The sequence below is a fragment of the Canis lupus genome, chromosome 4 (assembly GCF_011100685.1).
Source record: "Canis lupus familiaris isolate Mischka breed German Shepherd chromosome 4, alternate assembly UU_Cfam_GSD_1.0, whole genome shotgun sequence".
NCBI lineage: Eukaryota > Metazoa > Chordata > Mammalia > Carnivora > Canidae > Canis > Canis lupus.
Genome location: NC_049225.1, coordinates 59,592,708 through 59,653,655, shown reverse-complemented (window position 1 = coordinate 59,653,655; position 60,948 = coordinate 59,592,708). Strand labels below are relative to the sequence as shown.

The following is a 60,948-nucleotide window of genomic DNA, read 5'->3' as shown; positions in this document are numbered from 1 at the left end:
ATCTCTAGGCCGGGAGGCGGGACCGGCGGGACCACGCCCCCCGCCAATGGGAAGCCTTGTTACTCGCCGAGCCTCCGCCCCTTTCGCCGCCGGGGCGGGGCCGGCCGCTCCAGGAGCTAAGACTACATTTCCCGGCGCGCCGCGCGGCGCGGGAGAAAGAGGAGCCGGAAGTGGGGCGCGCGAGGTCCAAGGGCACGAGGGAAGTGGCGGGCGGGGACCGAGGGGGGCGTGCAGGTGAGCGGACAGGCCGAGTTTCGCCGGCATGGCCGAGGCCAGGAAGCGCCGGGAGCTCCTTCCCCTGATCTACCAGCACTTACTGCAGGCGGGCTACGTGCGCGCGGCGCGGGAAGTGAAGGAGCAGAGCGGCCAGGTGAGCGTGCGCGGGCCGTGCGCTCGGGCCGCGTGCAGGAAGGGCTGGAGAGCGGCTGCCTGCGCCCCCTCCCCCGGCGGCCTGGCGGCGCCCAGCGCCCGACCCTGCGGCGCCCCGGGGGGCGGCCGGGGGTCCCGAAGGAGCCGCAGCCTCTGCCGCCCTGTGGCTCCCTGCCCTGGGCCTCAGTTTCCCCAGCCCCGCCGTGGGCGGGCCGGGGTGTGAGATCCGACGCGCAGGGCTTTGTAATTCCCGCGCCCCTTACCTCCACCCCCTTCCTGGTAGTGGCGGTTTAAAGTTTCCCAAGTCCCGGCCACGTGGCTCAGCTCGGCCCGGGACGGCGGGTGGGCTGGAGGGTCGGGTCGCCGATCGTCGATTGTCGGAGGGGTGGATTGCGGCCGCACCCCAGGGAAGGGGGAGGCGGCGAAAGGGAGCGCCAAGAGGAGGGGCCAGTGGCCCCTAATGGAGCTGAAGCTCAGGCCCTCATCCCTCCCGTACCGAGGTAGACAGCTCTGGGATGCGAGCTTGTGGTGGAGTCATTGCCTACTTCATTTTTTCCCCGCAGCTGTCTCTGGCGCCCAGGGTGCTGGTGATAGAAGGCTGAGCAGGTCCCCCAGCCCTCCCAGGGTCTACAGTCTTGAATCTAGTAGGGGAGGTGGGCACAGATCAAAGAATCACAAAGGTAACTGTACACTTAACACGTTAGGTGCCAAAAACGAGAAGCATAGGGTGATAAGACAGGGATGGCAAATTGCCCACATCAGGGATACCCAGCATTGCTTTCCTGGGGATGTGGATGCTGATTTGAGACCTAAGAGAAGGGAAGTGGATATTCCGGGCAGAAGTGCAAATGCCCTGAGGTCGGAGGCAACTTGTTGCATTTGTAGTGGCCTCTGGAAAGTCTATTGTGGCTGAAGTGTGGAGTTACAGGGTGACAGAGCAGGTGGGGAGCTGGCTGGAGCCCTACTGTAGTTAGTTGGGTCTTCATCTGAGGAGTAGCGGTAAGCCACTGGAGGGTTTTAAGCTGGCAAAGTGGATATTGACCTGATTAGTCATCCCTTTGGCTGTGGCGTGGGGTCTGGTCCTGATGCGTGGCTCCCAGAATCTCCCTAAAGGGTGATGGGCCCTAAGACGTTATTATCCAAGCTTTTCTCCACCCTCTCGACCTTGATTGCTTTTGCTTTCTTACTCCATTCAGATCACTTAACAGGTAAGTGGGGCAAGAGATAGTACCCATCTTCTTTGGGGCATTTGTCTAGGCGAAAGTATCCTGTATCCTGTCCTCATGGAACTTGTACTGTAGCAGGAGTAAATGAACAAATATTTTTTAAAAAAGAAGAAGAAGAAGAAGAAAGTTAATGATAGAGTGTGTCAGGTGATCTTAGGTGTTAGCTATAAAAATAAAGCAGGCAAGGAAGATAAAGAATATCAGGGTTCAGTTATAAATAGGAGGATGGGGAAGCCCCATTGAAGGCCTGACATTTCACCTGAACTTTCACCTCTGAGAAGGCAGAGACCTGAAGGAATTGAGGGAGCGAGCCATGCAGTTAGCAGGAGAGCATTCCAGACAGAAAGAGTAGCAAGCCCTGATGGGGTGGGTGGCCTGACACATTTGAAGGACAGTGAGGAGGCAGGTGTGTCTGGGGCAGAGCAGAGTGAAATTGGCGATTGGAATCTGTATTACCAGCTCATGTGCGGCGCGCTGGCTAGAATATCTCATTCAGGCCTGATAGCTTCCTGCTAGGCGAGTGCTCCTCTTATCCCCGTATTATAAAGGAGCCTGAAGTTTGAAGAGGTGAAGAGATCAGCCCAGCCAGTTAACAGAGCAACTCTGCCTGACTCCATATGCACCCTCTTGGCCATTCTGCCCAGATCTCAGATTCTCAGATGCTGCCCTCACCTCACACTGCTCGCTCAACCTCCCTGGGGCACTCGACACCCTGGGTTCTTGACATTTACAGAGTGGGTCATCTGGCCTCGGCTCCACTGGACTGGATTCCACCTGGTTCCCTCTGCTTCTACCAAGAAACTGGCACCATTTGGTTCTAGTCTCTTCCCAGTGGATGAATGGATTGCGGTCGTGCCTCCTGGGTGCCTTGGATGTCTGGGCTGTGGTTTGTACGACCCTGGGAAGATCGCCCCACCTGGCCTGTAAAAGACTTGAGAGGTCAGGGGTGAGAAGAGCCCTGTCTTGTGGCCTCTAAGTGTGGAGAGCACCAGGGAAGTTGGGGGCTGCTGGATAAATGCTAGCCTGGAACATTCAAACTCCAGTCTCCCAGAGGTCCCTCTCCCTAACATGTTATCTTAAAAGGTTTTATCTGGAAGTACTTACCCTCCTTGTCTCTGGAAGGTTTGAGTGGTACTAACATGGCCAAGCAGACCTATTTCTCAGAGCAAAAAGCCTCCCATGAGGTCATGGAGAGTTGGGCCCAAGGAGGACCTGTATTGTCCTAGGGGCTTAATTGCTGCTTTCTTTTTGCTTCTCCGCAGAAAAGTTTCCTGACTCAGCCTGTGACCCTTATGGACATCTATACTCACTGGCAACAGTAAGTCTGGCAGGTCTGAATAGGGATACCCCAAACCATCAGCTTGAAATAAGCTAGGATGCTAATCTGGTCTACAATCTGGCTGCATAGCCGACTGTGGACGCTAGTATCGCTCCTGAGAGCCAGGTCACAGGTATGGGTGTCTGATAGTGAGAGAGGTGTGATCAGTGCTAGTAAGGACCCCAGCTTTTCAGTGGCTTGTTAATCATTCAGTCACCAAACATCTGTTGAGTTCCTACCCAGTAAGTGCCAGGTCCTATTTTAAGTATGGAGATACTGTCCTGAGTGAGACAGACATGGTTCCTTCTCTCCTGGATCTGACATTGGAGTCAGGGAAGTAGGCATGCATCAAAGATTGAAACAAATAAATGTAAAGTTAAAATGGTAGTGAAGATTATGAAAAAGGACCCAGTGACAAATCCCATAAACAGGTTAGCCAAGCCTCATTTCGTCTTTAGGGGGAGGTTTGGGGGGGTTGGGGGCTTAGGGGAGGTTTCCCTGTGGTGACCTTTGATTTAAGGGCTGCAGAGAATGGGGGAGTGAACGAGGCAATAGGTCTGGAGATGAAGGTGGAGCAGACCTGGCAGGGGAAATTGCCGATGTAGAGACCTGTAGCTGCAGCCACAGGATAGAGGAGGTTGGACGGTTGGCAGGGCCCATCCCAGGCAAGGCCTCATCATCCATGGTGAGAAGTTGTGTCTTTGCCCCAAAACCAGTGGGAGCCATGAAAGGGTGAAGTAGAGATGGGTGAGATCACTCTGCAGGATGGCGTGGCTGGTTGGGGCTGTGGACACCATCATCTAGGCAAGAGCTGATGGAGCTTGAGACAGGAATAACAGAGGGGTAGAGAGTCAGACAGTGGATTCCAGGAATATTAGGGGACGAGACCAGGAGCTGTGGATGGTCTGGAGGGGCAGTCTTGTTGACTCCTGGTGCCTGGCTTGTGCACCTGCATGGAATGTGGGCCTGAGCATGGAGCAGGAAGCCAACCCAATTTAGAGGGAAAGATGGAGGGAAAGGGAGGAATGTTGAGTGTGAAATGTCTGTGAAACATGCAGAAACAAGGAAAGGGGGGATAATCCAAGGACCTGTCAACAGAGGATTGGTTTGAGACGGAGGGAGGGGATAACCATTCTCTCTGTGAATTGGCCTGACCATAGTCAACCAGGGGAGTGGAGTGAAGGACTTGCTGTCATGTCCCATGAGGAATGATTAGAAAATCCTGAATTGTCCAGGATTGACAAGAAGACAGGCAAAGGGACAGGTGATGTGTCTGTGCATCTCTGAAGACAAAGGGAGTGGGGTATTCTCCGGGGCTCTGAGAGACTGAAGTGGGACCCAGAAGTACCGCTTTAGGGAGACGGGTTGCAGCTTCTGAATAGAAGCTATCCAAGAAGGAGGTAGGCTACGGTTCCCTGTCCTCAGAGTTGTGTAAGTAAAGGCAAGAATGGTGCGCAAGAGATCCAGCTTCCGGTGGGAGCTAAGGTCTGTGAGGGCCCTGTCAGCAATCAGTTCTTGCTGTCCTCTGCTGCTAAGAGCACAGTACATGCCTGCACTCCCTCTCCCTCACCCTCTTCAGCGTGCCCAGGTGTCTGGATATTACAGCACTTCCTTCCCTAGAGAACCACTCCAGTGAGTCCTTCCTTGTCACTGGTCCCTTCTGTGGATGAGGGGGACTGAATGGAATGAGGACCTCACACACCCACTAGAGGCAGCCTGGCCTAATGGTTCCCAGCAAAGTTCAAACCCAGGGGCTAGCTGTATGACTTTGCGCAAACTTGGCTTCCTTGAATCTATGTCTTCATCTGTAAGATAAAGATAGTAAATAAGGTGCTAAACCTGACCATTGGAGGCATCCTCCCTACCGCCGTGCCGCCCCCCAAAATTTATTGAGCAGCAGCTACTGTGAGCCAGAATTGTTCTTGATATACCTGGAACTAACCAGAGAAAAATCCCTGCCCTTGTGAAACTTACATTCTGTTGGGAGGAGAGGGGCAGGATGAATTGATGTGTAATAAATGAAACCTAGTTTTCAGAGGAGTCTCAACAAAGTAGCCTTCCTGGGAATGAGGGATCCACATCCCAAACTATGGCAGAGTGTATCTATCCCAGCTGGGGAACATGGGGCAGAGACAGTGACACCACCTCAGGGTGGGAGGGTGAGGTCAAAGGGATGGTACTTGCTCAACCAGGAGAGTGCTTCTCCTGCCCATGCCCCAAACTTACTCTGACCCTGAGCACAAGTCACTTAGTTGATAGTTTCTTGAGATGTCTGCTACAGGCTGAAGATACATAGTAAGCCAGCAGAGGTTCCTGCCAGCACTGCTCCCCTCCTCTGCTAGGTTTGACCACGCGGTGGGGGAGTCAGGCAGGAAGTAAGTAGAATAACAAGAGAGAGAAAAGTGCTCTGCAGAAAATGAAACAGGATGGCAGGGCAGAGAATGTTGGGGGGCAGGGGAAGGGCCTTTGAGGTGGCTGTATTGGTGCTGAGGCCTGAAGCACCAGAGGACCTAAGGAGAGTCTTCCAGAAAGAGGGCACTGCAGGTGCTGCAAGTTCTGGAGAAGGGGGAGCCTGGGTGGCTCTTATGAGCAGCCTACAGGTGCTGGCACATTCCCACTCAGTGATTGTTAGCCACTGTCATTATATAATATTATCAACCCTTCTTGATTATTTTGAAGACTAATAGTTATAAAAATAGTTTATGAAATGGGTGAAGATGCAGAATACAAGTATATTACACCGTGTTTTCAAATTCTGTATGCATACTTCCTTTGAGGGAGGAGGTGGGTGTCTTTCTTTTTAAATCTCCTGGAGGTGCCCTTGCCACCTGGTTGGTATAGCCAGTCACCCTCGTCCTGCAGAACCTCAGAGGTTGGCCAGAAGCGGAAGGCAGAGGAGGATGCAGCGCTGCTGGCTAAGAAGACCCGAGTGTCAGACCCCATTAGCAGCTCAGAGAGCTCAGAAGAGGAGGAGGAGGAGGAGACAGAAGCTGAAGCCACCAAAACCAGTAAGAGTCCTGCATGCTGGGGGAGGCTTTGTTGGTGTGGGGGGCAGTGCTCAGCCCAGGGCCCTGTAGCTCTGGGGAGCAGGCTTTCAGATATTGGATTGTTCCAGGGGGAGAGTCCACCTCCAGCTTCTCCTCCAGTGAGCCCTGGGAAGACCAGGAGCTTTCAGAGAGAGATTGGAAGCGTCTCACATACCTTTTGCAGTATTTAGTTGAGCCCTTTCTTGTGCCAAACATTGTGTCCCAGGTACTGGAATTCTGGTGGCGAACAAGAACAGAGCTGGGCCCTTACAGTCTAATTTGGGGTACAATAGCTATGTTGTTATAAGCCCCTGGATGCTTCTGATAAAGATGGAAAGAGGCCCACATTTGTAGAAGATCTGCTGGAAGGATCTCAGAGGACAGCTAGCAGGCACCTCTTCTGTGTGGCCTCTGGGCTGCTGAAAGAGGGGCTGCTCTTCTTGTTTTGGAGTTAACACAGGCAAGGTGTTCCCAGGGGCTCTGGTTTCAGAGCTTTGGCAGGGGTGACCCCGTGAGGCCTCTGCAGCCCCTTCTCCCCAATTCCTCGAGACAGTTTGTGCTTCAACCAACATAGTTGTAACTCCACAGTGGAATCGTCCTTTTTCTCTGCAAGGTTACTGGGCTTTACTTACATAGAAGGTAATTTCTTGGTTTTTAAACGTATTTTCTGATTGTGAAAGAAATACAGGATTCATCATAGGCTATTCATTAGAGGGTATATGAAAATTACTGGTTAAAAAGGCAGGAAAAAATTACCCATATTCTTGCCACCTACGATTTGGCAAATTATTCTTCCATTTATTTTTCCTGGGCATTTTTTTTTTTCTGGACATGTTTTTAAAAAAATTCAAAATCATATTGAACATATATCTTCTATCTTTCTTAATCTTTTATTTTTTAATTTTTTAATTTTATTTTTTTATTGGAGTTGAATTTGCCAACATATATAACACCCAGTGCTCATCCCGCCAAGTGCCCCCCTCAGTGCCCATCACCCAGTCACCCCAATCCCCCGCCCACCTTCCTTTCCACTACCCCTTGTTTGTTTCCCAGAGTTAGGTGTCTCTCATGTTTTGTCACCCTCACTGATATTTTCACTCATTTTCTCTCCTTTCCCCTTTATTCCCTTTTACTAATTTTTATATTCCCCAAATGAATGAGACCATATAATGTTTGTCCTTCTCCGATTGACTTATTCATTCAGCATAATACCCTCCAGTTCCATCCACGTCAAAGCAAGTGGTGGGTATTCGTCGTTTCTAATGGCTGAGTAATATTCCATTGTATACATAAACCACATCTTCTTTATCCATTCATCTTTCAAGGACACTGAGGCTCCTTCCACAGTTTGGCTGTTGTGGACATTGCTGCTGTAAACATCGGGGTGCAGGTGTCCCAGCATTTCACTGCATCTGTATCTTTGGGGTAAATCCCCAGCAGTCCAACTGCTGGGTCATAGGGCAGTTCTATTTTTAACTCTTTGAGGAACCTCCACACAGTTTTCCAGAATAGCTGTACCAGTTCACATTCCCACCAACAGTGCAAGAGGGTTCCCGTTTCTCCACATCCTCTCCAACATTTGTTGTTTCCTATCTTGTTTATTTGCCCCATTCTCACTGGTGTGAGGTGATATCTCATTGTGGTTTTGATTTGTATTTCCCTGATGGTAAGGGATGCGGAGCATTTTCTCATGTGCTTGTTGGCTGTGTCTGTGTCTTCCTCTGTGAAATTTCTGTTCATGTCTTTTGCCCATTTCAGGATAGGATTGTTTCTTTGCTGTTGAGTTTAATAAGTTCTTTATAGATCTTAGATACTAGCTCTTTATCTGATATGTCATTTGCAAATATCTTCTCCCATTCTGTAGGTTGTCTTTTAGTTTTGTTGACTGTTTCTTTTGCTGTGCAGAAGCTTTTTATCCTGATTAAGTCCCAATCATTTATTTTTGCTTTTGTTTCTCTTGCCTTTATGGATGTATCTTGCAAGAAGTTGCTGTGGCCAAGTTCTAAAAGGGTGTTGCCTGTGTTCTTCTCTAGGATTCTGATGGATTCTTGTCTAACAGATCTTTCATCCATTTTGAGTTTATCTTTGTGTATGGTGTAAGAGAATGGTCTAGTTTCATTCTTCTGCATGTGGATGTCCAATTTTCCCAGCACCATTTATTGAAGATACTGTCTTTTTTCCAGTGGATAGTCTTCCCTGCTTTGTCAAATATTAGTTGACCATAGAGTTGAAGGTCCATTTATGGGTTCTCTATTCTGTTCCATTGATCTATGTGTCTGTTTTTGTGCCAGTACCACACTGTCTTGATGACCACAGCTTTATAGAACAACCTGAAATCTGGCATTGTGATGCCCCCAGCTCTGGTTTTCTTTTTAATATCCCCCTGGCTATTCGGGGTCTTTTCTGATGCTTTCTTAATCTTTTAAAATTATAAATGCAAAACAAGTTCACTTTGAACCAATACAAAAGCATGTGGGAAAAAAATGAGAGGTTTTCTATCCTATCCTGGTTCCCTTTCCCCCGCCCCTTTAATATATCCTGGCAGGTAGCTTTGAAACCTCCCTTTGCATCTCTGCTGACAGCCATGCATATGTGCGCAAGCCCCTATCTAGGCACTATGTATAAAGCTTGGCCAATTTTATACTGACCGACGTTTGACGCTAATGAATTTGTATTTAATGAATTTTATTTAGTGATATTTAATGAATTTTCCCTGTGCTAATGGGATCAGAATTATCCTTTTTAAAAGAGTCCCTGTCGAGAGAAGCATGGGGAAATATTTGTGGGCAGCGTGATACGATGGCTGGCGTTTTCTTCAGAGTCCTCCTTGTTGAGGAAGGGTGCCAGAGAGGCTGCTCGACATCACATTGGCCACAAGTTGGTAATGGCTGGAGCTGTATGGTTCACTGTACTTCTACTTACAAATGTGTCTAAAATTAAAGAGAGAAGGAGATGGAATTAAATGCCCGGAAGAGAGTTAGACCATGCAGTTCATCTCCTCAGTGTCCTCTCTGGTTCACAGCACACCCTAGAAATATTGCCTGGTCTGAGGTCTGGGGAGACAGTACCTCCTGATGTAAGAGCACCAGGAATCTAGGTCTCAACATCTAACTAGTTCCCAGTTCCATGGTTCAGCTGCCTTTCCACTAGAAACTGTTGACATCCTGAGCAGCTTTCTCTGTGGTCTCGGGGCTGGCTGGCCTGCCACTGTCCCTGTCCTGCTAGGTGGCCCTTGGGCTGTGGTGTGGTGGCCCGCCCTGAAGTCGTGCCATGCCGTTGAGTGGTATGCAGCCCAACTGTGAGCCGGCCCTTTTTTCTCGTGGGGCTTCCGCGTCTCAGGACTCCATGGGGGATGTGGACCTGTGGCTGTTGTGTTGCCCAGCTCTCTCGCTCCTTCTGGATGTGGCTCCTGCCTACATCACTCCCACTACCACCTCCCAACTCCCCCCGCCCCAGCTCTTTTCCGTGAGTCTGGGCTCAGCCTCACATCCTCATGCCAGGACCAGGCAGCCATTCCAATTGCACTGTTCGGTGAGCTGAGACCTGTTGGCTGTTCTTAAATGAGAAAAAGCTCATCTGCCTCATCCCTTGGATGTTCCTATCTTGCAGCCCCAAGACTAGCATCTACCAACTCCTCAGTTCCAGGATCGGTTTTGCCATCAAGCACAAAAGAAAAAGGCGTGGTGAGTAGGACCAGCTCTGGCCTATGGGAGTGAATTGCCCTATGGGGGGACAGTCCCCTGCATCAGAGAAGGATAGTGTTGTGGGTAATTGCCCAACATGGATTCAGATGTTAGCCTTTATCACCAGTTGTGTGATCCTAGAGTGTCTCTTTACCTCTCTGGGCCTCAGTTTCCTTTTCCATAAGATGGGGACACTGCCCACTGCTCTGGACCCCTGGGCACAATATGCATCTGTAATAGCTCCCTCCCATCCCCCCACTCCCATCATCCCTGCATTGGCCTGTTCAGCCAACAACTTGTTACTGATCCAGTTATTTTCCAAGCACTCTGGGAGGCAGTGGGGGCACCACAGCACTAAGACACCTGTGGTTCTGAAAGCTCAAAGATCATTTTCTAGACTGAAACCACTTAGAGAGTGGAATACCATTTGCTGGTAGTCCATAAAGCAGTGTTAACAGACACAAAAAGGACGCGTCCCTGAGCTGCCTGGCACGCTAGCAACCATGAGAAGTAGTGATAAGAACCACAGCAGACTGCTGGTTACCGCTTAACAAGTGACTGCTGTGTCCCAGGAACTGTAATTAGGCTTTCTCCCTGCCTCTGTGAGGGCAGGTACCACTGTCAGCCCCATCTTAAAGATGAAGAAGCAGACTGAGGGAGGTAATTTGCCCGAACTCTGCACAGCTGGGAAGAGGTGTATGCTCATTGCTAAGCAGGCCGTACCCAGCGTGTCTGTCACTCCTCTTTGTAGGCAAAGACCAACAAAGCCAGCAAGATGGTCAACTCCACACCACATCCGGCCTCTGCCAAGGCAGTGGCCCACATTCTGTCTGGGAGATCACCCAGGAAGTCTGCAGGGCCCTCGGCAAATACCATCCTGGTCTCGGAAACTGAGGAAGAGGGCAGTGTCCCGGCACTCGGAACCACAGCCAAGCCTGGTGAGCAGCCCTGACCTCTAGACGCCAAGCCCCCTGAGTTTGGGCTGCGGAGGCAAGCCTCGGGCACTGCTTTATCCAGCTCTGGGACATTCTGGAATTCAGAAGTTTGTCTCCATGGCAGTAAGAGCCCCATGCCTTGATGAGGGAGGGTCTGCTGCAGGGACATGTCAGGCTTTGCCAGGGAAATTGGAGCAGCCTGGATGATGATGGATCATCTTCTAGTTTATGGTGCGCAGGTGGGTACAGGCCCACTATGGCGGCTGAGACGAAACTGAGAGGCCTGGGTTTGCCTCAGTTTCTCATGTCAAACAGGCGTTTGCCCTGCCTGCCTCAGTGTGATGATGGAGGAAGATCTCTGAGCCATCAGATGCTGGCTTGTGTGTGCTAGGACCTATTATAACCCTTCCCAGGGCCACAGAGACTTGTGTGGGAACACAGGGATACGAGTGGCATGCGCCTCAGCTGTGGGGCTTCAGGAAAGGTGGAGCTGAAACGCTGCGTGGGAGAGGCGAGAACACAACACCTGCCTCTCATTTGCTGGCGTGGCGGAGTGCTGGCGAGGGGAGTCTGAAGGATAGGTGCTCAGTCCTCTCCCTCTTCCTCCCTTAGGAATGGCATCAGCCAACCAGGCCGACAGCTCCAGCGAGACCTCCAGCTCCAGTGATGAGACCGATGTGGAGGTAATTGCCACCATCCTCAGGAGCTGCCCTCTGCAAACCTTTAACCCTCCCAGACGCCTGGCCAGGGCTTTGCACGCCAGCGTGGCCAAATCAATTCAGCAAGTGTTTCAGGGGCACTGGGAGCTGGAAAGTCTGAGGCCTGCAGAGCAGAGCCAGATGCTGCTCGTGGCACCTCGGGCATGAAAAAGGTCTAAGGTTGGCGGGGAGAGACACCATCGTGTCTGTGAGACAAGGGAAGGCTTTCTGGGAGAGGCAGCACTGGGAGGCCTTGGTGCACACAGGACTCACCAGGAAGGGGTCTGAGGGAAGAGTGTTTAAGTGGGAGGAGCTACACAAGCCAAGGCCCAGATGCAGGAGGGTGGCCATCCTGCCGTGTGGTCAGGGTGAGTTGGGTGAGGGGTTCTGGGCCTGTTGGTCAATGCCAGGCCTAGGCATATGGTCAGAGATGGTCAGGTGTTGGGCTGGGGCCTCCTCTCTTCCCTGAACTGTGGCGAGGGAGTCCTCCCTTAATGTGTGCCTAGGCCTTGGGAGTGTAGTGGCAGGCGGGAGTGCGTGTTTCCCATGGCCGTGGGGACGTGGAGGGGTCCCACAGGAGTTTGCCTGCAGTGCAGAGGAGATCACAGGCAGGGGCCATGTTCTGCTGTTGGACCGTAAGGACCACCAGGAGGCACTGGGTTTTATTCTAGCGTCTGTGAGAAGCCATTTCAAGGTTTTAGGGAGGCAAGAGGGCCTGATCTGTGTTTGAGAAAGATGGCTGATTGTGGCCAGGGTTGGACGACAGGGCAGAAAGAAGGTATAGTAAGACTATTGATGCAGCTGGTGGCAGGTGTCAGGCCTCCTGCTAGAAATAGAAAGGTGTGTGGAGGGAGGGCCAGGAGGATTCAGGGGTGGCTTTATATGGTGCCCAGAGTACTTCTCCCTTGCCTCCTGTCTCACCCAGTAACTGTGAAGATGGAGACCGTACTCCTGTCTACCCCAGGCCACTCCCCATGTTTCACCCCATCAGGATACAGCCATGAGGGCGCCCCGGGCGCCCATCCCTCCTCGCCCTGCCACGGGAAAGGGGGCCACTCCGGAAAGCCAGCAGTCAAACACACAGCCTTGGTGGGTCAGGGGCCAGCACAGAGCCCTAACAGCAGTGAGGAGTTTGTGATTGGGGAGATGGCTGCCCCAGGAACTCAGGGTCAGGTGAAATCTGATGAAGATAAGGGTAGGGCACTGCCGGTCCTGGAAATGTCAGAATTTTAGAAGTCTAAGAAAGAGCCCATAAAGGAAAGGAATGTGCCAAGAAGACTCTTGGTTAAGACTGGAATTCGGGATCCCTGGGTGGCGCAGCGGTTTGGCGCTTGCCTTTGGCCCAGGGCGCGATCCTGGAGACCCGGGATCGAATCCCACGTCGGGCTCCCGGTGCATGGAGCCTGCTTCTCCCTCTGCCTTTGTCTCTGCCTCTCTCTCTCTCTCTGTGACTATGACTATCATAAATAAATTAAAAAAAAAAAAAATTAAAAAAAAAACAAAAAAAAGACTGGAATTCAAATCCTGGCCTTTCAGTCCTTGGGATGACCATCCCAATCAGATACTGTTGTTGAAGGGGCAGATGGGGTGAGGCTCCCAGTTGAGAGAGACTGGACTCTGTGTACTAGGTGGCTGAGGAGCATAGTTTTCGAGGGTTGTGTCCCCAAGGCTACACAGATGTGGGTTCTAGTCATGACTTTTCCCTTAATGCTGGTCTTGAGTGGCTTAACCTCCCTGAGCCTCTTGTCCTTTTCTAGAAAAGGAGTATAAAGACAGCATCTGCCTCAGGGAGTTGATTGAGAATCAGATGACACTAGGAAAGGACTTTGTAAACCATGAAGCCTCTCCTGCCCCTCAGAGTCAAAGATCATTTTTCCCTAATTGCATTTTCTGGTTCCAGGTGAAACCTTCAGTAAAACCACCCCAGGTCAAAGCCTCACCAGCCCCTGCCAAGGACTCTGTAGGGAGAGGGGCAGGCCCAACCCCTGGGAAGGCAGGGGATGTGACACCCCAAGGCAGAGGGGGTGCCCTGACCCCAGCCAGCAAGGCCAAGAAGCCAGAAGAAGACTCAGAGAGCAGTGAGGAGGAGTCTGAGAGTGAGGATGGGGCCCCCGCGGAACCACCCCACCAGGTGAGGCCTGGGGCCGGGCTACCCCTTGGTGTCCCCGGGACTCCCCTGCCCCCTGGGGGCCAGCCAAATGGCTACATGGTGAGCATCTCCTCTGCCAGATACAGACTCACCTTGGGGTTTGGGAAGTGGGAGCTGGGGGCGTGAGTTAAACAGCACTGGCAGCTGGGTTTGCCTCAGCCAGCCGTGTAAATTATCCTAGACAGGCTGCTTCTCACAGGGTGATCCTGCACCCTACCCTGTCAGTAACTCCCATGGACCTCAGTTTCCCTGTCTTATGAATAGGATGTGACCAGCTGATCTTATAGTGAAGGGACTTCAGTTTTAATTGCCTGGTCCTCTGGCTTCTCAGGCCAACTCATGCCTTGTTAGCTAACAGGAATCCTGTTCATTTCCATCTGCTGGGATGCCCTCCCCTGGGCAAGTGGCCAGGGCTCTGGGCACATGTGAAGGGAAAGCAGGGGGTTGGGAGGCTGTTGGGGTGGGAGAGCCAGGAGGAGGAAGCATCAGACCTCGGTGGGGAAAGGCCCCACAGTCCTGAGCTGGCCAGGGGAGACTGCGGGGGGTGGGGAGGCCTGCTGCATCCTGGCCCAGGCCGGGTGGCAAGGGGGAGGTACAATAAATATGGTTTGTTTTGCTGGGTGTTAAAGAGGAAGGTTAAGCGGCGTGGGCTGTAGAAATGGGCGATTAAAATGAAGTGCTCAGGGAAGGCCTTACAGAGATATCAAGGACCTGAAAGGGGGTGGGGTGGGGGGGCATGTGCTACGTGAACATTTGGATGAAAGTCATTCCGGTAGGGAGCACAGCAAGTGCCAAGGCCCTGATGTGGCCGGGGGGGGGGGGGGGGGGGGGGGGGGTTGTCACACAGGATACAGTAGTGAGCCAAGCTAGACCAGGTGCCTGTGCTCACAGAGCTATCCTGCTGACGAGGAAGGCCAGCCCGGGGAGGTTCTGACCCCTGCCTATGGGTGACTTGGGGAGGAGCGCAGGGGCATCAGGGAGCACTGCCAAATGAACTGGTGTCTGTCTCAGACCCAGAGGAGAGGCAGTGGTAGCCAAGTGAGATGGGCAGGGCTGCGAAGGCCCCTGGAGTGAGAGGGTGAAGCTGATAGGCCAGGCCTGAGCACCAGTCAAGTCAGAGAGTGAGGGGAGAACCAGGGGCATCTTGTGGGCCCCAACAAGGCCTTGGCTTTGTCCTAAAGGTACTACCAGAGGGTGAGGAGAAGAGGAACAAACCACCCTTTCTCTTTACTAGGTGAAGGCCTCAGAGAAAATTGTCCAGGCCAAAGCTGCCTCGGGTCCTGTCAAGGGGACCCCTGGGAAAGGGGCCACTCCAGCTCCCCCTGGGAAGGCAGGGCCTTCGGCTGCCCAGGCCAAGACAGAGAAGCCAAAGGAGGACTCAGATAGCAGTGAGGAGGACTCCGACAGCGAGGAGGAGCCACCAGCTGCCAAGACGCCACTTCAGGTGAGGCCTGGGGAGGGAGAGTGCATGCAGCCCGGGCCCCTCCCCAGAAGGCCTTCTGAGACCTGTTCTGCCCCCCTGCACGAGCCCTGGACATGCTCAAAGCTCTGCCCCTTCTCACCCGTGGTACGTGTGGCATCTTTTGCCCTGTCTTTTGTGTCTCCTCATGTCCACCTTCTGGGCTCCCTTCCCTGATTCCATTTATCTCCTTCCAGGTGAAGCCTTCAGGGAAGACACCCCAGGTCAAAGCTGCCTCAGCTTCTGCCAAGGAGTCCCCTAGGAAAGGGGTCCCTCCAGTGCCCCCCGGCAAGGTAGGGCCTGCAGCCGGCCAGGCTAAGAAGGGGGCGGGGGAGGAAGACCCGGACAGTAGCACCGAGGAGTCTGACAGCGAGGAGGAGGCACCAACAGCTGTACCCCCAACCAGGAGCCCTGTTCAGGTGAGGCTGCAGGTGCCCCTGCTCAGAGGACCCATCTGTTGGCTTGTCCTCCCCCTCCGCACCTGGGCCCCATGCCCTGCATTTGCCTCCCTCACCTCCTGTCTCCCCTCCCAAACAGTCCCCTGTGGGCCCCTGCCCTGATCCTGTATTTTGTTATTCCCAGGCAAAGCCCTCAGGGCAAAACTCCCAGGTCAGAACTGCCTCGGGTCCTGTCAAGGGGCCCCCTCAGAAGGCAGGGCCTGCAGCCACCCCAGTAGGAAAACAGGAGGAGGACTCAGAGAGCAGCAGCGAGGAGGAATCAGACAGCGAGGGGGCAGCGCCAGCCCAGGTGAGGCTCCTGTCTAGAAGGCTCTTCTCCTCCTCGGTGTTGGTAGCACTCTCCCATGCGCACACCTATACACACCTGCACTCTGCTGGCCCTCTCGGTTTCTTATGTCTCTGCACACAGCCATGCTCCTCCCCTGATCCCGTGTGTCTCGCTGCAGGCAAAGTCTTCTGGGAAAATCCCCCAGGTCAGAGCTGCCTCGGGTCCTGCCAAGGGGCCCCCTCAGAAGGCAGGGCCTGCAGCCACCCAGGCCAAGGCCAAGATGTCCAAGGATGACTCAGAGAGTAGTGAGGAGGAGTCAGAGAGTGAAGAGGAGGCGCCTGCAGCCATGGCTCCAGTCCAGGTGGGGCCCAGGAGGGGCCGCTGTGCAGCCCTACCTGAACCACCCCCACCACTCAGCTCCCCAGAGAGCAAAGGGGAAGGACGGCAGCAGGGTCCCACCCGAAAACAGAGGGGGAGGGGGGTGTTCTGCATTCAGGCTCCTTCTCTAGTTTCTGACTTCTGCTTCCTCTCAGGCAAAATCAACTGTGAAAACACCCCAGACGAAGGCCTCCCCAAAGAAGGGCACCCCCATTACCCCTATACCTGCCAAAGCTCCCCCAGTGCGAGTGGGCACACCAGCCCCTTGGAAGGCGAGAGCAGAAGCTTCTCCAGCCTGTGCCTCGTCTCCAGCTATGGCGAGGGGCGCCCAGAAGCCAGAGGCCTCTTCAAGCAGCGAGGAGTCTGAGAGTGAGGAGGAGACTGCTCCCGCCCCAGCAGCAGGACAGGTGAGGCCAAGTGTATTCAGCTGACTCAGGGCCAGAGCTCATGTGGCCACTTGGGCACCTGTGACACATATCTCTTCCCTGTCATTCCAGGCAAAGCCTGTGGGGAAAGGTGTCACCGTGAAGGCTGCCTCCACACCCACCAAGAGGCCCTCAGGCCAAGGGACTGCCCTAGCACCCCCTGGGAAGGCAGGGCCTGCAACAGCCCCAGTGAAAACTGAGGTGCAGGAAGACTCCTCAGAGAGCAGCGAGGAGGAATCGGGCAGTGAGGAGGCTGAGGAGGCGGCTGCGGCTCCTGCTCAGGTGAGGCTGAGGAGGAGCCAGCCCATCCCACCCACACCAGAGCCCCAGGGCAGGGTGGAGGAGGGGCTTTTGTTGGCGGCCTTCACCCAGCCTCCTTGCCCACTTTTCATTCTGTTTCCTCTGCCTGTCAGAGGGTCTCCCCCTGGCCTTTTGAGCTTCCATTGAGATCCCTTATGCCTTCCACAAGCTCTGTTGGGCACCCCATCTGTCAGGTGCTGTTGAGTCTCCCTCTGGGAGCCCCAGCCTAGGTGGAGGCGTGGGCGTGTGCACAGGTTCCTCCAGCAGGGTGAGCCAAAGCTGAGAGTAGAGAGCCTGCACCTGGGCCAGCAGCATGGTAGGTGATAGCATCTAAGGATTTCCAGCGAGGAAGACCTCCTAGAGGAGGTGGCATTGGGAACTGTGGGCTGAAAGAGCTGGCCAGGTGAAATGGAGTGTTCCAGTCAAAGAAACTAGCCTATGTGAAGTCCCAGAGGGTGGGAGCATGCTTGGCCTGAGTAAACTGCCCCAAGCGGAGCATTTTGGTAGGATCACTGGGGCAGGTGGTGTGGCAGGGGCAGATAGCCAGGGGTTGGAGCCAGGATGCCTGGGTTCAAATTTCTGCTCCATCCAGTGATGAAATCCAAGACCTTTGTTTACTCTTCTGTAAATTGGGAATCAGCCTTCACAGGATTGAGAATTTAACGAGATCTCACCTATCACACACAGCAAGTTCACTCATCTGCCACCCTGAGGGTGGGCCGGGCTGATAGGGAACAGAATCAGGAGTCCCCTCCCAGCCTGGAAGAGTTAAGTTGGGAAGAGTGAAGATGGCTAACACCCTGTGTAATGGCTAACACTCACCATTTTATTTGTAATTGTCACACCCCCCAACCCCCGGCCATAACCACTCAAGAGATTAGTCATTTTTTCCCCCTATACCAGAGCATACATTTTCTATGGATTTTTTTTCTTTTTTTTTTGAATTTTTTTTTTGAATTTTTTTTCTTGTCCTCTTCTCACTGTTGCCTTGTGGGACCCAGGTTCCTGTAATTCCTAAGTGCCTCATGAGGTTTTGACCTGTGTGAGCCTTGCTGGTGTCCCAGCCCAACAGCTCCTATCACATCTGCAAGCTACAGACACATTCCAGACCAGTGCCTGAAAAGTTTAATTGTACTCATTGCTTAAGTATTTGTCTTCCCATCTGAGCCTCCCACCAGTACCATTAGACGGGGGTTCATTTGCTTTGATTTCTGGAGGAGGAGATTAGAGTTTAGAAGAGTTGTTTGCTGACCTGCTTCAGCCCAGCCAGCCAGTGAGGGTCCAAGCTGGGCCTGGGCCCCAGTGTGCCTGCCTCAAAAGCCTTTGACTTTCACATATCCTTCTACTATATCTTGGCCCAGACTTTTCCGACCACAGACATGATTGTGCTCTGGGGCCATTCTCTCCCCACTTCTCCCTCCCCCCTTCTCCCTCCTTCTCTCTCCCCTTCCTTCTCTCTCCCCTTCCTTCTCTCTCCCCTTCCTTCTCTCTCCCCTTCCTTCTCTCTCCCCTTCCTTCTCTCTCCCCTTCCTTCTCTCTCCCCTTCCTTCTCTCTCCCCTTCCTTCTCTCTCCCCCTCCTTCTCTCTCCCTCCCTCTCCCTCCCTCCAATAAAGCAGCTAATCCCTCTCTAGGGCTCAGATTTATAGCCTGATGCCCTGTCAGAAGATGGTGCCTTGCCTAGCTTCAGAAAGCCTGAATTGCCTCTACTGAGCCAGGCAGGTCTGATAGGAGTCTTGTCTGGAGGATAAGAATAATTAAGTCTCTGTTGTGGACTTCCCGTGAGGATGAAATGAGAATACTTGTATGGCCTCGCTCTCAAAATGCTGTCTGTTCACACTCAGTGGGTCCTACACTGTTCAGTATTGCTGGGGTCAAGTGAGTCAGATGGCCTCTGGTCTGCTCAGATCCCCCAGCCAGCTCAAAGGAAACCTTCCATGAGAGAGCTGAGGTTCAAAACAAATTAACAAAGACTGGAGTGCTTCTGGAAAACCAGATGTGCCAGAGTCTGAGGAAGGAGGTGATTCCTGATTGAAATGCCATAGGAAGAGAGCCCTGGTGTCAGAAGGGTGGGGCAGATGGTCAGTCAGCATGTGGTGAATGGCGGAATAAGCGCTAGGGCGCCTTTGGAGCCTGACCTTGTGTTCTATGTTGATCTTAACAACTTGGTTACATTTGCTTATCTGTTTTCCCGACTTTTGTAGATTCCTTAAGATTTTCTATATTCAAACCATGTTTTGTATGGTTTTATTTTTCCTCTTCAATCTAGATGGCATTTCTTTTTCTTGCCTTGCTGCACTGGCAATACTCTCTAGTACAATGTAGAATAGCAATGGTGAAAGTAGACACCTTTGCATTGTTTCTAATTTAGGGTATAACATTCATTCTTTCACTATTTAGTATGGTTTTAGCTCTAAGTTTTTCAAAGATGCCCTTTATCAGAATGAGGAAGTTTGGTTTTTTTTAAGATTTTATTTTTAAGTAAGCTCTATACCCAACGTGGTGGGGGAGGGTGGCGTTTGAACTCACAACCCCAAGATCAAGAGTCATATGCTCCACTGACTGAGAGGGCCAGCCAGGTGCCCCAAGGAAGTTCTTTCCTGTTCTTAGTTTGTTGAGTTTTTATTATGAATTGGAGTTGAATTTTTGTCAAATGTTTTTTTCTATTGAAGTGATCTTACTGTTTTTTTTCCTGTTCTATTAATGCAATATACTGCGTTTAGTTGATTTTTTTTTTTTTTTAAGGTATTAAGTCAACCTTTTGTTCTTACAGTAAATCCCACTTGGTCATGATGTATACGCCTTTTTCTTTGCTGGATTTGGTTTGCTAATCATTTAAGGATTTTTGTGTCTTTATATCAGGAATATTAGTCTGTAGCTTTTATGTGATGCCTTGATCTGGCTTTGGTATCAGGATGATTCTGGCCTCATGAAATAGGTTGGGTAGTATTCTCTTTTGTTTTCTGAGGGTTTATGTTGGATTGGTGTTATTTCTTCCTTAATAGAATTCACCAATAAAGCCATCTGGGCCTGGAATTTTTTGAATGTGGAAGATTTTTAATGACTAGGTCAATTTTGAAAATTATTATTGGCCTAATCGAGGTTTTTTTGCTTCTTGAGTCAGTTATATGTGTTTTACCTTCTGGTAATTTTGTGCACACTTAATAATTTGTGCCTTTTGGGGTGTCTGGGTAGTGTAGTCGGTTGAGCGTCTGACTCTTGGTTTTGGCTCAGGTCATGATCTCAGGATTGTGGGATCAAGCCCCACGTTGGGCTCTGCACTCTACATGGAGTCTGCTTGAGTGAGATTCTCTTTCTCCTTCTCCCTCTCCGCCCTTCCTGCTTGTAATGTTCTTGCTCTGTCTAAAATAAGTAAATCTTTTGTGCTTTTTCTAGACACTTGTGTTTTCATCTCAGTTGTCTAGTTTATTGGCATATATTCATAATATTCTCTTGTAATCTTTTTTAATTTTCATAGGATCTATAGTGATGTCCTGCTTTCTTTCTAACTTTTGGTAATTTGTGTCTTCTATTTCTTGGTCAGCCTAGCTGAAGACAGCAATTCTGTTGTTCTTCTCAAAGAAATAACTTTTAGTTCCATTGATATTTCTCTGTCATTTTCTGGGTTTTATTTCATTAATTTCCACTCTGAATTTTATTATTCTTTGGGTTTGAATTGGTCTTCTCTTTCTAGCTTCTTAAGATGGAATGTTAAATTATTTATTGTAGCTCTTTTTTTTTTTAATTTAAGAGTTGAAAGCAATGAATTTCCCTGTAAGGGCTGCATTAACTTCATCTTGTGAATTTTGAAATGTTGGGGTTTTTATTCTTATTCTTTGAACATGAGTTATTGAGAAGTGGGTTAGTTTCCAAATACCTGGGACAGCAGATTTCTTTTTGTGATTGATTTTTTTTTTTTCTTTAAGACTTTATTTGAGAGTGAGAACATGAGCGGGGGGCTGAGGGGGGTGTTGCAGAGGGTGAGCGAGGAGCCCAGGAGATCATGACCTGAGCCGAAGGCAGTTACTTAGCTAAGCCACCAAGGTGCCCCCTTGTGATTGATTTCCAGTTTAATCCCTCTGCACTAGAGAACATATTTTGTATGATTTCAGTCCTTTTAAATTTATTGAGACTTGTGAGGTCAGCTTAGTGCTGGTATCTTTTGTGTTTTCTTTTTAATCTTTTTTTTTAAGATTTTATTATTCATGAGGGAGAGAGAGAGAGGCAGAGACATAGGCAGAGAAGCAGGCTCCACACAGGGAGCCCAATATGGGACTTGATCCTGGGACTCTAGGACCACGCCCTGGGCCAAAGGCAGATGCTTAACCGCTGAGCCATCCAGGGATCCCTTTTGTGTTTTCTTAAGTGAATGTAAAAGACATTGCTCCCCACTGGATGGCTTTTCTGTGCTGAGCACATTGGCTTAGCCAGACACAGTCTATGCTTTAGAGGGCTTGCTTTCTTAAAGTCCCAATTCTTAGTTTCACTTGGTCTTGTGTGGATGAGGAAAGCTGAGCTATGGGACAAATCAGTGATCAGATGACCTCTCTGAACGAGTCAGGGGCCTAGAGACACCACCAGATTCCTCATTTTGCTTTTCATTAGCAGAGTTTGATTTCACACACCTGTCAGCGATCTCCCATCAAAGATTTTAATTCTTTGTTGCTCTCCTGTCTCTCGGTCTGTGTTTGCTTAGATGCCCTGAGGGGGGTTTCGGAGGATCCCTTGGCTATCAGTTAAGATTAGGTTAAACTGAAGAAAACCTCAAATAGCCATGATTTTCTCTATTCTGGCATCCTGAGTACCTGGCTCCTGCTTCATAGACCAAAATGACTGCTAGAGCTCCAGCTGTTACCTCAGCATTTCTTCTATCTAGGAGGAAGAAGACCCATGTTTTCTACACATATAAGAAAGTCAAATGGTGGGGCACCTGGGTGGCTCAGTGGTTGAACATCTGCCTTCAGCTCAGGTTGTGATCCTGGCTCCTAGGATGGAGTCCTGCATTAAGCTCCCTGCATGGAGCCTGCTTCTCCCTCTGCCCCCCCTCCCCCATGAATAAATAAATCTTAAAAAAAAAAAAAAAAGTCAAATTGTATACTTCGATTTTGCTAGCCAGAAGTTAAACTAGCCACCTAGCTGAAAGGGAGCCTGGAAAACACTTCTGCTGTGGGTAGACTCATGCTTAGCCAACACAAGAAAAGTGCTCACAGTAACAAGTTTAGGCGAGTGCTTGTTATGCACCAGGAACTGTGTTAAACACTGTGACTCTCCCATTTAATCCTTATGATAATCCTGTGGGTGGGCCTTGTGGTTAGCCCCATTTTACAGAGGAGGAAACTGAAGCCCAAGGAGATCAGTGATTTGCCCAGATGCACACAGCTATTAAATGGAGGAGCAAGAATCCAAACTCAGGCATTTGACTCCAGAATCAGTGTCCTTGTCTAACTACTCTGCTGCATCTTACCCTCTCCCTTCTGCAATTCCTATTTCTCCTTCTAGGTGAAGACCGCAGTGAAAACCCCTCAGAGCAAGGCCAACCAAGCTCCCACCAGAGCAACTTCAGCCAAAGGGGCAGCATCAGCTCCAGGAAAAGTTGTCAGTGCAGCTGTTCAAATCAAGCAGGAGTCCCCGGCCAAGGCAAGTGGAACCAGAAGCCCAGGAGAGGCTGGAGGTGGGGTGGAGAGAAGGACCAAGCAGTTGGCTAAGCCCAGACAGGCCCCCCGCACAGGTGGGAGGGACTTCTGCACACTCACACCATGGGAGGGCTTAACCTAAATGGAGCTGTGCTACCTACTTCCTTCCCTAACGCCACTACCTCTTATTCAGGTAAAGCCACCAGCAAGAACCTCCCAGAGCAATGCTGTCTCAGTGAGGGGCCAGGGCGCTGTGCCAGCTGTGGGGAAGGCAGTGGCCACAGCAGCCCAGGCCCAGCCAGGGCCAGTCAAGAACCCAGAGGAGGACTCGGAGAGCAGTGAGGAGGAGTCCGACAGTGATGGGGAGGCCCCCACTCCGGTGAGGCCCGGGGAGAGTGGAGAGCAGCTCTTGCTGTCCCTCCCTCCCCTAATTCTATTTCTCTGGCTCTAGGTGAAGCCCTCAGGGAAGACCCCCCAGGTCGGAACTGCCTCAGCCCCCAGCAAGGGGCTGTCCAGGAAAGGGGCCACAGCAGCCCCTCCCAGGAAGACAGGAGCCGTGGCCACCCAGGCTGGGAAGCCGGAGGAGGACTCTGAGAGCAGCAGTGAGGAGGAGTCTGACAGCGAGGAGGAGGCGCCGGCCCAGGTGAGGCCTGATGAGGAAGCTGCTACCATACGAGGCCTCTGAGCTGATACAACCCACTCCTCCCTCAGGACTGGTGCAGGGCCAGGTGAGGAAAGAAGACCAGTTTAAAGCTGTGGCTCCCGGGTCCTTAATCAGCTGCTGTCCTCCGTGTCTCCTTAGGTAAAACCTGGTATAAAGCCTCCCCAAACCAAGGCTTCCCTGCTGAAAGGTGTCTCAGGCACTCCTGCATCTGCCGAGGCCTCCACAACACGAGTGGACAACTCAGCCCCACAGAAGGCTAGACCAGCACCTCCTGCCAAGGTAAAAGAGGCCAGAAATCCCAGGATGTCACTAGGAATCTCAGGTTCCAGGGGGTCCTGGGGGGCTAGAAGAAGTCCCCTCCCTCACCTGGGCCTGGGACCGCAGGTAGGCATGTGTGTCTCCCCAGGTGGAGCTCCACTGGTGTGAAACCTCAGGAGTGAGAAGGAAGGAATGAGGAACTGGCTTTTATCTGGATGATTTTCCCTCTGTCCGTGTGCAGAAAGCAGCAGGAACGGCTGTGTCCTGCAGGAATTCAGGGAGACCAACTCTAGGATTCAGAGGGCTCATGCGTGTGCTGGAAGTGATTTACACAGGCCTGGTAGTCAACATTTAGCCTGGGTGTCAGGAGAAGCTGAAGAGGGTGGTGGCTGCTAAAGCAAACTGGAGAGCTCTGGTCCATCTAGGAAGATGGTCCCTGTCAGCTCCAGCACCCAGATGTGCCCCCTGTGTGGCCACATCTTCCTTTCCTGTGCCAGGCTGAGCTCCATCCCCTCTTAGATTTGTTTTCTTCACGAGTAAAACAGTGCTCCTAGCTCTGACCTCTGCCTTCAATGCATCAGACCAGACCAAGTACAAGCGCTGTGTCTCTCTGGTAGAGATAAAGGGATGAAAGATGCTGGCCCTGGCCTCGTGGGCAAGACGAAGTAGCTGGCTTATTGGAGAATATTCTGGCCGTGCTCTTTGCTGGAGCTGGGAGAACAGGTCTCTTAGAGGCCAGAAGAGGCGCTTGAGCGGAGCCTGAAGAGCAGGGGTTCGCTAGACAAAAAAGTGGAGCTAGGCACTCCGGGGCAGGGGATGACCAAGGGGAGGGAACGTGAAGTCAGGTGGGTTCCACAAAGGCCAGCCATCCTTTGGGCCTCAGTTACTTCTAGTTGCTTGTTACCGGTCACAGTTACAGAGGCCTACACATCAGACTAAGACACAGGGGTCCCAGCCTTGTTCAGACAGTATTTTGGGGTTTCTTCTATGTCTTAAGGATGCCCTGATCCAAGAATCCACTTATCTGCAGGAGAAAACCTAATTCCCAAGGCTTAAAGGGCATTGGTTACCTCATAATGCACAAAGCTTTGGGGTAAAGGTGGTTCCTTGGGTGCGACATCATGGGTGACCCAGATTTCTTCCATCTTTTGCTCATTGTCCTGGCAGGGCTGCAGCACCTCCACAAGAGCTAGGAAGTCCCTCAGCTGACCTCCCTTCCCCCTTCCCCTCCTCATTCAGATCTAAGGCATGTGCTTCCCCCCCCCCCCCCCAACACACACAAAAAAGCCGCTCACTGATAAGGGGCTTGTAGTTCTGTGATTGGCTGGGAGAAAGGGCCACCTCCCCCAGGGCCTGGTGCGGGGGTGCTGCTTATCAGAGTCCGGGTTCTGTTAATGAGGAAGACATGGGGGCGCGGCTGTTGCGGTGTGCTGCAGTGTGCGTTGTAGCTGACCCGTTTAAAAAGTAGGAAATGACATAAATCAAGATCTAGCAGCTCTTGAGAAATTAGACTCGGGCAGCCTGCGTGGCTCAGCCGCTGTAGTGTCTGGACTCTGCCCCCGCCCCGGGCTCCCCTGAGCTGGTCACTACCAGTGCCTACCTCTCCATACTCTCCTCTTCTGGCCCCCTGATTCAGCTCTTGCCCAGCCAGCCCCCCTCATTTATTCCTGGCCTGGTAGGAGGGGTGGCAGCCTTGGGACACTTCCAGGTGGGTCTGGCTTTTACCTGGGGGTGCCACAGCCGATGTGAGCGTGCTGGCACCACTGCCTGCCCTCTGCAACCTAGTCCCAGGCTGCTGTCTCCTCTCATTCAGAGGCCTGACCAACAGCACTCCAGCCCTCAGGTTTGAGTGGCGGCTGGTGGCTGACTCCTACGTCCCTTTCAAGTTCAGAGCCAACTCTGGAGGGAGCATTAGCAAAATGGAAGCCTGTGTTTCCAAGTGGCTGTGGCACATGCCTGCGACTATCCTCCTGTGCGTGTAGTAAGGGGCTGTGCTGCTTTCCGTGGACAGCCGATATACGTGAGGGTCCTTGCTCACTGGCCACAGTTTCCCCACCCTAGTCCCTCAGGTGTGTTCCCCCTCAGCTAATGGTTCCTCTCCCCTACCCATGTGCTTGTCCCCTCAGAAAGAGGGGAGCTCCAAAACTGCGAAAAGCAAGGCCCAGGCCCCAGCACCTCCGGAGAAGAACGCAGAGGGGTCCTCCGAGAGCAGCGACGACGAGCTGCCAGCCACCCAGGTATGCCCTTCCTTCTCTTTGGGACACTGCAGCTCAGAGTAGGGTAGCAGGGCCTGGGGAGGGGGCTGGGGAGGTGGAGGGCGAGGGCAGATCTTTGCCATTTTAACAGCACTTTACGGTTTCCTGGTTGGTTCATTCATCCTCGCAGTAACCCCAGGAGGTAGGCAGCAGAGCATCATTGAGCATCCAGGCTTCAGAGCCAAACCATGTAGGCTCAGTGCTGGCTCTCCCAGCCACCAGTTCTGTGACCCTGGGCACACCCCAACCATTCTGAGGCCTGGATATTTGCACTGTAAGCAGGCAGGGTAACTGTCCTCCCTCCCGCATCCGGGCACCGTGTGCTGCCTGACGAGGAGCACCTGTCACTGCAAGAGGGCACGTGCTGTGGCCCATTTGATGCATCAAAAATCAAAGCCCAGGGAGTTGAAGTCAATTCCCCAAATTGTCATGACTCAGAACAAACCAGGTAGATGCTGGCCCCTGGCTCCTTGTGCCTCCCCTTCCTGTCTGGGGCTGGGAGGCTTCTTTGCGGAGCTTGGCAGAAGCCAGTGGGCACGACCGGGCCCTCGCCTCAGCGCCCGTGGCGCATATTCACATGCTCTGCTGCACCCGCCGTCCTCCCCGGACTGTTCCCCCTGAGGTTGGGACCAAGGCCACCTTGTCTCCCCAGCTTGCTAAGTCAGGCCTCTGGGTGAGGCCCACCTGTCCAGCAGATGGCAGTGCCCTTTGTCCTGTAGCCCCAGGTGCCTGGACATACTGCCAGTCCCATAAGTGGGGTCTCCGTAACCATCTCCCTCAGATTCCACACCACGTGCTGACCTGCCCACCAGGGAGGTCAGGTGCTTGCCACCCTGTGACAGGCTGGGGTGCTCACACCAGGTTATAAAAATCCTAATGAACAGCTCCATCTAACGCTGTCAGCCACTCTGTGCCAAACCCCGTACCTCCTTATTCTATTAAGTACCCACAACATCTCTCTGAGGGTAGGTCCTTCTCTTATCCCCATCTTAAGGAGGAGGCTCGGAGAAGTTGAGTGAACTAATTGCCCAGCATCACCTGTCCAGGAGCAAGCGGGCAGATCTGACATTTGAACGCAGGCCGTCCGCGCTGTGCCTGCTATCTGCACTGTCCCCTCTCCTAGGAGAGAGGAAGGCCAGCTGGGCCCTGCCCTCTGGCTGGCCGGGCACCCTTAGGAGGCCGCCGCCTCCTCTGAGCAGGATCGGGACAGCTGGGAGGGAGGGGGCTGCCTCGCCCTGCTTTGCGGGGGCGGACTAACACAATTAAAATGAACATCATGCTTAAGCTGAACCGTTTAATTGGTACGTTAGTCCTGAAGATTCTGGAGTCCCTATTAAAAAAGAAGCAGGAGAAAAGTTGGCGTTCTGTGCCTTTCCCTAGGAGGATTCAGGGAAGACGGCACAGCCTAAGGAAACTGCAGCCCCTCCTCACTGCTGGGGAATGTTTAGCTCCTTAATCCCCAGCTCACTAATTATGATTATTATCACTATTATGCATTTGTCAAGTACTTCTCTATTGACAAGTTTCACTCTGTTATTATTAGCCTATCAGTGGAGAAAACGGATGGATGCCAGGGTGGTAGGCAGAGTCTCGGGCTGGGAGGTGGAGGCGATTGTGGCTCCATTCCCAGGCTCCCTCACTGTGCCTCAGTCTCCCCAGCTACAAAGGATGGGCCCCAGCCTCTTTCTCTGAGATATACTTCAGGGGGTGGTGTTCTGTGGCTCAGCCCTGTTGTGCTGGCATTATGAACCCCAGAACAGGGTCTGTGCTGGGGTAGGTACCATATTAGTGTGTTAAGTTGAAGCCCTAGCATGGTTGTTTCTGGTAGGAGCTCCTGTCTGGTGCCTGGAAAGCTGACTTCCAGCCCAGCTCTGGCACAGTTTGCTGGTCACCCTGGGTGTGGCCACTTGCCCTCTCTTGAGCCTCAGCCTTCTCAACCTGTGGAGTGACATTCCCTGGGGGCCAGTGAACCACAAGGCTCCAGGCCCACCCCTGGGCAGTGGGGTTTCCTGGCCCCTTAGGGTGGGGCTGGCCCAGGACCTATGAAGCGGCCCTGAGGCAGTTCTGTGAGGGGCTCTCGGATGCCTCCTTGGCTCTGTCCCTTGCCCCCAGAGTTAGCCACCTGGGCTGGTCAGCTCCTCACTCCCAGCCAGCCCCAGACTGGAATGAGGGCAGAGTTGATGAGCCGAGCTGTGACAAGCTCCCCGCTCCCCCCGGGGTTGGTGGTTCAGCAGGAGGGGAGCCCCTGCACCCCCTGTGGGCCCTGGCTGCCTGGTGCCTGCTGGGAGGTCCGGCCAAGCGTTCAGGCTGCAGCAGCTCCCCGTAAGCCTTGGTCACCCCTGCATGTGCTGTGCTTTGCAGTTTTCAAAAAAAGCGCAGCAGAGCCCCTCCGGTGAGCGAGCCCGGGTTGAGATTACTAACGGCCCCTCAACAGGTGGGAAACTGGGGCCGAGGAAGCCCAGGGGCTGGCCCGCAGAGGTGGGATCAGAGGCGGGTTTCCCCGTCTCCCTGGGTCGCACGGCCCACTTTTGCATGATGCCCTGCCCCTGTACCCCTGTCGTGTCCCTGCCCCCGGACGCCAGGCCTCCCGCGCCGCCCCCAGCCCGGAGGCCGTGTGGGCAGGTGGAACGGGGGGAGGAGGCTTTTGCTGCTGAGCTGCTTTTAACATCCCAGACGTTATTGTTTGCCGCGGTGGGTTCGGTGCCTCTCCTCGTCCCCGACAATCTGTTCCTCTGTCTTCTCACATATATATAGATCCCCCCCTCCCTCAACTGTAAGCCTTCTCCCACTTTCCATCCTTCTCTCTTTCATCATGTGGGAAGGCAGGCTCTGGAAGCGGCAGATCAGAGCAGCCGCGGGGGAGGCCGTTTGGCAAGGGTGGGAAGGGCCGCAGCCCAGCAGAGCTTCCCCCCTCAGGCGGGCACCTCTCTGCTTTACTTTTCATGCTAGCTCTCCCACTGCCCCCTGGGCCCCGTAGGTGGGCAGGCTGGTGTGATGGGCGAGACCGGGTCCCAGAGGTTGGCCTAGGGCAGCTTCCTGCCACTGCCCTGTGTATCCCCCCCGCCCCCAGGCCGGAGAAGGGGGGATCTCCAACAAAGTCTGACCTTTGAGGACAGGAGATGTAGCCTCATCCAGCTCCCTGGCTCCATGTGTGCAAGGCGCCCTTGCGTGCAGCAGGCATCTATCCACCTGAGCTGTGACCCCGGCCTGGTCCGCAGGATCCCAGGGAGCGGCCGCTTTCTCTCTCTTTTCGTGCCTCACTGGAAGATGTAAAGCCTGCCCAAAGATAGAACAGCATGAAGAACCCCCACGTGCTTCCCCAGCCTCAGCGGGTCTGCACTCGTGACCAGGCTTACTTTGTGCAAGCCCTCCCCTCCTTCCCCAGCAACCCTGGGGTACTCTTTTAAAGGACAGCCACCGCACAGCATCACCCCCTAAGAAACTGGCCTGCACAGTCAGTGTCCCCATTTCCCAGATTGTCTCGTGAATGATGGTCTTTACATCTGGTGTGTTTAGATAAGAGTTCACACGGGGCCACACTCTCATTGGGTTCCTTAAGTCTTCACCTTGGTTTTTCTCCTGTGCACTTTGTTTTGCTGAAGACACTGGGTCAGTATAGCTGAGTGGTTGCACCTTAGGCCACAGCTCAGGAGGCCACATCAGCATCTCTTGGGCAGGAGCAGCTCAGTTACACACAGTCCCCAGCTGAATCGTGTGTAATGGTTGGGCAGCTGAGGGCTGTGCTGCTTAGAGCACCCTGCTCGGCCAGCGTCTGTCCCTGAAGTTAGCCAGAGGCAAGAAGGCTGCACTGGTTCTTCTGGCCCTGGCTTCACTTCAGTGAAACTGTGCGACCCTGGGCAGCTCTTCTGGATGTCTAATTTCCTCCCCCAACCCATCCAGGGGAGCTAGTACTGCTGACCTCAGGGGCCACTGTGAGCTATTGTGTGGGTCTTAGGAGGTGCCTGGACTAGGGGTGCACAGGGTGCCATGGGCAGCCCGAGTGACCTCTGCCTACCCTGGGTCCCCTGGACCCCTTGCCTTATAAAGTCCCTCCCCAGCTTCCCCTTTGCCTGGCCAAGCCTTTAATCACTGGGGGGGTATGTTTTGTTTTTGTTTTTCAAGGTGATTAAACCCCCTCTGATTTTTGTCGACCCTAATCGTAGTCCAGCTGGCCCAGCTGCTACCGCCACACAAGCTCCAGCTGCAGACACCCCGAGGAAGGCCCAGGCCTCGGAGAGCACAGCCAGGAGCTCCTCCTCCGAGAGTGAGGATGAGGATGTGATCCCCGCTACGCAGTGCTCCGTTCCTGGTGAGCACAGGCCCACTAGGCTGGGCTGACTCTTGTGCCGCAACTGCCAGGCTCCCCTGGGAGGGCTCGCCAGCACACACACGTGCACGCTCAAGCCCCATTGAGGCTGCTGGCTGAGTTACCCGGCACGTTGTTGGCCAGGAAGGGCTTGGGGCCAGGTCTCTGCAGCCTACATTGGTTCATGCCGATGAGGAACTACCTCTGACCTCTGTTTCCGGAGGAGTATTTGCCAGGACTTTCTCTGCCAGCTCCAAGGGGTGGAACCACACCAGTGGCTAGGAGCTGCAGATAGTAGGTTTCTACGTAATCTAAGGAAGAGCTTTGTAACAACTAACCGCCTGCCTGAACGAGGAAGGGTGCTCTGAGGTGGTGGTGAGCCTCCCAGTCCTGTTGGCATGTAAAGTGAGTCAGGGTAGTCTAACCAGACGTTGTAGGCAAGGATTCCATCTGTCAGTGGGAGACAGAGCTACATCTGGGATTTCTTTGACCTCTGAGCATCTGTGATATTCCCAGTGCCATCAGGAAAATGGCTAATGTTGTCCTGATGCTGTGAGGATAATAATACCTGATTTTGGTAGGCTCATTTAATACAGAATAACACCAGAGGAAAATGTCAGTATAATCCACTGTCTGGAATAATGACTGACATTTTAGAACTGTCAACTTTACAAAAACTGGAGCTATATCTGTTTTTGTCGAGGTCCTACTGGGCACATATGCCCCTGATTTTTCCTTGATGTACTGTGACGCTACATATTTACTGTGTGACTCTTGCTGGCTACAGAGCAGTCCTCAGGGTGGGCTTAGTGTGGTTTATGCCAGCGGTGCTTTGCTGGAGGGAGTTAAGGGCTTCATGGTTTGGGGGGTTATCACTGACAGCACTACATTGAACACCCGTCACTGAGTCTTTGCAAATGATCGTGATATTCTTAGGAAGACTTCTGAGAGCACAGAAGGTCCCGTTTGGTAGCAGTGCTCCCCATCATTGCTCAAAGCGCTGGCCTGGCCAGCTGAGAGGCAACATTGTCTAGGCCTGAAGTGTGGGGAGGGGCCAGGAGAAATTCTGGGGTCACTGCCATAGCAGTCCTGTGATCTCCCCTGAGCTGGTGACACAGAGATAGTGACAGCTCCTGCCTGCGAGGCTCAGGGAGGTGGGGGGAGGCAGGCTTTTGCTGCAAATACCGTGAGCATTGGGCCACGTCCCCATAAGGGCTGGTAAGTGGGGATTGCTACTTGGGTGCCCTGACTTGTACCCCATCCCACTCCATTTCAGCCGGTAGAACCAACGTGACCCCACTCACGGCCCACCCAAGGCCGGCTGTCAGAGCCAGCACTGTTGGGGCCAGCGGCGGTGAGGCATCCGGTCGGGTGTCAGAAGGCAAGAAGCAGGAGGCACCCATCACTCAGGTACCTGGCAGGCAGGGGAGGGCTGTGCAGGCCACCTGGGGGCAAGGTACCTCCCTGCCCCCTCCGCGCCACCCCCCAAAAGTAGCCTCCCCTTGTGGCCAGCCCTTCCCTGGCTTGGTTGCAGGCCTGAAGCGGCTCCCGGGTACCTCTGAGGTGTGAAGAAGAGCAGTCTGGGAGCATGGCCCCCAGGCAGAACCAGGGCAGCTCCGCGTGTCCCTTGGCAGCCGTTCCAGTGTGGTTGTGCTTTTGGTCTTTTTCTCTCTTGGTTCGGAAATGCCATGAACAAACCTTGCCCTTTCTCAGTGTGGATACTGGCTTTCACGGTTTTCAATGCTCTTCTGCTAGGCCTTTGCCTAAGTCTGCAGCCTGAGCAGGATAGGGTTAGAGGCTCACCGTGTGAATGGCGGAACTGAGTGCTGCTCCTCAACAAGACTGTTGAGGCCCGCCTAGGGTCAAGCAGGGCCAGAACCCAGGTCTCCTCACTCCTGGTACACAGCTCCTGGGCCACGTGGGTTAGTTTTCCTGTCCCATTGTGTCCCGTTCCCCACCACCACCAAAGAGGGCAGGATGGAATGGGGCACCTCTGTCCCAGAGGGGCTCATCATGAGGTGCAGCCCAGGAGAAGCTGCCTGGGAGCACGGGTGCCATGGGTAGCTGTGCTGTGGTCACTGCACCCAGCAGCCTGCATCCATTCGGCCATTCAGCCAGCAGATGGTGCTGAGCATCTGCCCGCACCAGGCACTGGCGATGCAGAAAGAAGACAGGGAAGTCCCTTCCCTTGTGGGCCATGAAACAAGGAAGCCAAAAAATACCTGAGTATTTTGGGTGGGTGCTTTGAAGGAAACTGAGTATAAACTAGAGAATGATGGGGTGAGCTGTTTTAGGAAGGATGGGCAGGAATGGCCTCCCCAAGGAGGTGACATCAAGGCTAGAGAAGTCCTCCAAGCCAGGGAGTCCTCCAGGCAGGAGAGCACAGGTGTTGGGACCCTCTAGGGAAGTGCTGGGAGGGCCTGGGGGGTTTGCAGGGAGCCCCGCCCCGCTCTTCCCATTCTCACTCCCTGACTGGTGGCAGATGTGGGAAGCCAGGCGGCATCAGGGGGACCTTTGAGGAAGTTTTTGCAGCCACCAGGCCAGAGACTTTTCCCCAGTGCAAGCTCAGATTGAGTTGAGGGGCCTCGGGTGGGACCCAAGCTGCTTCCCTCCGCTAGGCTAGAAGCTGTCTTTGGATCCTCTGAGAACATCATGATCACTTAGAACCTGAAGCCTGGCCCCATTTTCTGCCCACATGTGGCAGTATCCCTGTGACTGTCCGTCCGTCCCCCACTCTCAGCCCCATGGCTCCTTGTGCAGATACATACAGGCCCCTCCTACCCCAGCCAGGATCTGACCAGGGCATGGCACAGATGGCATCCTGAGAACCTGAGAGTCTCAGGGCTGCCTGTGGCTGTCCACAGGTGACAAAGAGGAACCCTGCTCACCTCCCGCTGACCCAGGCTGCCCTGAAGGTCCTTGCTCAGAAAGCCAGTGAGGCCCAGCCTCCTGCTGCCAGGACCCCGTCTTCAAGTGGGGTGAGCTGGGGAGCTGGGTGGTGGTGAGGCCAGGCCCCACCCTGGAGGGGGACAGCGATCAAAGATGACAGAAAATAGAAGGGAGGGCCCAGGCAGGGCTCAAGTCCCAGCACCAGCACTGACCTGCCCTGTGAGTGTAGCATGCACACGTGTCTCTTCCCCATCTCCCCCCTGCTGCCCATCTGAGCATTTGTGGGAAGGCTACGAAGTGAGGCCTGGGTGCGAAGAGCTAAGCGGCATTTGGTCCTGAGGTGACTAGGGTGCTCAGTTGCACCAAGTCTTAGTTAGTTCCCTTCATTTATTCTTCTACCCTTTTTTTTTTTTTTTTTTTAACCAAACTAGGTTGACCATGCTCTGGGCACACTCCCTGTAATGAGTCCTCAGATCACCCCTGTGCAGGCCAAGATGACCAACAAGCTCAAAAAGGCTGAGGTCCCTGCAGTCGAGCGAGCCACAGCCACTCCTGTGGGACACCCCAAAGCCAAGGCCTCTGAGACCTCCAACGACAGCGAGGACAGCAGCGGCAGCTCTTCAGGGAGTGAGGAGGATGCTGACGGGCCCCAGAAGGCCCACAGGCGGGGTGAGGGTCCCAGCAGGAGAAGGCTGGGTGGGCCCGGAGCAGGGGAGTGGCGGCCGGGCGGAGCCCTAAGCTTGGGCCTCCACTGTGTATCTCCTTGTTCTGCAGCATCTCCACTGTGTATCTTCCTTGTCTGCCTCATCATCCCGTGCTGGGCCTCAGTTTCCCTCCCCCTCCATGAGGAGGTTGGTCTACATGATACCAAATACCTTCCAGCTCTGCAGTGTGGCCACTGCTGACTTTTTGATATCAGGCTCCCATTCCCAGGGTCATCCCCCCACCCCACAGAAAAGCAGGGCCACCTAAGTAGGGCCTCAGGAATTAGGAGGAAAGGTTTTAGCATTCACGTGTCTTGCTTAGAGGGCTGCAAACAGCCATTGACCTTGGAGGGAGTCATGAGAGCAGGTACAGCCTTGGGCAGGAGGGTGAGGGATAAGCAGAAGGCTCAGGCCATCATCCCGGGGCCTCCCAACAGCTGACCTGTGCTCCCCCAGTAGGTCCAGCCCCCTCTGCGACGGAGACCTTGGTGGAGGAGACCACAGCAGAGTCTAGCGAGGATGAGGTCGTGGCACCCTCTCAGGTAACTGCGAGGGAGGGGACTGGCACCTACCTCGGGGCCTTGGGGTGGGGGTTCAAGGCCACCCCCAGGGCCGCGTGTTAGCATAAAGCCACCAGCAGTGGACTCCTGGAGTCTGTAGCAAAGACTTGCCTTGACTTTAGAGGAGTCCCAGAAAAAAGGATATTTTGTAACAGATGGGATTTCTTTAAGGTTATCCTCTGTACAAGGCAAGCGCTGGTGATTTTCCGTTCGCGTTAGTAGTGAGAAATTGTCTTCTTAACTGTGCCCAACGAAAATCTGTATTAATTAAAATGGTGCAGGAGGTACCTACAGAGGGCTCAGGTGCTCGCCGCCTGGCCCGATCTCTGGGGCTCTGGGGATGGCTTCCTCACGGCAGGCCCTGCACTGGAGGGGAAGGGGGGCTGGGCAGGATTCCAACCTCGTTCACACTGGCTTTCTTCAGTCTCTCCTCTCAGGTTATGTGACCCCTGGGCCAACTCTGGCCAACTCCCAGGCTTCAAAGGCCACTCCTAGGCCAGACCTCAACCCGTCGGCTTCCTCTACTTCCATCAGCAAAGATGCCCCAGATGGCAAGCAGGAAGTGGAGCCCCAACACGTAGCAGGCACTGTATCCCCTAAAACAAGTGAGTTAAGGGCCATAGGAAAGACACAGTGGGACACGAGGGACAAGGCACTGTGCCCCTTCTTTCCCTCCCACCAGTATGGTCTTGTCTGTCGCAAGAGCCTCTCCAAGCACTGCCCGGGGCCCCTTGCACAGGTGTCTGGCTCTTACAACCTGGGATGGCCTGGAGGTCGGGTTATCCAGTTCTGTGGGACACTGGTGCACCTGATAGGCTGATCCCTGCCTTAAAGCGGCCTTGGCTCTCTCTAGATGTCCCCGCTGACTTTCCTTCCTAACAGACAGACTGCTGGTATGGGCTGTAGGAACTCGGACAAAAGGCAGGAGCCATTTGTGGAGAAGTCTCTAGCACATGGCAAAGACCCCCAGGTGATGGCCTGGCTTGTCATAAAGCCTCAGGACCCTGGCCACTCTAGGCCTCTGTGCCCTAACCACACAGTTCAGGGGAGATCCATCCAGTCCGTGTCCAGGCGTGGCACACACAGAAAGCAGTCACCTGGTGTCTGGGGAGCAGACCAGAGTACTGAGGTCACCCAGCCTGGGGCATCCGCCGGCCCTGACTTTGCCAGTGCTGAGGGACAGGAATCTCCGACCAGCATGCCTGGGACAGCTCTGGGCAGTCCCCAGCTTTGGTGTTCGAGGGTGTTTGTCAACAGGAAACAGAAGTGGGCTGCAGGGAAGGAGGTTGTAGCACACAGGCTGTGCCCTCCTCAGCTTCCCTCTCCAATCAGCACCCCCAGCCCTTGGCCAAGAAGCACCAAAGGACTGAACTGGGCCTCCGTCTGTCCTGGGACCCCCTCTACTCAGCCTGCCATGTGTGCCTCCCCGAGCTCCCCACAGTCCTGGAGCCAGAGCTGCTGGAGATCCCACCTGGGCCCCACCCTCTGCAGGCACAGTCCCCGAGCCCGGGACATGGAGCAGGGCAGCAGCTGGGCGTCCTTCAGAGCCCAGCATGGAGGCACTCTTGTGTCTGTGGAGACCTACTGAGTCACCTGGGAAGTTAGGGGCGGCATTGGGGCACTGCCGATGTCAACCCACCACCTCCGTCGTTGACTTTAGCTGCAGCTCCCGGTGCTGGGTCAGCAGAGCTCGTTTTCCTCCCCAGCATTCTTTGTGAGAGGCGGGTGCGACAGGGAGACATTTTCGAGGGGGCTGTGGAAGGTTTTTTTCACACGTGTAGTCAGCACACAATTATCAAAGGAGAGCAGAGGCGTGGAAAATTCTAAACAAAGGCTGCACCAGAAGTCACTCTGGCAGGCAGCAATCCTGCTGAGTCAGCCACCACGTGTGTCTGTGCCATGCCCGTCGCCCCTTGGCTGCCTTGTCCCCTGACCAGCTTCTGTCATGAGTCTCTGACTTAGAGGCCTCACCGTTCATCTAAGTCCTTATTTTACAAACAAGGAGACTGAGGCTGTGGGAGGAGCGCGGTCCCACAGCAAGTGGTGGTCGGCAAACCTAGAAGTCTCTTGCTTCCCAGCTCTGGACTTCTGGCTGGACAATACCATCTCCTGTCCGACCTTTCATTTTGTTGATAGATTTTATGCCCCTTCTTTAACATTCTAGAGTCCTTTTCCATGTCCAACCTGACTTAAATTTTTAGTGCAAGGAGACAAAAGAGTGAAGTTAAAGAAAAAAGCTCAGTTAGAAACTGCTGGAAAGGTGTGGGCCAGGAGACCCGGATAGGGCAGAGTGACCACTGGCCCGCCCTTTCCCCGTCTGTACCATGGTCAGAGGAGGTTGACTGGGTCCCTAGACCCCCTTGGTTCTTAGTCAGTGAGCCTGTTTCCCGACTCCCTGGTCCGTGACCCCACGTCCTCTCTCCACAGGCAGGAGAGAGGCTGATGCCACGCCTCAGAAGCCCCGGAAGCCCAAGAAGGAGGCCGGGAGCCCCCAAGCCTCCACGCTGGCCCTGCAGAGCGACATCAGCCGACGCCTCCTGAGTGAGCCCTGGCCCCTGAATGAGGCCCAGGTCCAGGCCTCGGTGGTGAAGGTCTTGACAGAGCTGCTGGAGCAGGAACGGAAGAAGGCCGCCGATGCCGCCAAGGAGAGCAACAGGAAGGGCCGGGTGGGCCGCAAGCGGAAGCTGTCGGGGGACCAGACAGCAGCCAGAGTCCCCAAGAGCAAGAAAAAGAAGCAGCTCGTGGCCGGGGGAGGTGGGGAGGGTGCTGCTGGCTCACCAGAAAAGGCCCTCAGGACTCCCAAGGGGAAAGCCAAGAGAGATGGAGCAAGCAGTGACATCAAGGAGAAGAAGGAGAAAGAGTCTCCTGGCTCTCTAGAGGCCAAGGAGAAGCCGGAAGGGGAGCCGGGGACACTGAAGGTTGAAGGTGGAGACCAAGGCAACCCAAAGATCAAGAAGGAGAAAAAGAAATCAGATAAGAGTAAGTGGCGGGCTGCAGGCTGGAGCAGACTTCCAGGCCCTTGCTGAGGTCAGCATGTGATGGGGGGGCGGGGAGGGGCAGGTTCAGCAGGCACGGAAGGGACAGGCTGAGAACTGCTGGGGTGGGATGATAGTGGCAGAGCCAGAGCTGGATCCCAGAGTCCCCAGCAGGTGGGCTGAGCTGCCAGGGAGATGCAGGCTGCCACAGGGTGCGGGGCGTGGCCTGCTCCCAGGTCCTCACTCACAGTGGGTGGCCAGTCAGCACGTGCACTTCAGCTTCCTGCTTCTGTGACCCAGGCACCTAGATGGCAGGTTCCCCTTGGGGCTCTCAGGCCAGGGCAGGTAGTCACGGAGGTCTGTGGGCTTGTATTTTGATGGGTCCCCAGAGTGTGGGGGGGAGGGGGAGAGCAGGGGACCTGGCATTGGGAGGAGTGGTTTGAGGATCCCTTGAGACCAGCCTTGTGTCCCTTGACATTACATTGACCACACACACCCACAAGCATCTGTTTACTTAGGGGGGTTATTTTTTTTTCTTAGAAAAAAAAGACAAGGAAAAAAAGGAAAAGAAGAAGAAGGCAAAAAAGGCCTCAACCAAAGACCCTGACTCACTATTCCAGAAGAAAAAGAAGAAAAAGGTAGCGTGAGTTCCTGAGGGGTCTTCAGCCAGAAGAAAGACCCACACCCGGTCCCCAGGGTGGATGTGATCAGCTCCATCCTGTGCGTGTCAGGGTACCCATGGGGCGGGCCAGACCCAGTCCCTGCCCCTTTCCATTCTCAGGTGCCAGGGGTTGGGGGGCCCGTGAATCGTGACACAGTGGAGAAGCTGGGTGGAAGGCAGGTGCCACTCTGAGGAGGGACATGGTCTGTGTGTGTAGAAGCCATGCAAGTGACCCCGTCTGTCTGTGAGGTAGAAGGATGTTCTTGGGCTGGGTGAAGACAGGAGGGGCAGGGGCAGGGAGGCCAGCCGGGTCAGCAGAGGTGAGAGGAAACAGTCCCTGGGTTGTATGTATCCCAGCTGGCCGGGTATCCTCTCTGCAGAAACGTAATCCTCGGCTTTTTTTTTCTTTTTTTCTTTTTTCTTTTTTCTTTTTTTTTTAAGATTTTATTTCCTTGAGAGGGAGAGAGAGCATGCAAGAGAGAGAGCACAAGCCAGGGGTAGGGCAGAGGAAGAGCTAGAAGTAGACTCCCTGCTGAGTGGGGAACCCAACGTGGGGCTCGAATCCAGGACCCCAGGATCATGACCTGAGCCCAAGGCAGAGGCTTATACCTATTGAGCCACCCAGGCACCCCCACTCCCCTCTGCTTTATGGGTTCTAAAGGCTGATCGCCAGAATAGGGGAGCCTCCACACCTTACATGGGTGCAGTTCTCACTGTGCCAGCAGGTCTTCAGCTGTGTTCAGAGCTGGGCATCTGTTGGCTTCAGAGTCCTGGGCTCCTTCCTGGACAAGTGGGGCCCCATCCCTGCCCTTGGAGGTCCCTGTATACCCACTATCTGTTGGGGGGGAGCCATGCGTCCTCAGGAGAAAACCATTGCAACTGCTCCTGGGAGGAAGGGGTGGGCAGCATGGCGGGGAGGCGGAGATGCTTCAGGTTCAAGAGCCTCTCGTACTTCTCTCCTCACAGAAGAAGACAGCAGAGCAAACTGTCTGAGGGGCACAAGGCGACAGGTATGCTTCCTGGCCTGGAGATCCGTAGTGAAGGTGGGAGGGTAACTAGCATCCGGCAGGGTCCCCGGGGCCAGGCAGGGAAGGCGCAGGGGCTCAGAAAAGTAGTTCCATCCCTGAAGGTCAGTGGGGCTGGTGAGCTGATGCCAGAAATCAGAGCTGCAGAGTCCGAAGGCTCCAGAATGGCGATGGCAGTGACCTACACAGTGCTCGCTGGGTGTGGGCACTCGGCTGGTTCCTCTTTGTAGAGGAGGAGAGTCTCGAGGTCAAGCACTGCTCAGTGGCTCCCCACCATCGTCCACTTTGTCTTCCTTGTGACTCTCTAACTGGAGGGCATTCCTCATGGGGAGGAAGGTGGTTTCCTTGGGGTAAGCCATTCTGATGGAGCTGGGCTTTCTGGGTGTGGATGAAGGGGCTGACTGGACCCCCGCAGCCTCCTGGGAATGGGGGAGACCCAGAGCCCGCCTGGCCGGAGCATGAAGCGCTCGGCCCGGTTCCTGGGACATGGTCCAGACTAACGTGCCCGCCGCTGTTGATGGTCCTCCCTGCACCAGAGACACCAGATTTTGATTTGATTTTCTTCTCTTGGGAGAAAAGGGTCAGGAAATCTTACATCTGGATGTGTTTCCTTCACCCAGGGATTTCTTAGCCAAGTGGTGACCAGCCCCATGCCTCTGCCCTGTGCCCACCGTGGGCTGGAACTGAATCTTTAGCTTCCCCCCTCCCCAGAAGAGGCCAGCCAGCCACAGTGTCCACGCTGGCCGAGCTAGTGAGCCCTGCAGAGGCTGGTCCGAGGAGGAGGAGAAGCTTCCAGCTCCAATGACTGGCACTCACTGACTCCGCGTCTGACTTCTGTCCTGACACAGAATGCTTCATAGAGATGTGTACAGTATATATATATTTTTTTAAGAGACCTGCCCCTCCCCCTTCAAACTGACACTCCCAGAGGCCTCGGGACCTTCCATCCTTTGACCTGCAGACCCAGCAAGGCCCGGCCTGCAGCTCCTCCCATGTCCCTGGTCTCTGGTCTCTGGCTGATGCTGAGGCTTTGTCCTCTCTGTTTTTCACATTTTGTTTGTGGTTTTTTGTAACAACTCGGAAAATAAAAGGCTTGAAGGAAAGGTGAGTTCCCAGCGCATCCGGGACAAGTGTGTTACACTTATTCTTGGAAGGGAGAGTCTGGCTGGCCCTTGGAGGTGAACAAACCGTCGCTCCGGGTTTGTTCTCAACTACACATCGGGGCTCTGGGACGCTGTGGTGAGTGGAACAGACAGGTTGCCAGAGAGCGAGACTCTGCAAAGTGCCCCAGGTGCCGAATCTGTGTGGGGAAGGCTACCTGGAGGAAATGGCATCTCAGCTCTGGAGGACCTCATGTATCGTCATGGTCGGTTTGTTAGAGAAGGCCAGGCGGATATCCAGAGGCAAGAAATGGAAAAGGGGGGTGGGTTTCTTTTTTTTTTTTTTTTTTTAAAGATTTTATTTATTTATTCATGAGAATACACAGAGAGGCAGAGACACAGGCAGAGGGAGAAGCAGGCTCCATGCAGAGAGCCCGACGTGGGACTCGATCCCAGGTCTCTAGGGTCACACCCTGGGCTGAAGGTGGCGCTAAACCCCTGAGCCACCCAGGCTGCCCTGCCTGCCCCATGGGCATCTTGGGTTGGGCTCCCTGCACTCTGACCTCCCACCCAGACCACTGGTTTCAAGGTCTCGGTTATCTTCTTGGGATAAATGAGCCAGATCCCAGTAACAGTCGGAGCCAGAAGTGTTCTACTCACTACTTTTATTCTCAGCCCTGAGGGCCAATGACAAGCTTGGCTGCGGAGAGGGAACTGGGGGTTGGCAGAAAGTGAGGCATCGCTGTGGAGGGGCTGGTTCTTCCTGGGTGAGTGTTGCTGGAGAGAGGGAAGGGGTGGCTCCCCAGCTGAAGAGGCTAGAAAGGGGCAGGAACAGCTAACATGTTGGGTGTCGGGGAACACTGTCCCCTCTCCCTGCACCTTCCATCTCGTCCATGGGCCTGGGTCTTGGGGCTCCAGGTTGGAGGATGAAATGGGAGTCCGCCTAGCTCTTGGGCCACCTCCTTGGGCCACACACTCCTGACAGATGGGGGCTTGGGCAACAGAACGTTCCTGCATCGTTAAATCTGTGCTGTTCTGACATGACCTGTGTCCCAGGATGATGGAGAGCCAGGTGCCAGGGTGTTGTGGAAGGAGCTGCGGGGTGGGAGACAGTGAGTTGGGGGAGCAGTGTGTAAGGGAAGGAGAAGAGGGGCTAGGGTCGGGTCGGAGGATAGAAGGGAGCAAGGAAGCAGTGGCCACGCAGCGTGGGCTACGTGCTGGCATCCGCATCTGCTGTTCTCAAATGATAGCTAAGGAGAAGAGAAGCAGCAGGTTAGGGTTGGGGTCACCTGTTGTCCCTGCCCCTTCCCGGTATCCTGGGACCTCAAAGCAGTTGAGGACTCTCCACCCCTCCCATCCCTAGTAGTGGTCCTCAGGTGTGAAATGGATGTCTGGGGGAGGTTGGAGAACAGCCCGGGGTCAGGCCATGCCAGCCCTCCATCCATGAGGGATTCGGTCCCTGGGGGGCTAAGCTGCTGGGGACCAGATGACCCCTGCAGGGGCCCTTACCTTGGCCCAGGTCCTACTTGGCCATGCCCAGCCCAGATGACAGGTCTTCCATGTCCAGTGGCTCTGCAAGGGAGCAGCAAGTGCATTTGTCACTTGGCAGTCCAGCTTCCCACACCCATTGACAAGGGGCCTGGGTCATCCTTCCCAGCCTGGCCACCAGCCTCATGCTGGTGGAGCAGGCGCCAAAGGGCAGGACTCTTGTTGGATGGCAGCAACCAGGTGTGGTCGGGAAGGCCAACGGAGGGAGTGATGACGTGAGATGGGTGGGCCTGCGGGCTCCTGGGTGCACCGTGGGTGGTGCACGGCTGCGTGAGCGTCCGCGATGAAGGACGGGACGGAAGGACAGATGAGAGGTAGATGAGTGGATGTAAGGAGAGGAAGGATGGATGAGCAGATGAGCGCACAGGCAGGTGATGAAGTGGATGGACAAAGCGGCAGCTGAGTGGCTGCCCCCCCGACCGGAGCTCGAGTGTCCGGCCCCACGTGTGCCTTCTTGGTCCTTCTGCTCCTCTGACACTCCCTGGCCAGGTAGGCACTGCTTACCACTGCAGTTATGGTGCCCGTGGCTCCTGGTGTGGGGGACCTCGGTGCCGTTGGGGAAGACGCACCAGCAGTAGCCGGTGCTCCCATAGCACTGGAGCGGCTTATAGTTGCCGTTCTCGTCGCACTGGGGCCTGAACATGCCAGGGTGGACATCGGGGATGCGGCTGACCTCCTCCTGGCACTTGGTCAGTGCTGAAGCGACAGGCATGGTGAAGACACAGTGAGTGAGTGGGCCCCGGGCCAGAATCTCAGCAGAACCAGAGAGCCACATACCACTGCTGTGGGCCTACGGCCTTCTGCCCAAGTGGCTGGACTCACTCTACCCATTGCATAGATGGGGAAACTAAGGCAGGGACCAACAAGGTCTGAGATCAGAGAGGAAGTGATTGGCCATGTGGCTAACTTATCCCAGAACTCGCTGATTTGTGGCCCTCAATGCCTATTGAAGTTTGGATTTACACCTGTGACTCTTATTTTCAGGGAAAAACAATAGGCATCTTGGTAAGTCTGAGCTTTTGTTACTAGAGTTATCCAAGTACAAATGGGGCTTTGAGGATGTTGTAGAGGATTCATACATCAGCTGGGAGTTGGTCAAGATGGCCTCAAAGGTGCCTTCTATGAATCTATGATTAGAAAATTGGAGGCCTGTGCTAGGGTGGGCCATTGATCTTCCACTTCCAAAACTGAAGCCCAGAGGGAAGACACCTGCCTAAAGTTGCATGGCATATTAGTGCCAGGATGAAGACATGGCACTCTTGAGACTTTAGGGCTGAAAATCTTAACATACATTGTCCACAAGATGGAAAAACCCCACGTCCTCTTGTCTGGCACTTGCTGGCTGTGTGAGCTTGGAGAGGTCCCTCTGAGGGTGGTGGGGTCATGAGGCCCGCTCAGCCCCCTCACTAGAACCCACGCAGTGCTGAGTGGAGAAGGTCGTTGTGACGACACCTGGGATATCTCAGGTCATTTTGCTCCAGTCCCACTTATGCAGTGCCATCCTCAACAAGGGAGGTCTTCCTCAAAAGGGAGAACTGAGGAGGAGCAGCCAAGCCCAGAAGGAACAGGCAGGAGAGACAGGAATAAGAGTTGAGAGACACGAGGAGTCCCGGTGCTTGGAACTGGGAAAGCTCTAGGTCCTAACCTCTACAGCTCCAAGGGAGCCCTGAGGGAGCTTCCAGAAACCCTGGCATCCCAGGGCTCCTGCTCCCCATACCTTTTAGTGGAACCTCAGTGCTCTTCTTCTCCAGGGAGTTCTTGCTCATTTCAAACAGGAGCCACTGATACATCCAGTTCTCAAAGACCTAATGGGAAAGAGGCAAGGGGTCAGACTCCAGAGCCCCCTCCAACCCTGCCTGGCTTTGCCCCTGGGGACAGAGTTGGAGGATCCAAGAGGGGACCCAACACCCCAGAGTCCAGCTACAGCCTGGTTCCCTCCTAGAGACTCATGGGCTTGGGTCAAGGCAGTTCCTCAACCCCAGGCCCTCTTCATGTCTGTGGCTTTGTTGGTGCTGGTGCACCTCCTCTGGCTTCCCGAGGATGGCTTCCCGAACCACCTCCTACGGCGCCTTCCCCAGCCCTATCCTAGGTGTCAGGAATGAGAGGGAGCCAGCGCAGGGAAAGCTGCTGACCTTCCAATCCAGGGTCTCCATGGTGTTCTTAAGGTGTTTCAGGTTCTCTGGGAAGCTCCCCTTCAGCTTTGGGTACACCTTCAGGGGGTCCGCCTCCTGTGGGGTAGCAAGGCAGGAAGGAAGGTCCAAACAGAGCTCCCTGGCAAGGTGAAATGTGCAGCCCATGTTCCCCTGGACCTCTGCATAATGGAGCCAAAGAGTGGGGAGGCAGCAAGGGCCCTCCAGCTGCTCTGCTACGTGATCCCAGGGCTGGGAGTTTGGAGACCCAGGTTCCAGACCCGGATCTACCCATAAAGCCCCAGTCTTCTACTCCTTGCAGACTCCCACTCACCTTTCAGGTCTCCCCTCCTCAACACTCCCTCCCCTCCCCCCACTCAGTTGGGTCCTGGCCTCTTTCCTCACTAAGCTCTCCGCATGTCTGTGTTAGCCTGGGACTCCCATGGGGTTGGAAGCACAGTCTGATTGCTTCCCAGTGTAAGCCCACAGCCTGGCACAGGGCCTGGTGTAGAATAGATGCGCAGCAGAAATTTGGGCAGGAAAGATGGGCATCTTGAGCAAGTCACTTTCGGGCTGTGGGCCTCAGATTCTCCAAACACTCAACAAAGTAGATGGCAGGGCTAGACTCCATATGACATTTTAAGGGCCCCACTGGTATTCTTTCACTAATCTGGTGAGCCCAGAATGGTGCAGACCATGGAGCGTACTGTCATGGGCACCCCGGGTTGGGCAGGCAGGACCACCAGCCAGATCCCACTCACCAGAAGCAGGTGCATCACGTGGTCCTGTGTCATGTTGCCGTACTCGGTGGCATTCTGTGTGGGCTGTGGAAGGAAAGAAGAGGGGGTTACCAGTACTGACCCTCAGAGGAGGGGTCCTGGAGCAGAGCCAGCAGCTGGGGTCCCAGGTGCTCAACAGGATCAGGCCCATCTCTGCCACCTCCAAGTGTGAGGACAAGGATGAGAGCTCCAGCAAGTCACTTTACCTTACTGCGGCAAGGTCCTTACTGGGCAAATCTGCATAAGCTTTACTGCCCAGGGCTTTGTGCCTGCCCAGCAGATTGTTTATGACAAACATGACTCTATAGGACATCAAGGACTTTGGGAAGGGAGGGGGCTGTGAGATGCTCTGCAGAAGCATTTTGTAAACCTCCCAGGGATGGGATGTTCTCTCCAGCCCGGGAGCCCTCCTCTTCCTAAGGCGGGCTCTGTCCTCCTCCAGCCATCCGTGCCCCCACCCCTCAGCTGGGCCTTTCCTGGCGCAGCTGTTCTCCCCTGTCCCTCGGCACCTGCCCTGCACCCAGACTAGATAACACTTCCCTGTTCCACCACCCTGGGGTTGTCCTTACCCCCTGGGGCAGGCTTTGAATGGGCAGCGCCTGCATCATCATGGGAGTGGCCACCCTCATCTTGCTCAAAGGCTTGGGAGCTGTGGGAACAGGAGGTACAGTATGAGTGTGGCCCAGTGCTAGCGGGGGGAGTACTCAGATCAGGGACCAGATGAGGGTGTGGAATTCTAGGCGAGAGGGAGGAGACAGTGGGTCCGGCTGGGGGCAGGATGGGGTCTCAGAAGTGAAGGATGATGAGTGGGGGAGGGGAGGTTGGAGGGGAGGCACGCACGCTTGGGAAGCTTCATGCGCAGGCTCTCCAGCTGCAGGTTCTGGGAGGTGACTGTCAGCTTGTCCAGCCGGCCCTGCTGCTGGTACAGGAAGTAGGCCGTGGTGGCCTGGCCAGCCAGGAGCAGAGCCACCAGGACAGAAAAGCCTGTGTACAGAGCTCCTCGGCTGCATTTGCTGTTGGGGAAAAAGAGAGAGGTCAGAGGAGAGTGCAGAGGCGGCTGCCCCAAGGACTGACCGAGAGTGGGGCAATGCCCCCCCATTTCCGTCCGCTCCCCCTAACACACACATAAGCACAAACAACAAGTGCAGTGGCCATGCAGCCTGAAGACACTCCCCCAGCCCCATAAATCCAACCACTGCTGCTCCTGCAGGCCTCCTAAGCACAGCTGCCCCCGGACCTAGGAGGAGTGGGGAAGAGCCAGTGACAGAGAGCCCTTGTCCATTCTGCGTCTCTGTCCCACCTGTGTACCACGGGGTCTGCCAGGGGGTCTCCTGAGGACAAGCACTGCCCTCAGGGGAAGGAGGTGCCCCCTACCTACCCTACGACTACAGGGAAATTAGAGAAAAGGGAACTAAGTGGGACTGGACAGCAGAGTGGGTGGCCCACCTGAAAATGAGAAGTGTGGCCTTGACATTTTAGGGGCAGGCAGGGGGCAGTGGATGATGTCAGCTGGAGCAGAGTCAGGTACCACACCCTCTGGGGACACATCCTCCACTCCGCACTCTCCATGTCTTTGAGCAAGTCTCTGCCATTCTCTGGGCCTGTCATGTGGGGGCCTCTCACCTCAGCAATTCTAGGATTTGGTGGTTTTCTTCTTTGAAGCAAGATCTGACTGTGACCACAGAAGTATTTCAAATGGTACTGTCCACCCAGGGGGTTTCAGCAGGGGTACAGTGCCTGAGCCTGTGTGACCGGAGAGTGTCTCATATTTCCTAAACGAGTTGGCTGCACAGGGAGGGATGGCCAGGCCTCAGACACTCAGTCCTTGGAGCAATTGGCCGAGGATACAGTTTTGGGGGCACGTGAGTCCCAGCTCCGGGAATGTAAGGATCCTGCCCCAGGACCCTGAGAGTTCCTGGCCTCTTCTCTGCCACCTCACCCTAGGGCTGGGGCTACTAGAACTCCGCTAGACACGTCAGGATGACACTGCACCCCCTTACTCCAGGAACCAACAAGGACAGTTCAGGAAACTCTAGGAGATCCATCTGCCTAGTAACTCATGACATCACACACATAGCTCATTCTCATTGACTCTCTACTTGCCAGTCCCCTGCGTGTGTTGGGCCAAGGTCCAGCCCAAAGGATTGTTGTTCTGTGAGAAGAAAAGCAAAAACGCCACGTGAAGAAAAGGAGGAGACCAGGCAGGAGGGGAACCCAAGTACCACTTCTTGGCCTTCCGCAGGAACAGGGGTGGCCTGGCCTCTGTGAAAGTCCACCCAAGCCTGGGTCTTGCTTGGGTTCAAGCTCTCCAGCTCATTACCTACATGCTCACCCCTTCTGCAACCCTACACTCAATCTGGGTATACTTTCCACTATTCCTTCTCTGAACCTCAGTTTCTCATGAGGTCTAAGAATCTGGAGAGTCACACTGGAGATGGGACCTAGAGTGGAATCCTGGCTCTGTTACCCCCTTAGTTCAGGGACCAGGGGCAAGTCACTTAACCCCTCTGAGTGAGTAACTTGAGGTAGGAATAGCTACCCAATGGGTTGTTATATAAAATAAGATCATGAGAGTAAAGCTCTTCACTCCATACCTAGGTACACAGTCAGCACTGAGTACTACTCTCAGGGGAGTTATTTGTTAACTTTAGCGTCTGGTATCCTTCCTCTTTTTGCCTCTTGAATGCGGGCCTTCCTTCTGGTTCTGGATGGCTGCCAACTCTTGCCACCTGTCTCTTCATTTCCTCCTTTCCATTGCCTCCTTCTTGAATAAATAATAATAATAATTGGCTGAAGTCAGGAGCCAACCAGAACTAGCAGGAATCATGATGCAAGTGTCGTGAGGCAGAAGCGTTCACAAAGGGGTCTGAGAAACAGGCTCAGGGCTGGCATGGACTGAGCACACAGGGCCAGGGCCAGTTTTAGAAGCAGTAACCGAACTCAGGAAAACCAGGCAAGGATTTGAGGAGGGGGTACCCTCTCTGTACCCTGAGATCACACTAGGTCTGCAACTCACCAGGTGGCTCTCCCTGTCCTCTCCGAAAATCCTGCCTCCAAAAGGGGGCCAGATGGTAGGGTAAACTCATGCTTTGAAATCAGGCCAGTCCTGGGTTCAAATTCTGACTCCAACGTTCGCTGTGATAACTTAGGTAAGATGCTAACTAACAAAGCCTCAATTTTCTCTTGTGTAAAAATGGGGATAATACAAGTATCCGACTCATAGAGTTACTGTGAAAATTAGGGTTGGGTTTTTAGCACATAACTAACCATAGAAATTACTAAGTGTGGCTGAGGACCAGTGACAGGTAGTCCGTGAAAGGGAACTATTATCAGGACTACTGTCATCATTGTTTTTATTATTCCTGAGACCCAGAGAGAAGCAGTGATTTGTTCAAGTCACATGTGGCAGTAGCAGAACCTGGACCAGAAGCTAGCCCTCACAGGAGAGTCAGCCCTCCTAGCCCTGGGATTCCTTGGGATTTTCACAGATATACTCTAATGGTCTATATATCTGGTCACCTGTTCCCCAGAATGCTGTTCTTCATGACATCTCTGAGTGTTTCTCCCAAACCCCCTTTCTGCCTGGCAACAGTTGACGTCACGGCTGTAAGTCCCTCTAATTTGCAAATGACTTTTTTTAAATTTGAGATTTTCAGGTCATCTCCACACCCAACATGGGACTCAAACCCCCAACCCTGAGATTAAGAGTCGCATGCTCTACTGATGGAGCCAGCCAACCCCTTCAATGTGCAAATTACTTTTTTGAAGACTGGGGAGAGTGGGGCCATGGGGTAGCTGCATTCTAACCCTGCTTTTTTTTTTTTTTTTTTTTTTTCAGGGAAACACCTGGATAAGACAATCCTGGGGCTGGGAGAGGGGTCCCGGGGCCCTCTGGATGGCCGCGCTGGCCCCTTGCTGCAAGGGAGAGGGACACAAGGGACCGGGCATGACCCACATCAACCTTCAGTCCCTTCTAAAAACTTAGCCAGAGCCCCGCTTCCCTTTCCTGACCCCTTCCGGCATCTCTCAATCCCTCCTGTAATGGCGGACGTGTCCATCTACTCGACAGACACCTGCAACTACCTTCCCTGGCACAAACTCAGACGCTCAGCCATGGTGGTTAGGGAGAAACGCCACTGTGATGAGCTGCTTCCACCATCCTCTTTGAGGAACTCTGTCTCTCCATCTAGGATCCATAACACTTTTCCAAAGGTTTCTAACCTAGTCCAAGGTTTCTAACCTAGGATTTGTGGTTCAGCATCAGGGGGTCTGTGAGGTCCCCAAAATTGTGTGAGACCCTAGGGAGAGAATCCAGGGTTCTCTTGTGATTTTGAGAAGAGAAGTGTATCACACAAAGAAATGTAAAACCCCGGCCTCAAAGAAGCCCCCTCATTTTACAGGAGCGAGGACAGAAGCCCAAAGCAGGCCAAAGACTTGCTCACGGTCACCCGGAGTCAGGGCCGGAATCCGTCCCTCCTGTGGCTCCCCGTCTAGTCCTCCTGCGGCACATCTGTGTGGCCCAGGATTTTCAGTGCTCTCTCCTGCGGCTCCCACATACCTCTCTGGGGCACCAGGGCGCTGGCCCAGTATGGGCAGCTGCTCATGGTTGGAGATGAGGTCGCGCTGGTCTTCCATAGTTCTGGCCTCTGGTCTTCCCCACGCTTCCTGCTGCTGCTGCTGCTGCTGCTGCTGCTGCTGCTGCTGCCACCACCTGTGTATCTGGGACCCTGAACCCCTGGCTCACCTCTTGAAGTTGGAGCTGAGGAGGGATCTGATTTGTCCACAGAAGGCCACTCCGCCCACCTCGTAAAAGTGGAAGTGAAAACCCCAAAGCTGGAAATACCCCCCTTGGGCAAAGCTGCCTCTAACAGGACAGGATGGGGAGGCGGGGGCTCCCCAGGCAGGTAGAAAGGCCCGCATACTTCCATTGGCTGCTCAGGACCGGCATCACTTGTTTCTGGGCAGACCTTTGGATTCATAAGGCACTTTGGATATTTTGAGAAACAGGCAAATATTCACCCCTTAGAAGGAAAATCACTTTGAAACAGAAAATGCCTTTGTCTCCCCTTCTTCCCCACTGATGAGTGGATGCAGAAGGTGGGGCGGGAATGATGGGCCCAGTGTCCCCCATGCTCCCTTCTAACTTGAGCATTTTATGAACCTGAGTCATGGTTTTAAGGTTCTCGTCTAATATTTGCTGCCACTTACTAAGCCTTCCTTTGTGCCAGACACGGTGCTAATCATTTTACATACTTTGTTCATTTTTTTTTAAGATTTTATTTATTTATTCAAAAAAAAAAAAAAAAAAAAAAAAGATTTTATTTATTTATTCATAGACACAGAGAGAAAGAGGCAGAGACACAGGCAGAGGGAGAAGCAGGCTCCATGCAGGGAGCCCGATGTGGGACTCGATCCCGGGTCCCCAGGATCACGCCCCAGGCTGCAGGCGGCGCCAAACCGCTGTGTCACCGGGGCTGCCCTACTTTGTTCATTTAATCTTTACAACAACACTTTGTTGTTGTTGTTTTTAAAGATTGTATTTGTTCATGAGACACACAGAGAGAGAGGCAGAGACACAGGCAGAGGGAGAGAAGCAGGCTCCATGCAGGGAGCCCGATGCGAGACTCAATCCCAGGACCCCAGGATCACAGCCCAAGCCAAAGGCAGACGCTCAACCGCTGAGCCACCCAGGCGTCCCTACAGCCACACTTTGAGGCCTGTTTTATTTTCTCCATTTATTAGGGAGATACACTGAGGCTTTGAGAGGCTCCGTGCTGGCCCAGGATCATGCATACCAGAAGTAGGGAGTCTGTGTTTACACTCTCCTCTTCTGTTATGCTGATGTCCAAACCATGTGGTTCAAATTCAGGACAGTGGAGGCCTCTGCGGAGGACCTGAAAAGGGGGGCTGGTGGAGATTTAACTGTGTTGGCAAGGTTTTATTTCTTACTATCTGTGGCTTACCTACCATATTTCTTTTATTAATCTTTATGTCTTTTGTGTGTTTCAAAATTTACATCAATAAGTTTTTTTAACAATTTTTAATTTAAGAACTTTGTGGTTTAGGGGCACCTGGGTGGCTCAGTCAGTTAAGAGTCTGCCTTCAACTCAGGTTATGATCTCAGGGTCCTGGAATCGAGCCCTGCATCAGGCTTCCTGCTCAGAGGGGAGTCTGCTTCTTTCTCTCCTCCTCCTCAGCTTGTGCTCTCCCTCTCACTCTCTTTCTCTCAAAAAAAAAAAAGAAAAAGAAAAGAAAAGAAAAGAAAAAAGCTACCTGGGTGGCTCAGTGGTTAAGAGTCTGCCTTTGGCTCAGGTCGTGATCCCGGGGTCCTAGGATTGAGTCTTGCATCGGCTCCTTGCATGGAGCCTGCTTCTCCCTCTGCCTGGGTCTCTGCCTGTCTCTCTCTGTGTCTCATAAACAAATAAAATGTTTAAAAACAACAACAACAACAAAGTGTTGCTGTAAAGATTAAATGATTAAATTCTATCCTGGGATAGAATCCCACCATCAGGTTCTCTGCGAGGATCCTCCTTCTCCCTCTGCCTGTGTCTCTCATGAATAAATAAAATCTTTAAAAAGCAAAAAACTTTGTGGTTTGTAGATTCAGTGCATCTTAGATTTCAAGAATCAAGGGAGATAGTATATGTATTTTGAGGGGAGGGAAAAAGAGCAGACGTGGTCTTCAATGCACCAGACCTGAGTTCAAATCCCAAGTCAGAAAGACCCTAACCACATGACCCGAGCCAGTCCCTTGACCCTTCTGAATCGGTTTTCTCCTTTGGAAAAGAGGGACAATAATACTGAACTTGCAGAGTTGTAAGATTTTTTTTTTTTTTAATTTCACCAGTTTATTTTTATTTTTTTTTTAATTTTTTTATTTATGATAGTCACAGAGAGAGGGAGAGAAAGAGAGACAGGCAGAGGGAGAAGCAGGCTCCATGCACCGGGAGCCCGATGTGGGATTCGATCCCGGGTCTCCAGGATCGCGCCCTGGGCCAAAGGCAGGCGCCAAACCGCTGCGCCACCCAGGGATCCCGAGTTGTAAGATTAAATAAGCATTTATGAGCACAAAGCCTGGTACCATAGGAGATGCTCAAGAAATGAAACTGTTATTCAAATATTTACTAGGTAAGATATCTTCTACATCATCAAGACAAATAAAATCATGTATCCATGCAAACTTGAGCACAGGGACACCTGGGTGGCTGAGCGGTTGGGCGGCTGCCGTCAGCTCAGATGTGTGACCCTGGAATCTGGGATTGAGTCCCACATCCGGCTCCTGCGAGGAGCCTGCTTCTCCTTCTGCCTGTGTCTCTGCCTTTCTCTGTGTGTGTCTCTCATGAATAAGTAAATAAATCTTAAAAAAAGACAAAAAAAACAAAAAACAAAACTTGAGGGCGGCCTGGTGGCGCAGCGGCTTAGCGCCGCCTGCAGCCTGAGGTGCGATCCTGGAGACCCAGGATGGAGTCCCATGTCGAGCTCCCTGCATGGAGCCTGCTTCTCCCTCTGCCTGTGTCTCTGCCTCTTTTTCTCTCTGTGTCTCTCATGAATAAATAAATAAAATCTAAAAAAAAAAAAAAAAAAAAACCTTAAAAAAAAAAACTTGAGCACAAATGTTCATAATAGTCAAAAAGTGGAAACAACCCAAATGTCCTTCAACAGGTGACTAGATAAACAAATTGTGGCTCATCCATACAATGGAATACTACTCAGCAATAAAAAGGAATGAACTATTGATACACAACCTGGATGAATCTCAAAATAATTATGCTATATGAAAGAAGCCAGAAAAAAAGAGAATATGCTGTAAGATTCCATTTAGATAAAATTCTAGGAAATACAAACTAATTTACAGTGATAGAAAAGAGATGAGTAGTTACCTAAGGATTTGGGGGGGGTGCAGGAAGGGATAAAAAGGAGAAATGACAAAGGGGCACAAAGAAACTGTGGAGGCATTCTCTTGATTGTAGAGCTATTTTCATAATGTATGTATATGTCAGAGCTTGCCAAATTATGCACTTTAAATACAGAAAATTTAATATGTGTCAATTATATCTCAATAAAACTATTTTTAAAATAAGACTTTTAAAAAATATTTCTTAAAAGACAAGTGACAAAGAAAAATACTGTATTTTAAATGTTTCTATAAAGAACATAAAAATTCAGCCTATGAGACAGGAGAAAATCTTTTTTTTTAATAAATTTATTTTTATTGGTGTTCAATTTGTCAACATACAGAATAACATCCAGTGCTCATCCCATCAAGTGCCCACCTCAGTGCCCGCCACCCATTCACCCCCACCCCCCCGCCCACCTCCCCTTCCACCACCCCTAGTTCGTTTCCCAGAGTTAGGAGTCTTTCATGTTCTGTCAACAGGAGAAAATCTTTACAAATTATATATCTGATAAGGGTCTAATGTCCAGAATATATAAAGAGGTATTAGAACTCAATAGTTACAAGATAACCTAATTTCAAAGAGGCAAAGGAATTCAGTAGATTTTTCTCCAAAGATGTACAAATGGTCAATAAGCACATGAAAAGATGCTCCAACATCATTAGTCATTAGGGAAATGCAAATCAAAACCACAATGAGGAGCCACTTCACACCCACTATGATGGCTATAATCAAAAAGACAGGGATCCCTGGGTGGCGCAGCGGTTTGGCGCCTGCCTTTGGCCCAGGGCCTGATCCTGGAGACCCGGGATCGAGTCCCACGTCGGGCTCCCGGTGCATGGAGCCTGCTTCTCCCTCTGTCTGTGTCTCTGCCTCTCTCTGTGTGTGTCTCTCATGAATAAATAAATAAAATCTTTAAAAAAAAAAAACAATAAAAAGTGTTGACAAGGATGTGGAAAAAGTTAAACTGTCGGCTCTTGCTGGTGGGAATGTAAAATGGTGCAGCTGGGATGCCTGGCTGGCTAGGTCAGTAGAGCATGTGACTCTTTTTTTTTTTTTTTTTTTAAGATTTTATTTATTTATTCATGAGAGACACAGAGAGGGAGAAGCAGAGACAAGCAGAGGGAGAAGCAGGCTCCGTGCAGGAAGCCCGATGTGGGACTGGATCCAGGGACTCCAGGATCACTCCCTGCGCCAAAGGCAGGAGCTAAACCACTGAGCCACCCAGGGATCCCCAGAGCATATGACTCTTGATCTCAGGGTCATGAGTTCGAGGACCACAATGCAGGAAGATTTTACTTTAAGAAATAAAATAAAATGGCACAGCTACTTTGAAAAACAATTTGATAGTGTCTCAAAAAATTAAACACAGAGTTACCATATGACCCAGTAATTCTGCTCCTAGGTATCTACACAAGAGAAATGAAAACAAAGCCCTACACAAAAATCTGTACACAAATATTCATAGTGCCATTATTCTCAATAGCCCAAAAGTGAAAACAACCCAAATAGCTACCAACTGATGAGTGAATAAAACGTGGTATACCCATATAATAGAATATTATTTAGCCATAAAGAGGAGTTAAAATCTCAACAGAACTGTTGTTTTTAAAAAATAATGAAATACTGATTCATGCCACAGAATGTTTGAATTCGGAAAACATTATGCTAAAGGAAATAAGCCAGCCATAAAAGACTATATATTGTATGATTCTATTTCTGTGAAATGTCTAGAATAGGCAAATCCACAGAGAAAGAAAGTAGATTAGTAGCTGCCAGGGGCTGGGGGAGGGGTAGGGGGTAGGGGAGGGAGGATACAGAATGATTGCTAATGGGTACAGGGTTTCCTTTTGGGGTGATGAAAATATTCTGGAATTAGATAGTGGTAATGGTTATACAACTTTGTGGATATGTGGAAAACCACTGAGTTGTACAATTTTAAAAGCTTGAATACAGTGCTATGAGAATTATAGCTGAATTTAAAAAAAGATTTCTTGGTAAGGATGGCTAGAACATGCATATAGCTTTGCTTCCTCTCTCAAATGACTTTTTTTTTTTTTTTTTTTGTAAACTATAAGAACAAAGAGGACAGAAGAGAAAACAGCAGCAGAAGTTTGGAAGCTAGAGAGCATGTATGGACTAGAGGTAACTACCATAGCAGACCCCAAAAAACTAAATTTTAAACCTGCAGCTAGAAAAGCTGAGAAGCCACCTATTTACATGGAAGAATAGGCTCAGGAATTGGGAATTTAGGTAACTGGGTGGGAGTAAAGGTGGGACTAAGAAGAGGAGGATTGGTTGGAAGTCTGTTCATGGAACAGTTGGATATCCCCTTCTTCTCAGAGAAGACTGGAAGTTTATCCCCAGGCATAGTAAAGGGCATAGGCTGGTACTAAAGCTAAGAGTCCCAGCCTTCTCCCCCCCCTCCCCTCAGTTCTCAGAATGCTAAAAGGCAGGCCTCTCCTTCCAGGTAATACATGGAAAGATCCTTCTTTGGAGAACATGACCGTACCAGTAAGAATGACCTAAATATTCTGACATTGGGGGTTCCCCCATAAACAGATAATGCTATAGGGAAGCCCTCAGTGGATAAGCCCTATTCATTACAGCATCCATTTGGTCTTTTAGACAATCAAGGATCATAGAACCTCTGAAGAAAGCCTCCAACATAAAAGAGAATGAAATAAACAAATAACCCAAACCCCCAAAAAGCTCCATGGAGGAAACAAATGGCTATGACTAGCCCTAGGGACATAAAATATGATACTGTACCCATGAAACAAGAATAGGATGCTATAAAGATATAAATACTCTTAGAAGAAAAATACAGCTATTGAGGATTAAAAGTACAAGGGCAGATATTAAACAACTGGTAGATGGAAGATAAAGTTTTTTTTAAATCTCTTAGATTTATCTCTTAGATAAATTTCCTACAAGGATAAAAAGAAAAATCAGAAAGAAGAGATAAGAGAATTAAAGACTAGTCTGGGAAGCCCAACAGTCAAATATCAGAGTTCGAGAAATAAAGAATGGAGGAAGTCAAGGGGAAAAAATCATCAGTGAAATAATTCAGTATCATTTTCAGAACTCAGTTTCCAAATTGAAAGGGCCCAGTGAGTACCAAGGAAAAGGCATAAAATAGTTTCAAATGAAAGGACATCATGATTGAGGTTTCAGAAAAATAGTGACAAAGAAAAGATTCCACAATTCTAAATTTCCAAAAAGGAAAAAAACAAATTTTATACAAAAATAAACAAAAAAACAAAATGGGAATCACAATGACTTTGGACTTCTTAACTGCAACCCTGGAAACCAGAAGATAATGGAGCAATGCCCTCAAAAGTCTATGGGAAAATGATTCCCAACCTAGAATCTTTACTGAATCAAATTATCAAACACATTAAGGATGTCATTAAAATATTCTCAGATATTCAATGTGTCAAAAATTTTCCTTTCTCAGAAAACTTCAGGAGGTTATACTCTACCAAAATGAAGGAGTTCACTAAAAATAAGTGAAGATCTGGGACATGGGAAATGAAACTCAACTTGTGAGAGGGAATGGGGATTCCCAGAAGGGTGGCACACAGAAATTCTAGGAATAAAACAAAACACCTACATCGGATCAGGCCCAAAGGCTCTGAAAGATAGCTCTTCAACATGACAAACTTGATAGAAATCTGATATGCCTAGATGTAGAGAGAAAATTTAGATATTTTTTTAAGAGTATGAGATTAAATTGTGATAATTTCATAGAAAATTAAGTAAATGAAGGAACACTTATGCACTCTTGGTGGGAACATGAACTGGTGCAGCCACTCTGGAAAACTGTATGGAAGTTCCTCAAAATTTAAAAATAGAACTACTCTATGATCCAACAATCACACTACTAGGAATTTACTCCAAAAATACAAAAACAGCAATTCAAAGAGATAACATGCATCCCTATGTTTATTGCAGCATTATTTATAATAACTGAACTATGGAAGCAGACCAGCTGTCCATCAACAGAGAAGTGGATAAGAAGATAGAAGAGAAAACAATGGAATATTATTCAGCCACAAAAAATTTAAATCTTGCCATTTGCAACAACATGGATGGATCTAGAAAGTATAATCCTAAGCAAATACGTCAGTCAGAGAAAGACAAATATGATTTCACTCATATGTGGAATTTAAGAAACAAAAGAAAATGAGCAAAGGAAAAGAAAAAAGAGACAAATCAAGAAACAGATTCTTAACTATAGAGAACAAACTGATGGTGACCAGAGGGGAGGTTGGGGATGGGGATAGATGAAAGAGGTAATGGGGATTAAAGAGTACACTTAGCATGATGAGCCCTGAGTAATGTACAGAATTGTTGAATTACTATATTATACCACTGATACTAATATAACATTGTATGTTAATTGTACTGGAATTACAAAAAAAAAAGAAAAAAAAACAAATAAAAAAAAAGAAAGGGCACCTAGATGGCTCAGTTGGTTAAGTGTCTGTTTTTGGCTCAGGTCATGATCCTAGGGTCCCAGGATTGAGCCCTGCATCAGGCTCCCTACTCAGTGGGGAGCCTGCTTCTCCCTCTCACTCTGCTGCCTCCCACTGCTTGTGCTCTCTCACTCTCTCTCAAATAAATAAATAAAATCTTTTTTAAAAAAAAAAGAAAGAGGGATCCCTGGGTGGCGCAGTGGTTTAGCGCCTGCCTTTGGCCCAGGGCGCGATCCTGGAGACCCGGGATCGAATCCCACGTCGGGCTCCCGGTGCATGGAGCCTGCTTCTCCCTCTGCCTATGTCTCTGCTTCTCTCTCTCTCTCTCTGTGTGACTATCATAAAAAAAAATAAATAAAAATAAAAATATAAAATAAAATAAATAAAAAAAAGAAAGAAAATTAAGTAAATGAAAAACCAAGATAATTATTAAGTGTTGGGAAAATGAAAGTTATATAGGAAATGAATAGTAATCCTAGTACACTGTAGCTCAAATTGAATGCTGTATACATTGTCATAATATGGTAAACTTTGAATGCTAATTATACATAACCAAATATAGACTAGAGGCATAAGGGATGATGAGAGGACAGAAAGAGTGACATAGAGGAACAGAGGATGAAAAAGGGCTAAATCTTCATCTTCCACTGTGAAAAACCAACCAGATAATGTATAAATTGAAAAATCAGGAAGTAATACCGGAAGTCATTCAGAGATACAGAGATAAATATCCAAAGAATTAGCTAAAAAATATTTGAGGGACGCCTGGGTGGCTCAGCAGTTGAGCATCTGCCTTCTGCTAAGGGCGTGATCTCAGAGTCCTGGGACCGAGTCCCACACTGGGCTCCCTGCATGGAGCCTGCTTCTCCCTATGCCTCTGTCTCTGCTTCTCTCTCTCCTGTGTTTCCAATGAATAAATAAATGAAATCTTTAAAAAAAATAAAAGTAACTTTAAAAATTTTTGAAATAGGAAGGTGAGGAAATGCTATTTTTCACGCAAGCCTTATAGATGTATTTGATTCTTTAAATATGTAAATTTGTCCTTTGATACAAAGTAAAACTAAATTTAAAAATAAAGAAAAAAATGCATCAAAGTCAATCGATTCTAAGCTGATTGTGAAAACAGAATGGCAGTCCAAATCCTCTCCCTTATGAAGCAACTTTAGGCTAAGGCTGAGGATGACCCCAAAGACCAACCTGGCCTTGCCCAGAGGGGGCTGGAGGCTAATTCTAGCCAGGAGGATGGACTCCAAACCTGAGTTTCCCCAGGGTAGGCAGGAGAGGGCTCCCTCCATTTTTCTAACAGGGTAAGAGGTCCCAGTTGTCACAGGCCCCACTGCCCAGGGAAGGAGTCCTGTGCCACCTGTCTCCTTGCATGGGGGAAGTGAGATAAAGTGATGGAAAGCAGGAAAGCTAGGTATCTGATACACCCTTAGAGGGATACAGGTTAAAGCAGGATTCAGCTCCCCCATTGTTCAGGTGGAGAAAGCTTGGCTCAGAAAGGGGAAAAGAACTGGCCCAAGTTTGCACAGTGCTGAGACTAGTCCTGCAATTAAACAAAAGAGCTCTGGGCAGACTTCCTGTATTCACATCCAAGTTCCAATAGCTGGATCACGGGGCAGAGGAAAAGAAAATACAAGTAGGTGTGTTGGAGACATCTTTTTTCCAGAAAGCAAGGAAATGCTTAAAGACTACTGGGATATGTCAGGATCCAGGATGTGGGGCGACTGGGTGGCTCAGTTGGCTGAGAGTCCGACTTTTGATTTTGGCTCAGGTCATGATCTCAGGGTCATGAGATAGAGCCCCACATCAGCTCTGTGCTCAGTGCAGAGTCTGCTTGATTCTCTCCCTTCTTTCCCCTCTGCCCCTCCCCAGTTCTCATGCTCCCTATAAATACATACATACATACATACATACATACATACATACATACATAAAATCTTTATAAGGAGACTCCTTAAAAGAAAAAAAAAAGACAGATCCAGGATCCAACTTGAATGGGCACCTGTTAGCCAAATAGGGGACAATTTCAGAATCAATTAGAATAATTTAACTTGCCTCTTTAGAAGAAACTATAGTTCAATCCCAGTTGATAAAGAAAATTCTTCTTTACAGAAGAATGCAAGAAAACTAACATAAAATAAAAGATAGAATTAGAAAATCACCTTTTTATAACCCCAGTGTAATAGCTGGTTCAGGCAAGAGCCACCCATGGATGCCAAAACCATGAGTTCAAAGGTTGGAGGGGGACAGGATACCCACACACTGTAGTATCATCCCGAAGGTCCTTGCTGGTTGCAAAGAGGGAAAGGCACTTTACAATGATGCAGTCTTGCTGTCACCACCAAGTGATCAAACTTAGCATTAACAACAGTGGGACAACCCTACATTATGTTTCCTAATGGGGTGTAATATTCTGCATCAGGTGAGAAATATCTTTGCTAACAAAATCATTAACCTGAATTTACCCTTAAACCTAAGTTCCAGTTTATAGTAATTAGAGGGATAGAAGAACAAGTTAAATGACACTACGAGGAAACAAATTCAAAGACAGTCTGCAAGACAGTGACTGTTATCATTAAAGAGTCAATGCCATGAAAAAAGTGTGTGTGTGTGTGTGTGTGTGTGTGTGTGTGTGTGTGTGTGTAGAAGGTTTTATATTTTAAAAGATCAAAGAAATGTAGGAGTACCTGGCCAGCTCAATCAGTGGAACATACCACTCAATCTCAGGGTTGTGAGTTCAAGCCCCATGTTGAGTGTAGAGATTACACAAAAACTAAAAAAAAAAAAAAAAAGAGATGAAAGAACTGTAATAACCAGATGCAATTTGTGAATCTTGACAAGATTCTGGTTTGAAAAAAAGCTATAAAAAGACATTTTAGAGAAATTGAGGAAATTTGAATCTGGATAGAATATTAAGAGGATATTTGGGATTTATTGCTTTTCTTAGGTGTGATAATGAAATTCTTTACTATAAGTGAATATCTTTTGGGAGCTGAAGGCTGAATGAAATACTTGGAGATGATATGACATGATGTTTGCAACTTACTTTCAAATAGTTCACAAAAAAGATACAGATAGATAATAGATAATATTAACAATAGTTGACTGTAGATGGTGGGGTATAGGAATGATCACTTTTCTATATGTTTGAAATTTTTCATAATAAATGGTTGGGAAAAAAGGCAATTGTATACAAATCCTATATAGGAACTGTGTTGGGTGCCAAGAAGACACCACATTCTCATCACTGTTATATTGACACTTGTGGGGATAGTGGGCTCTTTTGCAGCATAGGCACATAATATGTGCTGTAATCTTTGTTGGACTTTCTCAGTAACTATCAAAAAGTTTTTTGGTCTTTTTTCACAGGAAAAAATTCCAGCTCTACTACTTACTAGATGTGTGATTTTAAGCAGATCGCTTCCTTTTGCCTCCATTTCCTCATCTGTAAAATAGGCATACAATAGAATCTATCTTATTGGATTTCTGGGAGAATTAAATGAGTTAATACACATGTGCCTGACACAGAGACTAAGTGTGCAGTAAAATTTCGGTAGCTCTATGATTTTTCCTGAAAACTTGCTAAATCTGAATCAGGGACCCTGTCTGTGTACAGAAACTTGGAGCTGCTCAGCAAAAGAGAGTAGCAAGCATGTTTGTTTGAGCATGTTTATCCTCCCACCTGGGACCTTCCTGGGAGTCTCATAGTGTACACGTCAAGCTGGTTAGTTGAAATGCCTGCCCTCCCCTGGTCTCAGTACTCCAGGCTCCAGAGGTATGAGCTCCTGCCAGTTCACTTGGGTAAGCCTGGGGGTGGAGTCTCCCGGGACATCAGGCCCACGCTGTTCTCTTCCTTCGTCCCTAAATCCCTGACAAAGAAGAGCTGCCCCAGGTGGCAGGCAGGCAGTGCATGTCCAGCGCTGTCCATACCACACACGGCCCAGCCATATTTTGGTGTGGGGCTTCAGTGGATCCTAGTACCCTTGAGCCATGAACACAGAGCCAGGAAAGGGGCTCTTTGTGGGGAAGGAGCAGATCTGGGCTCCAGTCTATCTGCTACAGTCGCTCCAGGCAAGTTACTTACTTTACTTCTTTCATTCACTCGTTCAATAATTATTTATTGTACATCTACTTTGTGCTAGACACTATCCTGGGTATTTGGGCTTTATTAATGAACAAAGCAGAGAACTATCTCTGCCCTTACAGAATTTACATTCTACAGGAAGATAAACAAGTAAACTATATTGTTTGTTAGAGAGAGATGAGCAAGCTGGAAAAAGGTATTGCTGGGGCAGGTGGATGAGGGCAGGTTTCAGCACTTGATAAGGTGCTGGGATGGGCTTCACTGGCAAGGCCAGATTTGAGCATAAGCTTGAAGGAGGTGAGGTAGTTT

The 60,948-nt window shown here is 51.3% G+C and overlaps 2 protein-coding genes across 5 annotated transcripts; one reads left to right on the top strand and one right to left on the bottom strand.

The window, feature by feature from the left end:
- The first annotated feature begins 222 nt into the window (after positions 1 to 222).
- Positions 223 to 39,721, top strand: TCOF1 (treacle ribosome biogenesis factor 1). Its single transcript, NM_001003057.1, is given in 27 exon segments — positions 223 to 370; positions 2,858 to 2,913; positions 5,776 to 5,921; positions 9,549 to 9,622; positions 10,374 to 10,560; positions 11,170 to 11,240; positions 14,639 to 14,848; positions 15,061 to 15,282; positions 15,446 to 15,610; positions 15,768 to 15,950; positions 16,123 to 16,374; positions 16,465 to 16,674; positions 22,190 to 22,327; positions 22,517 to 22,702; positions 22,775 to 22,966; positions 23,126 to 23,266; positions 25,372 to 25,482; positions 29,623 to 29,809; positions 31,083 to 31,216; positions 32,671 to 32,784; positions 33,127 to 33,364; positions 33,856 to 33,941; positions 34,384 to 34,564; positions 36,387 to 36,938; positions 37,475 to 37,572; positions 38,562 to 38,605; positions 39,241 to 39,721. Coding segments are annotated over 26 exon segments (4,269 nt in total). The 5' UTR covers positions 223 to 262; the 3' UTR covers positions 38,589 to 38,605; positions 39,241 to 39,721.
- A 647-nt stretch (positions 39,722 to 40,368) lies between these two features.
- Positions 40,369 to 49,049, bottom strand: CD74 (CD74 molecule). 4 transcript variants are annotated; one of them, XM_038535040.1, is made up of 9 exons: positions 48,735 to 49,049; positions 45,017 to 45,189; positions 44,746 to 44,825; positions 44,159 to 44,221; positions 43,401 to 43,496; positions 42,986 to 43,073; positions 41,773 to 41,964; positions 41,230 to 41,292; positions 40,369 to 40,815 (listed from the first exon to the last, which is right to left on the bottom strand). In XM_038535040.1, the coding sequence occupies exons 1-8, from the start codon at positions 48,809 to 48,811 to the stop codon at positions 41,243 to 41,245; spliced, it is 819 nt and encodes a 272-aa protein (XP_038390968.1). In that variant the 5' UTR covers positions 48,812 to 49,049; the 3' UTR covers positions 40,369 to 40,815; positions 41,230 to 41,242. The 4 variants fall into 4 exon arrangements, with proteins under 4 accessions (XP_038390968.1, XP_038390967.1, XP_038390970.1 ...); XM_038535039.1 differs by having other exon boundaries at positions 40,369 to 40,970; positions 48,735 to 49,048; XM_038535042.1 differs by lacking the exon at positions 41,773 to 41,964 and having other exon boundaries at positions 48,735 to 49,043.
- Between the last annotated feature and the right edge of the window lie 11,899 nt (positions 49,050 to 60,948).

Bases quoted from the DNA above. Each gene is read 5' to 3' on its own strand.
- CD74 (XM_038535040.1), bottom strand. From the start codon at position 48,811: ATGGAAGACCAGCGCGACCTCATCTCCAACCATGAGCAGCTGCCCATA. The intron at 45,190-48,734 runs GTATGTGGGAGC...TTTCCCCAACAG, and splicing joins CGCCCTGGTGCCCCAGAGAG to CAAATGCAGCCGAGGAGCTC. The intron at 41,293-41,772 runs GTAAGCAGTGCC...GCTCCCTTGCAG, and splicing joins CGGGCACCATAACTGCAGTG to AGCCACTGGACATGGAAGAC.